General features: G+C 46.1%; 1 long non-coding RNA gene across 1 annotated transcript; it reads right to left on the reverse strand.

The window, feature by feature from the left end:
* Positions 1–573: 573 nt before the first annotated feature.
* LOC144770199 (uncharacterized) lies at positions 574–30,273 on the reverse strand. Its single transcript, XR_013598826.1, has 5 exons — positions 30,092–30,273; positions 24,416–24,470; positions 24,153–24,220; positions 2,567–2,764; positions 574–683 (listed from the first exon to the last, which is right to left on the reverse strand). It is a non-coding gene; the product is annotated as an uncharacterized LOC144770199 (long non-coding RNA).
* Between the last annotated feature and the right edge of the window lie 41,816 nt (positions 30,274–72,089).

The following is a 72,089-nucleotide window of genomic DNA, read 5'->3' on the forward strand; positions in this document are numbered from 1 at the left end:
ACATACTGCACTTTGCTTGGTGTCCCTGAGGGTTGTAACTTGTGCCATGTTTATAGATTTCAACTTGAATAATTCATTAATGAGGGGTGATACCCAAAAACCGGTCCCAAGATGTTTGTCTCCAGCCCAGGGAGGACCAAGTCTGCTGTATGGGCTGGACTGTTCCCATAAGAAGGAGGGTCAAGGCTGATTTGAATATGGCTGGGTCCAAACAGGGGTGGCACAGTGAGCAAAAGAATGATGGAATAAATCCAGATCTTTTGACTATGGGTGAGTGGGTAAAAATGTCAGCACTCCATCCATCATCTTGTTGTGTCTGCTATGTTCACCCTAAGTGGCCAAGAGTATGCCCAAACGTGGGTCCCTTGCTCACTGTGAACCTCCCTATCTCGAGACCAAAGGTCCCAACCCCCACGCACTATAGCTTTGGGTTATACCTTTTTAGATAACACAAATTTTACAACTGTAATCTATGTACTTTTCACATTCTTAATGTTTTATTTCGACACCAGAATGTAACTCTTTTGGCAAAATAATCACAAAAACGAAAACATGTAATTACATTACATTTATCACACTTTATACATAAAGAAATTAATTTCCACAAATTCTTCTGTGATTCCTTTTTAAGCACTCAATGCATTTCGGGCCATGCTTGACCCTTCATCAGGAGCCTGTTTCATCTAAAAAACAATGCAACACAACCATCAGCGACCTCTCCATGCTGTAGAATTCAAGACAATCATTACGAATATTGTGAATCTGAATGCATTAACAATGCTTATATTACCATGCAGAGAATGTGGGTGCCTTGTAAAGCATTAAAAACACTTTTTATCCCACACCAATGTGCTCAGAACCAAAAGAAAAAAAGAAAAAGCAACCATGCATATGCTTACTTGGTCCTCCCTTCAAAGTAACCTATATGATCTGTGTGGAGAAAACCACAGCTTGTCAACGCCTGCTTTCCTTTCTTAAACAATGGCTCACAATTTTACCGAATGACCAACTCTGCCCTTACCAGTACAACAGACTTTGCTATTCCACACGATAATACCCAAACGCCGGTCTCTCCCGGGATTCTCATGAAACTTTCTCACTGTGCCACTGGATTCAGGCTAGCCTGGCTGATGAGGGGTGATACCCCGAAACTGGTCACAGGAAGTTTGTTGCCGCTTACAGGGAAAATCTGGCCTGGCAGTTCAGGCTGGACTGGTCCCATGAGGAGCAGGGTCAAGACTAATTTACATTTGGCTGGGTCCAAACTGGGGTGGTATAGCGAGCAAAAGAACAATGGATTCAACCCAGATATTTTGACTGGGGGTGAGTGGTTGAAATGATTCAGCACTCTATCCATCATCTTGTCGTGGGTGCTATGTTCACCCCAAGTGGCCAAGGGTATGCCCAGACGTGGGTCCCTTGCTAACTATGCCAATGGATTCAAGCTAGCCTGGCTGTTGATAAGTGATACCCCAAAACCAGCACCGGGATGCTTGTATCCATTCCAGGGAGGGCCTGGCCTAGCAGTTCGGCTGATCTGTTCCTATGAGGAGTAGGTCAAGGCTGATTTGAATGTGGCTGGGTCCAAACTGGGGTGGTATAGTGAGCAAAAGAATGATGTGGATTAAACCCAGATCTTTTGACTGGGGTAAGTGGTTGAAAAGTTTCAGCACTCCGTCCATCATCTTGTGTTTGCTATGGTCGCCCTGAGTGGCCATGGGTATGCCCAGACATGGGTGTCTTGCTCACTGTGCCTCTGGATTCCAGCTCGCCTGGCTGATAAATGTCGATACCCCGAAACCAGTACCAGGATGTTTGTTTCCAGTCCAGGGAGGACCTGGCCCGGCAGGTAGGGCCCAACTGTTCGCATGAGGAGCAGGGTCAAGACTGATTTGCATATGGCTGGGTCGAAACTGGGGTGGCATGGTGCACAAAAGAACGATGGATTAAACCCAGATCTTTTGACTGGAGGTGAGTGGTTGAAATGTTTCAGCACTCCGTCCATCATCTTGTTGTGTTTGCTATGTTCATCCTCAGTGGCCAAGGGTATCCCCAGACCTGGGTCCCTTACTCACTGTGCGACATGATTCAATCTAGCCTCACTGATAAGGGGTGATACTCCAAAACCAGTACCAGGATGCTTGCTTCCGGTCCAGGGAGGACCTGGCCTAGCAGGTCGGACTGGACTGTTTCCATGAGGAGCAGGGTCAAGACTCATTTGCATGTGGCTGGGTGCAAACTGGGGTGGCATAGTGAGTAAAAGAACAATGGATTAAACTCATATCTTTTGGCTGGGGGGAATGGTTGAAAGGTTTCAACACACATCCATCATCTTGTTGTATTTGCTATAGTCTATATCTCACAGCACTAATCTTTTCGAAGAGGCTGGGCAGATGCAGAGACCGCCAGTTCATGGCTCAGATCTTATTGTTTCTTTAGTCAATATGTCCTCACCAACTAAAATGCACGCCGTCCATCCATTTGCCCCCCACCTCCATGTGTTTGGAGTTTCCCATGCGCACCTCATGTCCCCTTCAAGCCCTTTTCATGTTTTAACACAGCTTACTCTCTTATGCTTCTTTATTCTGACAGTTGTTTCTATTGATTATGTTGTTTGGCACCAAAGGTGCTGTCGGGCCCTTGCACTTCTTTTGTTAGCCTGCTTCTTCTTTTTTTTTACATACTGTACTTTACTTGGTGACCCCGCAGGTCGTAACCTGTACCATGTTTATGGATTTGAACATGAATAATTCAGCTGTATAATCTGAAAAATAAACAAAGATATAAAAAAAAATTGCATAGCTTGGTATAGCAAGTCACATGTACAGGCAATGGTGTTGAGTCGAGATTGTGATGTAATACATATACATTCATTTGTTAAATTAAAATAAGCGTTCCTATTGTATTATCTGAACATAAAAACACAAAAAGTTTAATGGGGGAGCATGTCAAATGGCTAACGTTATGTAATCAAAGACCAGACACTCCAATGAAATTTATGGAGACAAAAGTGTAATTGTTTACAATCCTTTTGATCTCAAATGAATGCAGGGACGAGCAGTTCAACTGTATCATGTGAGGTAACCACAACATGCAACCACAAAATATTCAAGACATTTTATCTAAATATAATCGTTTTATGTAATGGGAACTTTACAGCCCAAGACTGATAAAAAAAAAGTGGAACGAAATAGTTGAAAGTGATGGTTCGTTCAAGTATTTACCCTATGCATCTGTGTTTCTGTGCCCCTGGGGAAACATTTGATAAGGGGGGTTGCTTGGTCAGTAAGATTGGGGGGGGGGGGGGGGGGTGAGCTTCAGATTTTCCAACAGTCATGCTGTCATACAATGTTAAAATAAATTATACGATAAGTAGGGCACATAAAAGTGGCTAATAGGGCAGTGGACAGGGAGAGTAATGCAGAGCGAGAGAAAACACAATATTTAGAAAAAATAACCAGCATTTTTTAAGAACCTGAAAGCAGAAAGGGAGAGGGTGTGTGTGGATTTTTGTCTGTGTTTATGTCAAAATCCCTGGTGAAATCCGACAGACACCTTACCATACCTGACCGAAACCACCTGCACCCAATTATTTACCAGAAAGTAATTTATTAGGGTGTGGTAACACCCAAAACTGCACCCCTGAAAATATGCCCCTGCATTTGAGTGTTAGAATCTCCTGCCATTTCCCCAAGTATTAAGTGACTTGGATTGGCAATGTATTTCTATAATTCACAACTTATTTCGAAGGTATTTAAATACCTTTTCAGATCTGTCATAGGATAAGGAGTCTTAAACCTTGATGAGAGAATTTCTCCCTAAATATGGGCCCTAACATATTTCTAAACATCTACAAGTAATGGTATTACAATTTAAGCGACAACCAGATTTATGAAAAACTAAAAGATTGGTCACAAAAAGGGTCACAAATTGTGCATTGATTTTTGAGACCAATCTTAACTTTTTTTCTAATATATCTGAACCAGTTGCAGTCCTTGTACGTAAGTGCAGTGGGACGGGGAGAGTGACAAACGATGGAATAGCGAAAATTAAATACATAAATAAATAAAACCACTTACCTTGCACATGTCGCATCGATATATTATTTATTTAATTTTCCCTTTTCGGTCGTTTGTCTCTTCCACTTCCTGAACCCCACCCTGCCCCACTGCCCTTACCTGCATGGGCTGCCACTCGTCTGAACTGCATGTAAGAGGGGGTGACCATTTCATACTCCTAATTGCTATTCAGACTAAGGGGCCGATTAGGATTGCGGTGAAACCGCATCCTCCGGGCCAGCGGAAGCCACCGCCGGCCTGGAGGATGCGGATTCACCGCCTTGGTGAGGGAAATCACCAACCGCCACATTACGATGGCGTTGGGATCAGCGGCGGACGGCAAGTCCGTCTGCCGCTGATCCGCGGTGGGTGTAAGCAAATATGGTGGCGGTGTCTGCAAGATACCGCCAGCCATATTACGATGCAGGCGGAAACATGCTTTTCCGCCATGGAAAAGCATGTGGTCTTTTGTTTTTGAGGGCCCTATGCGAGGGTGCACATGGGGGGGTACCTATAGTACCCCCTGCATTTGCATGCACAATGTGGCAGGCACCGTGCGGTGCCTGCCTCTTTGTGCATGCAAATGCACAGCATGCATATTTGACTTTGCGGTGGGTCCTGCTTAAAGCAACACCCACCGCAATGTCAAATATACGGGATCTAACCACCAGGGTGGCGGTCACATCCTAATTCCAACGGAGGGACCGCCGCTGCCCCTGCGGACGGTCCCTCCAACTCGGGGGTGGCGGACGGACGCAGGTCTGTCCGCAATCCTAAGAGGCCTCTAAGTTAGTAAACACATTGCGCAGGTATGAAATGTTGTTCAGACTCCCAAAAGAGTTTAGTAAATAGAAAAAAACAGTTGCAGGGTTTGTGACTGTAACATGGTTTTGTATCTAAGATCTAAAGAAAGCAAAACATATTTCTTGCTAAGTCCTTGCTGCATATGAACACCAGCTACCCAACGCCCTAGGGAAAACAAAGCTCAAAAGTATAGCGTGTGAGCAATTAGAGAATATTTCATTGTTCATTTCAATAGGATTTGGGTAATGGTTGCATAAGCACTTTCATAGCAATTATACACTGAACCTCTTGAGAAATCAGATGGGATTTGTGATCTGGCAAGCAACGCTTTTATGCCTTTAAATGCCCTGCTAAGTTTATGTTTTTATCTGAAGAGAAGAATCATCTTTCTGGAGGCAAAATCACTTAAAATAAGATACTGGACAAATCTGTGTGAAGTTAACGGTTCTTAGAGACATTGGCAGTGACAGCCTGCTAATGCAGAGACTTCCCACCGGAGAAATCTACTTCATGCAAAAAGTCTTATTTAGTTCAAAAAGCTACCCGAAGTAGGCTGCTCATTTTGAAAGGCTAGTGTTTTGTTAAAGGGAAGTTTCAACACTGCATGGAATCAGCTGAAAAGCAAATTACTCAATCAGATAAAACGTTCTACCTCACAGTATAAAAACCCTACAGTATAAAAGCACGAGTCCCTCAAGGCTCTATCAGCTTCCCTCTCCTTTTTAACATTCACATGAAATCCTTACCATAACCTGTCAATGTTTTTGAGTTCATATGCTATAACTATGTGGTTACACAGATGCTTCTTAACCCCTTCGCTGCTAGGCCTTTCCCCCCTGTGCTAAGCCTTTTTTTGGCTATTTGGGGTAGTTTGTGCTTAGGCCCCTGTATCTTTTTGACCACATAAGGTATCCACGCCAAATTTACGTCCTTTTCTTCCAACATCATGGGGATTCTAAAGGTACCCAGAGTTTGCGGATTCCCTGGAGGCGACTCTTAAATTTGCCAAAATACAGTTAAATGTTGTTTATTGGGGGTAAAATGGGAAAAAAGTGCTGCAAATGAAAGCGTTTGTTTTTTCCCTGCAAATGGTATCAACGAAGGGTCTATGGGGCTGAAATCTCAATTTTCCCTGCTTTTAGGGAATGACAGACTTTTGTCTGAAAAACTAAATATTTTACACAGTTTTGGTGTTTTACTGGGATATAGCCTATTTTTGCTATTTTTGTGCTATCAACCTTCTTCCAGTTAATGGTAGGAATGGGTATGAAAGCAATAATGGATCCTGTAAAGCTAAACATTTTAGAACCGTAGACAACATTTTTAATTGAGCAAGGGGTCATTTGTTTAGATCCTTCAAGGTTCCTTTATAGAAACGTACAGTTAAATATAAGAAAATTTGAAAATTAGTTGAAAAAACAGGCATTTGTGCCAACGTTTTCACCTGTAACTTCTTCTAATTGTGACAGCTGTGTGAAAGCAATATACCGTTACATCTGCTGAACCTTATTGGTTGTGGGGATATATAGGACTTGTAGGTTCACCAAGAACCCGATGAACCCAGAGCCAATAACTGAGCAGCGTCTTGCAACAGTTTTTCATTATATACCGGGCATATAGCAATTAATTTGGGAAAATGTATACATGGAAAAATCGGTATGAAAGACACCTATATATTTCTGAAATTGGAACAAAATATAGAGTTTAGAAACAGTAGGTATTTGCATATTTACAAATTTGTGAGTACCCATACTAGCATGAGAATTATAGGTCATTTTTACAAATGACTTCTTTTTTACACATTGTCTTTCATTTGGAAGGCAGAAATGCATCGAAAGTCAATAGGTAATAACAGTTGCTGCACAATTCTGAGTTACCCTAAGTCTCCCGATAAAAATGGTACCTCACTTGTGTGGGTAGGCCTAGTGCCCGCAATAGGAAATGGCCCAAAGCGTAGCATGGACACGCTTTATTTTTACAGTGAAAACAGACCCTTGTTTGGCTAAGTGCCTAGCTGTAGATTTTGAACCCTAGCTCTGCCGGCACCTAGAGAAACCTAGCAAACTTATACATTTTAGAAAACTAGACACCCAGGGAAATCCAGGATGGGGTGACTTGACTGGCTCTCATCAGGTTCTGTTACCCAGAATCCCTTGCAAATCTAAAAAATTATCCCCAAAAACATTTTTTCCTCACATTTCTGTGGTGGAAAGTTCTGGAATCTGTGTGAATCCACACAATTCCACCCACCCCACCTTCCCCAAAGTCTTCCGAGAAAAATGGAACCTCACTTGGGTGGGTAGGCTTAGTGCCCGCAACAGGAAACGGCCCAAAACACAACTTGAACACACCACATTTTCACAGTGAAAACAGACCCTTTTTTTGCTAAGTGCCAAGCTGTAGATTTTGAACTTTAGCTTTGAGTGCACTAAGGGAAACCTAGCATACCTATACATTTTGGAAAATGTAGGAGAATCAGGAGACGTGGGCATACGCTGGGTGGGAGGAAATGTGTGGATCCACGCAGATTCCAGAACTTTCCCACACAGAAATGTTTGAAAAAGTGAATTTTTCAGCAAATTTGAGGTTTGCAGGGAATTCTGGGTAGGAAAATGTTGGCGGACCCACACAAGCCATACCTCACTAGACTCCCCCGGGTGTCTAGGGGCCAAAAACTCATGGGACCCCCCTGGCAAAACTAGGTTGTTTTGCAATAGGTAATTTTGATGTTGCCTCAATAGGTTTTGGTCCCTTGTTTGTTGCGGGTACTTGACCCACCCATGCGAGTGAGGTACCCTAGAGACAGACTACACCTTAGCACAGAAAGACAAATGAGACAAACATGACTGCCTATCCACTTGTTCCTCAGGTACACATACAGTCTAGTTGGATTTGGCACGAGGGTGAGTGAAAGGTTCAAAATGTATATTTTATTAACAAGAGATTTCACATAAAGAAAATGCACTGTTAATAATTAAAAGGTTAAAAACCACAACCAATGACTCACAGCTCGTGAGCTGTAAAGCCACGGCAATAATAGTAATAGTAATAATTTTATTTCGCATAGTTACTTAAAACCATTGCAGTACAAGAATAGGTTAAGAACAGAGAAAATAAAAGTACAGTTCTAATAAAAGAGAATAAAACATTCACATTTCCTTAGTTCGAATGTGCACGCAGCAACTTCGTAAGCAATAAAGTTATTTTTTAAAGTTCAACTTTATAATTGTAAAATATTTCTACTTTCCCGATGTCCTCATAGGCTCTTTGAGTCAGTAATGTCATTCGACAAAGCGATATTAGATCAATAGTACAGGGACCGTTATAGATTAATTTCAGGCATCTTTTTTTCCACTGCCTTCATAAATTTTACGAAGCTACAGCTCAAGTGAGGGTCATGGGGAGAAAAGCAAGCCAGAACTGCCTTCCTTCGTGTGCGGATTCCTTGCCGATTGAAGAGGTGTTTCAACAAGTGTTTCAGTTCATCGCGTAATTTCTCGCAAGAGCATATCAAGTGCAGCATATCCTCTTGCCCCAAGCCACATAGCAGACAAAGGGGACCAGCTTTTATTTTAATCCAGTGTGGGAGATTTTGAGTACAGGGTAGCAGGCCCAACCTGTGCTTTAAGAAGCACATTTTGACGGATTTGGAGTATTCCACAACTGGGGTGCCTTGCAACTGAAGGAGCGGCCCCCAGTACGGGCCTTCCTCACACGCGGAACCACGGCAGTGAAAAGAGATTCGGACCGCAGTGAGCGGACTGGGCGATAGAAGGCCAACCTGCGCCGTAGGTACCCAGCCCCTGAGCCAAAAAGTGCTTTGTGCATCAGCGTCAGGGATTTAAACATAATCCGCTTCCCGATAGGCAACCAGTGTAGCGTTTGCAGCAGCCCAGAAGCTCGTGCTCGCCTATGCAGGCCAAAGATGGCACGGGCAGCAGAGTTTTGGGCCACCTGCAGGCGCTGGACTAGGTAGTCAGGGAGGCCAATAAATCGTATACTCGTTCTCTGGGCGGAGAACTGCCCACCGTTGTCGATCTTCACTCTTAAGTATTTATATATTGGGGTATCTCCAATTCTTGTCTTGTTCCAGTACCATGATGTTAGTTTCCTTTTTTTCCTGCTGATGGTATTTGTCTGGGTTTTCTTAAGATTTATTGTAAGCTCATTTTTATCTGAGTAGCATTGTGTTGCAGTCAGGAGGTGTTGAAGTCCTACCTTGGTATAACTTATAAGGACGATATCATCAGCATATAGTAGACAAGGTAGTTGCAGTCCTCCTAGCTTCGGAGCGTGGGAGTTACAACCATTTAAAATGGGGACACGGTCGCTTAGGAACAAGTTAAATAGGGTGGGGGCCAGGACGCAGCCTTGTTTCAGGCCCTTGTTGGTCTGTATGCGCCTGGACAAAACGGATCCATCCCCCACTTTTATCTGTACCCAGGTCTCTGTGTGGAGGTTAATTAGCAGGTCCAAATGGGGTCTCGATATCCCCCAGTTGTTCAGTTTAGACCATAAGAGGTTCCGGTTTATGTGGTCAAAAGTGGCCTTAAAGTCAATGAAGCAGAAATGAATGGGCATTTTGTTAAATTCTGCCTTGTCTATGAGCAGGCCCATGCTCAAGATATTAGTCATTGTGCCTACTGATTTGGCAAAGCCTGTCTGGTTAGCCGGGATTAAGGATCTCTCTGTTACCCAGGCCATCAGCTCTTCTAGAAGGATGCCTGCATAATATTTTGCCTCATTGTCGATTAAAGCCACCAATCGATAGTTTTGAGGGGAAGCCTTATCTCCTGCCTTATAAATTGGGGAGATAATTGAGCCCTTCCAGGAGCAGCTTGGCAGGATGCTGAAATGTCTTATCTCTAAAAAAAGGGGTTCCAGGGCTGCTGCCCAGCCTGCCACATCTTGTTTGTAGAGAATTGGCGGGATTCCATTCGGCCCTTGTGCTCCCTCTCTTGTTCCTTTCTTGATTTGGCGCTGAATGATGTTTTGTAAGTTCGGCAAATTCCCTAGTTCACTCCGAATGTGCCATTCTGTGGAGCTTATGTCATTGCTCTTTGGAAGTTTTTTGTAAATAGCAAGCTCCTGGTCCTGGTTGTTTCTCTCAGCCTGGTTAAAATGGGTACCAAGATAGTTTGCCCATGTGTCCTCTGAGATGTTAGATGAGACCCCATGGTGCGTTGGTCTTATAAATGAGTTTATTGATTTCCAGAACCTTGCCCCATCGTTCCGTTTAATGTCAGAGTGAAGTCTCGCCCATAAATTATCCTCAGCGGATTTGTTTGCTTCCCATGTTGATTTTTTCAGTGTTGATTTTAATTTCCGTAATTGGTCGTGCTTTGCTGTGTCCGGGGGTTTCTGTTGGAGCTCTCTCAATGTGCGATAGATTGAGGTTTTTATGCCTCTAATTTTTCCTTTATGTTCTTGAGAGAATTTGCCCGATCTTTCATTGCCTGTTTGTGACTGTGGCTTAGATCTTGTAGCATATGTAGACATAATATTTGCCACGGCAAGGCACCAACCTCTTTACAGGCCATTCACACACCTTTTATACTTGACACACTTTCACACCACAACTGCGGCCCCAGCACATTACAACACTCACATTCACAGACAATGTGGAGACAATGTACACCCTGGCAGAGAGAGACAGGAAAGACAAATATTCCGTCAAAATGAAAATTTCCTGAAATACTCACACATACTGGTTGGATTTGGCACGAGGGTGAGTAAAGATCAAGAGCGTAAAATTCTATTAACAAGAGGTTTCACAAAAAGGAAATGCACTGTTAATATTTAAAAAGTTAAAAACCTGAACCAAAGACTCACAGCTCGTGAACTGTAAAGCCATGGCAAGGCACCAACCTCTTTACAGGCCATTCACACACCGTTCATACATGACACACAAGACCATTTACACCGCCAGCCGCGGGCCCAGCACACGACAACATTCACATTAACAGACAGCACCATTCAAGGGCCCATCACTTTCATATGCGCACATGACTGACACAGCAATCACACCGGCTGGTGGTTGACATACTGTCTGCAGTGGTGTTTGACTAGCAGTGTGTAATGACAAGCATTAAGTCACTACTCACATACTGACAGCCAAATGCCAGCCCACGCACACCGCCAGTTAAACACCATCTCACCCACACTGCCAGCCAAGCGCCAGTCCATTCACAACAACAGCCAAGCGCCAGATTATACACCAGCCAAGCCCTAGTCCAAGCACACCACCAGCCAAGCACCAGTCCGCGCACACCACCAGCCAAGCGCCAGTAGACGCACACCGCCAGCCATGTGCCAGTCCACACACACCGCCAGCCAAGTGCCAGTCCATGCCAGCCAAGTGCCAGACCACGCACACTGCCAACCAAGCGCAAATCCACGCACACCACCAGCCAAGCGCCCATCCACGCACACCGCCAGTCAAGCACCAGTTCACGCACATCGCCCTTGACCCTGTCACCAGGCAGGTCGCTCCCCTCACCGCCGCACAGCCCCCCTGTGTGCCCTGTGCCCCACCTTTGCTGCCGCTCATAACTAGAGTGTGCCTCTTCTTTGGTTGTGCCTACTTCTCTCCTCTGTTTATTACTGTGTATACTCTGCTGTTTTACTGTTTTTGTATTTTGCTGCCTTGCCCCCTTTTGGTGTTCCCCCTTGTGCCTTTGTGACCCCCGCTCGCCCGCTCACTCCCCGTGATTCCTGCCACTGCATCCCCTGCGTCCCCGCCCCCCTGTATCCCCATTGGCCACCCCGCTCCCACCTCCCAGCTGCTGCTCCCTCCCACATCCCCTCATATGGAGGCCACGCAGCTGATGCGCCACTGGCGCACCAAAGGTGCGCCTAAGGCAAGCCCGTCCGCACCCGTCGCACCCGTCTGCGCATGGACTGCGCCCAGCGCCAGGACCCCTGGACCCCAGAGATGCTATGACACCCAACTGTACTACGATGCCAGCACCCTCCAAGCACTCAACTCCGGCCGAGAACACACCTGCCACCGGGCAACCCCAAAGCGCACCCAAGGACCCTTCAACTGCAACTTCACCAGCATCCGGCCAGCCAAACCGCCTACCAAGGAACCCAACTAAGTCAGATGCATCCTCCTCAACACCCGCACTGCCCGCAAACACGCCGACGAGCTCTGGGACCTGCTCGACTCTACCTCCCCTGACGTCGCCTTCCTGACAGAGACCTGGCTGAACCCTGCCTCCACACGCGACATCGCCGTTGCCATCCAGGAAGGATACAAGATCACGCGCAGGGACCGCCCCAACGGAACAGGAGGAGGAATCGCCATCGTCCACAGGAACACCCTGAGAGTATCGACCAACACCGACGGCACCCTCAGCACTGCCGAACACATGCACTTCCAGATCCACACCGATCCCAAACAACACCCTCAGAGGAACCCTTATCTACAGACCCCCCGGACCCTGACCACAGTTCAGCGACTCCATTGCCGACTTTCGTCAGCACGCACACCCTCGCCTCCACGGACTACATCCTCCTAGGAGACCTGAACTTTCATCTCGAGAACAACGACACCAACTCACCTGCCCTGCTCGACAACCTCGCCAACCTCGGACTCAGACAGCTTGTGATAACACCCACCCACACCGTCGGCCACACGCTCGACCCGCGCGCAGGTCTCCTTCAACCGCACCACCCAACCCCACTGGACTGACCACCACTGCATCCACTTAACCTTCAGGAAGCTCACCACGCACCACCGCACCCAACCGCTGCCCTGACGATGCTGGAGCAAAGTCACCGAGGACCAGCTCACCACCACCCTAACCCAGAACCCACCCGCCGACTCCACGGACCCCGACACCGCCGCCCGCAACCTCAGACAATGGATCTAAGACTGGGCCTGCACCCTCGCCCCGCTCAAGACACCCTCCAACAGCCACACCAGCAAGAAAGCCACCTGGTTCACCGAAGACCTCCAGCACTCCAAAAGAATATGCCGAAAACTGGAGAAGAACTGGCTCCGCGAACGATCACCGGACAGCTACACAGCCCACAAGAACGCCACCCGCAGCCATCACCAACTCATCAGAGTCGCCAAGAGAGCCTCATGCAAGGACCGCCTTGACAACAACGTACACAATAGTAAGGAGCACTTCAACATCGTGAAGGAACTCTCTAACACCAGCTCCAATGCCAACGACATCCCGCCTTCGCAAGACGCATGCGACTCACTGGCTACCTTCTTCCACCGCAAGATCACCCACATCCACGACAGCTTCAATGCCACGACCGCACCGACGACTACTGCCACCACCACACGCACCAACCATCTACTCTCCTGGACAAGAGTCAACGACAAGGACACCAGCGAGATCATGAAGACCATCCACTCCTGCTCACCACTAGACCCATGCCCCCACCACATCTTCAACAAAGTGAGCGCATCCATCGCACCCCATCTCAGCAAGGCCATCAACATCTCCTTTGAGACAGCAACCTTTCCGGAAAGCTGGAAACACATCAAGATCAACGCCTTACTCAAGAAACCAAAGGCGAACACCAGGGACCTCAAGAACTTCTAGTCCATCTCCCTGCTCCCATTTCCGGCCAAGGTCAACAAACAGCTGACCCGCTACCTCGAAGACAACATCCTGGACCCATACCAGTCCGGTTTCCGCAGCAACCACAGCACTGAAACTGCCTTTATCGCCGCAACAGATGACATCAGGACCCTGCTAGACAACAGAGAAACAGCAGCCCTCATCCTTCTGGACCTGTCAGTCGCCTTCGACATGGTCTGCCACCGCACCCTATGCACACGCCTACACGACGCCGGAATCCGAGGGAAGGCCCTGGACTGGACCACATCCTTCCTCTCCGGCAGAACTCAGAGCATCCGCCTTCCCACTTCCACTCCAATGCCACCGAGATCATCTGCGGCGTACTCCAGGGCTCGTCCCTCAGCCCGACGCTGTTCAATATCTACATGGCACCCCTCGCCGACATCGCCCGTCAACACGACCTCAGCATCATCTCCTACGCCGACAACACCCAGCTGATCATCTCCCTCACCAAAGACCCCCACACAGCCAAAACCAACCTCCAAGAAGGAATGAAGGCCGTCGCCGACTGGATGAGGAACAGCCGACAGAAGCTGAACTCAGACAAGACGGAGGTCCTCATCCTTGGAACCACCCCTTCGGCCTGGGACGACTCCTGGTGGCCGACCACACTGGGAACTGCACAACACCCACAGACCACACACGCAACCTAGGGGTCATCCTCGACTCCACCCTCACCATGACTAAGCAGGTCAACGCCGTCTCCTCCTCCTGCTTCAACATCCTCCGAATGCTACATAGGATCTTCAAGTGGATCCCCACTTATACAAGAACAGTCACCCAGGCCCTCGTCACCAGCAGGCTGGACTACGGTAACGCCCTCTACGCAGGAGCATCGGCCAAGCTCCTGAGACGGCTGCAATGCTTCCAGAACACCTCAGCACGAATGATCCTGGACACCCCCGCCGCAGTCACATCACTCCCCACCTGAGAGACCTACACTGGCTCCCTGTCAACAAAAGGATAACCTTCAAGCTCCTCATCCATGCACACAAAGCCTTCCACGGCACCGGTCCAGCATACCTCAACAGACGACTCAGCTTCTACATCCCCACCCGCTAGCTCAGCTCTGCCGACCTCACCCTCGCCGCTGTCCCCCGCATCCGAAGAACGACAGCCGGAGGAAGATTCTTCTCCCACCTCGCCGCCAAGACCTGGAACACCTTTCCCACCAACTTCGGCAGACCCAAGACCTACTTGCCTTCAGAAGACTACTCAAGACATGGCTCTTCGATCAGTAGCGGCACCCCCCCCCCTCCGTGCCCTGAGACCCTCATGGGTATGTAGTGCACTCTACAAATGCCCTTATCGATTGATTGATTGATTGATTGATTGATCGCAAGTCAAACGCCAGTCCACGCCCACCGTTATTAAATTTTTTTAACAAAAAAGAAAACACGGGGCGTGGCTAGCGGCCGAGCATGGCGGCTGCCTAAAAGGCGAGCTCTGTAGATAGAGCGGCCTCTCCGACCATCCGAACACACATCCGGCTGCACCAAGGTCTCTACCGGAGGGACCCGACGCCCGGGACCGGGCAGTGACTAAGGCAGTGACTCCGGGCAGGAACGGACAAAGTGGCAAAAAGTTAGACCCGACGGCGAAGACGGCCGGCAGAGTGGCTGAAGACCAGGGGTTGTCCTACTGGTGACGCCGACCGGAAGCGGAGCAGACCTGGGCACAGTACGCCGGAAGCGCCCGGCCTCAAAACACACTGGCAGCGGGGACCCAGAAATCAGCCGGGACTGAGAAGCGGAGTGAACTGACGCACCGGAGACACCAGCGGTGTGAATGCGGTAGTGCCACGGACCATGAAGTGAGCCGGACTGCGGGCTGCGGTGTGAGGAGGTGGAGATTGAGACACGGAGTGGGCTGCCATCTTGCGCCGCTGCGGCTCGCCCCGGGACCCAGCAGCACTGATTGTCCATAGCGGACAGTGAAGACATCTCCCAGTAAGAAAGGTAGCGTTTCCAATAAGAAACCCACGTTGTGGAAATCGGACGCCGGGGGAGGCTCAAATAAGGCGGCCGGGCCCCGCATGCAAATCAAGCATAGCATTGCGGGTCTCGGAGGAATGCACCGACGGGCCGATGCTCAGAGGGAACCCAAATGAGGAAGCCTGCACATAGGCGCCTGGATGCGCAATCAACCAGGGACTACTGGGGAATGGCCCTGAGAGGCAGCGAGTGACTTGTGTAACACGCCGTGGAACAAGGGAGGCCAGATGCCTAAATGAACAGTTCAGCGCCCCGCGGTGGCCGACCAGTGACGAGCTGCGAAGGCACACGGAGCCAAGACGCCCTTGGGGACACGGGTGGTCCCGTGGCGAGCGGCGGACGGTGCAGCCTAACCACCGGCGTAACTGACACCACCAAAGGCTGCAGTCGGCCTGCCCACAAGGGCGTAAACAGGCACTCGTGTACAAGGGCAGGACTACCCTGACGCTGGCTGGTCAAACACACTGAAGCCCACATTAAGGGACATAATGCTCTGGAACGGTGCCTGAGTGACGGATGCTCTACTCAACAGTGAGTGACAACAGCCCAACGCGCCAGAAACACTAGCAGCCCAGAGAGACCCCCTCACTGTTGGAGCGGGAAGTGCAGCTAGCACGGGACGCTGCTGCTGGGGCGATTATAAGTGGCGTACTCTGCCAGCATAAACCTGCCAGTGCTCAGGTGCCCAAAGCACAGGTAACCAATACCGAGTTGATGGTGAGGTGGATTGCTGTCCTGAGGTAAAAAGCACCACGCTGCAGTATACCCCCCGCTGACCGAATGAATAGCCAGTGCTAAGTGACAGTGGATGCTGTGAAGCAGCCCCGGACAGCACCCCGAATCAGTAGCGAGGTAACCAAGTGCTTCTCCCGAATTCTGCTCCGCGCCATCGTGTAAAGGGCCAGACGCAGAACGAACAAAGCAAGACGCAGAGACGGCAACCATGGCGGGCAGGGGCGGGAAAGGTGGCACCACGCAGACCAGGATTGATAAGTTCGCCTGCGATACGGGAGCATCATCCCTGACGGACAGGAGGACTCCGGCTGGCAAATCGGCAGACGGCGCAGGCGGGAAGAAAGCGACACTAGACGATGTCATGAAGGCCCTGACGCAGGTTCAAGCAACGGTAGGCACGATATCCACCGAAATTACACTCATCAGGGCGGACTTCCACAAAATGTCAGAGAAGGTGAGCTCCATGGAGGTGGTTACGAAATCACTGGTGGAGGACGTCTCAGAGCTACAAGTAGCGATGGAGAAGATGTCGGCGGAGAATAAGGTGTTGCGTGAAAGGCTGGATGACCAGGAAGGGCGCTCCAGGAGAAACAACATACGGATCCTAGGGGTTCCAGAATCTGAAGGAACCAGAGCAATGGACCTTTATGTGGAAGAGCTGATAAAGAAAGAACTCCAACCCAAGGGCCTGTCTGCTTTCTTCTCCGTTGAAAGAGCCCATCGAGTCCCGGGGGGACAACCCAAGCCTGGAGCAGCCCCGTGACCAATTCTGGCCAGACTATTCAACTTTCGGGATATGGATGCCATCCTACAGGCGGCGCGAGTGTCTCCGCCGGTCAAAATCCAAAACTCCACGCTGGCCTTTTTCCCGGACTATACGGTGGAGGTGGCCCGTCGGAGGAGAACGTTCTTGGATGTAAAGAAGGAACTCAGGAAGCGTGAAATTCCGTACTCGATGCTGTTCCGGGCCAGGTTGCGTATAATAGCGGACAACAAAACTTGGTTCTTTGACACTCCTGAAATAGCCAGAGACTGGCTGGACGGATGGAGACCGGCCTCTCAGCCACGCCGGTCTAACAGAACACACAAGAATCAGGGTGCAGAGAGTCACCAAAGTTCGCAAGCTTCAGGACACGAATTAAGAGAACGATCGCCGGTGAGGGAAAGTGCAGACGAGGATGCCGCCGAGGAACAGTAACTGCCTGGTGAATAAGACTGTTACAAGAATTCAGCAGAATGCCTGACGAACTGCCATAGGATACCGGGCTGAGGGCATCCGGAGAGAGTAAGAGAGGCCGCCATCTCCGGAGAGTCCTTCGCCCTAGCGAGCAAGTATAATTTGTGTGGGGAATGGGTTGAGCACTCCGCTTAGTTGGGGGGACGGGCAGTTCCGAGTCCGTATAGCTGGAGGGCAGGGAGAGAGGGAGTTGGGGGGGATTGTTATTAAAGTTACTTGCATGTTTGACTCAGGGAAGGGGAGCAGGGTGTGATCAGTGTTTGACTCGAAAAGATTTGATAGGGCATGCACGCAGCGGCAACGGGACCGATGTACGAATGGCGCGACAGGGTACACACATGGCGCTCATGGATCGCGCACCACAGGATGGTAATGGAACACAACACTCGGGATGGACCGGTAGGTGGGGGATCTGACCGGGGGATAATAGCACCTCTACACCTGATGTCCTGGAATGTGCGGGGATTGGGTGACAAGATTAAGCGGGGGTTGGTACTGCAGGGTATTAGGAGACTGGGTCCCGCATTGGTTCTGTTACAGGAAACACACTTGGTGGGTACAGCTAGCCAGGCGCTGGATAGGCGAGGGTACCATATGATTGTGCACTCAGACGTCTTCTCGGGATCGCGGGGGACGGGCATACTACTAAAAAAGTCATCTCGGTTCATACTACAATCCACTAAAACGGATGATCAGGGCCGCTTTGCAGCAGCGCATGGACAATGGGAAGGGAAACCACTGACTCTAGTATCAGTATATATTCCGCCAGCGCTCCACGCAGCCGCCCTTCCCGACTTGGGGAAATTCCTACTGGAACTCCCGGAAGGGGACCTTATAATAGGAGGAGACTTTAATGCAGTGGTACATAACGCACAGGACAGGTTTCCGCTCCGCACGCAAAACCCAGGTCCCTCCCGATTCAGCGATTTCCTAGTAGCGCAGGGTCTAGTGGACTTGTGGAGACAGTTTCATCCCGAGGACATGCAGTACACGTACTACTCGGCCGTCCATGATAGGCTGTCCCGTATCGATTATTTTCTAGCTCTGGGAGGCGGTCTCCTCACCGTAAGTGACGTGCAGATTAAACCCAGAGGCATCTCAGATCACTCACCGATAACGCTAACGTTGTCCTGCTCGGAAATAGCTCAAAAGCGAATCTACCCGATCTTCCCCGGTTACCTCAAGGTATCGCACATACGAAGGGATCTGAAAAAGGCTACTCGATATTTTTTCACGGAAAATACGACCTCGGTAACGTCACCGTCGGTCTTGTGGGAAGCCTACAAGACGGTCTTGCGAGGGCAGGCAATAACGTCCATAGCGGGGTATAAACGCACTCAGAGGGAGGAACTGATAAGGCTCGAACTTGAGCTTGATAAAGCAAACTTAGCCCATATGGCGGACCCAACCGAAAATACACTGCATACACTACAGCTCTGTCAGCGACTTCACGGTGACCATCTTCGTCGTAAGTAGATTGAGAGCATCACAGCGACAACGCATTGAGTCTATGATATTGGTGATAAGGCTAGTAAACTCCTGGCCTGGTTGGATAGGAAAAAGGGGGGTGCCACACATATACTACAGTTGAGAGGCTCTGACTGGGAAATATATGCGCGCCCATCGGTAATAATTGCAGCCTTAGCTGACCACTTTCAGAACGTCTATACTCCTGAGGTGACCGTGACGTCTGGGGAGGCGGTAGTGGCGCTCCATGGGGTGCCAACACAGACCCTGCCGCAAGAGGCTACGGAAGAGCTTGACGCTGATCTGTCCATGGAAGAGATTCAGTTAGCTATTGCAGCATTAAATTCCGGTAAAGCCATGGTACCTAATGGAATCCCAGTAGAGTGGTATAAGGCTATGCCTGAGGCGTTGAGCATGCCCTTATTAAACATGTATAATGAGAGCCTGAAATGGGGGGTTCTACCCCTTGACCAACGAGTAGCAACAATTGTGGCAATCCCAAAACCAGGTAAGCCGCCGACTGAGTGCACATCTTATCGTCCTATCTCCCTCCTTAATGCGGAAGCCAAGATTTTGGCGAAGCTGTTGGCCAATAGGCTGATGCCTCATCTCCCCCGACTGATCCACCCGGACCAGTCGGGTTTCATGCCTCACAGAAGTACGGCACTCAATCTCCGTAGATTACATGGAGTGTTGGCATGAGCCCCATCTCTGACAGAACCGGCGGCTATCCTGCCGTTAGATGCCAGGATGGCGTTTGACATGGTGGAATGGCAGTATCTTTTTGCAGTCTTGGTCCATATGGGCTTCGGCCCCAAGTTTATCTCATGGATTCGGCTGCTATACGCTGATCCGGTGGCACACGTGACAGCGAATGGCCATATCTCCCGAGACTTCTCCTTAGCTAGGGGAACACGACAAGGGTGCCCACTTTCACCGTTGCTGTTTGCTTTGGTCCTGGAGCCACTGGCTGTGGTACTTAGAACATCCCAGCTGCTGAGAGGGATAGAGTGGGGGGACAACTGGGAAGACAGAGTCTCCCTATATGCGGATGATATGTTGATTTACATGTCAGACCCTGAAGGGGGCGTCCCGGTGTTGTTAGCGCTGTGTAATCGACACGGTCGCGCTTCAGGATACAAGATTAACTGGACGAAGTCGGTAATATACGTGCTTAAAGGCCCCTCCCCGAGCCTACCTGCCGACTGCCCATTGACAGTGGCGGACGACACATTCAAGTATTTGGGGATACACGTCACTCGCGATGACAAGGTCTTTTATGACCTAAATTTACTCCCGCCGCTCGCCCGGCTTCAGGCAGACGCGAGACACTGGAAGGCGCTCCCGCTGACGCTGCTGGGAAGGGCGGCCCTGTTCAAGATGATGGCGTTGCCTCAATTCCTCTATGTGTTAGAAAATACACCGATGTTAGTACCGCCCTCATATTTCCGCAAAGTGACATCGGTCGTAACTGAACTTTTATGGGGGGACCGCCCGGCTCGAGTGGCACACATAAAACTGATCAGAGACTGGTACAGTGGAGGGATAGCCCTGCCAAACATACAGCTGTATTACTGGGCGGCTCACCTCAAGGTTATCAACCAATGGTTGCATGCCCCGCAGGACGACCCGGCCTATCTCGCGGATAGAGCACAGTTGGGCACACACAGTCTATTGGCCCCACTATATAACAAGGGCATAGTACCGAAGCTTAGGGGACCCACTGGACACACGGTGGCGATATGGCATAAAGCCCAAACGAAACTGAAATGGGGGGTGTCATAACTAAGCTTACGCCTCTATGGGACACTAAGGCCTTGGGACAATTAAGACATAGCAAAGGGTTCACACGGTGGGACAACATCGGCATCTCAACAGTGGGAGACATGTGGACGAAAGAGGGAGTAATCCCCTTTGAGCAACTACAACAATAGTATGGCCTGGGCGTCAACGAGACTTACCGATATATCCAAATAAGACACGCACTGATGACAGAGATTGAGGCGGGCACGGAGGTCCCTGAATCCTCCCCGCTGGAAGATCGCCTGCTTACGGAATACATGCAGGCTAGCGCCACCTCCCTAACGTATCGGAAACTACTGAATAATCTGCCGGACCCCTTACGAAAACTGAAGGATACATAGGAGAGTGAGATAGCGGAGATGGACGAGACAGACTGGAACGCTGCGATGGCCTCCCCAAGGGAAGCCGGCATCTCAGCGCGATTTCGGCTGGTGCAGTTTAAGATATTGCACAGGGTGTATTACACGAGGACCGCACTGCACAAATTCCGCTGGGCTGATCATCCATATTGTCTCAGGGGCTGTGGAGGGGAAGGTACACTGCGGCATACACTTTGGGAATGCCCGATAATTTCTGAGTATTGGCGGCAAATAATGCGTACGATTTCACAAACTCTAGAAGTCTCAGTTACACCAGATTCACGAGTCTGCCTATTAAATGTATGGGGGCCTAATGATCTGACGCGCCAGGGACAGCAATGGGCCATTATAGGCTTTATGGTGGCCAAGCGAGATATAGCACAGAAATGGGGGGCGGCAGAGGTCCCGACCCTGGCACAGTGGTGTAGGAATATGGATATGTTACTGGTGATGGAGCGGGCAGTATATAAGCAAAGGGCTAATCCCCGAAAATGGAATAAGGTATGGCTGCCGTGGAATAGCTATCGGGGGGATCTGTGTGAACCACTACCAGAAGGAGACTCGGACACCTTGGAAGACGAGCAAGATGTGGATTAGGAGCTGCGCTGAGGGGTACCAACTAGGGTAGAATAGTGCCGCGAAGAGTGACCTGAAGTTAAACTGACCTTTGGGGACCCTGGGCAGAGGGAAGTCTGGGAGCGCTAGGCAAGGAGTATTGTGGCCAAGATTAGATAATGGCGTAATATGAGACAAGTTGCATATGTAATCTATCGAGTCATAAGTTGTGTTAGGTTTAAAAAAATATAAAAGTAAGACAAACGCTAATTCCTTCAATCAATATTGTCATATTATGGTACAGGTTTAATAATTTACTGCTGCACTGTAATTCATCAGGCAAAAAGATACGTTATTTCTTCACAAGTCGTGATTGAGTAGCAGCCGGCCTCCGGGTTGTAGGCAAATGCTGTGTACATTGTATAGAAGTAAATAAAGTCTTATAAAAAATAAAATTAAAAAAAAACACACCCAATTGCAACTAGATACATAACTATACCTACAAAAACAACAGCAGTAACTAAAGACATAATTGCCAAACGTGAAACTGAACAACAACTATATAAAACCATACAGACCAGGCAGTACACTATTAGACTCACGGTTGCTCCCATAAACTCTTTTGAGTGTGATACAATCTGAAACATGTGGGCACACACTGCATAGGATTAAAAGGAAAATCGGCACAGTGCATACAACTCTCCTTCGCATACCTTTTCACAAGCAGACTCTACATCTCTTACAGGGATTGTTTTTTTGGGGTGTGGGAGGAATTAAATGAGGGAAGTGGTGATCTTTCAATCTAGCCACATCCTCCACCACTCCAACTCTAGGAACACTTGCCTGTTCCACAACAACAAGGCTGCCTATCACAGACTCCTGAAATTGAACAAAAGTCATCTTTGATGCAGGAGAACACTCCTTGAACACAACAAAAGCATTGAAAGTTCCTAAATTGAAGAGATGGATGGTCAACTTCTTATACAAAATGTAAGCCTTACGAACAGCAGTGTAAGGCTACAACCTCTGATCTACTCTCTCGACACCACTCATGTGATTATTGTAGTCTACAATGCACACAGGTTTGCGCACTTCAGCAACCTGACCCCAAACAGTCACAGGTGAAGTACTCTCATCATGAATGGTAGTCAGCATGTACATATCCCTCCTGTCCACAAATCTCACAGCTAGCAGTTCTTCACTACGCAAGGCACTGCACTGTCCCTTCTGAAGCTTTTTGCAAACAAGCTCTTTTGTGTGACCTTTACAGTTAGAGCGGTTTGTGCCACAAGTAAAAGTGTCCACTTTGAAAAATTCCTTAAACAATTGCACAGCAGTGTAGAAGTTATCAAGGTACAAATGGCGGCCTCTGTTAAACAGTCCTCTAGCAAGATCCCATACAATTTTCTCTGAAACTTCAAAAGTGGACGAACAGCCAGGGGGGTAAATAGTGGAATCCCTACCAGTGTACACCCGGAAATTATAGACATATCCTATCCTACTCTCAGACAACATATACATCTTAATTCCATAAGGTGCCCTCTTGCTAGGACTGTACTGCCTAAAAACCAAAAGGCCCTTGAACAGGACCAAAGACTCATCAACAGCTATTTCTTTCCCTGGAGTATAGATCTTTGAAAAATGATCTACAAAATGTTCAAGAACAGGCCAAATCTTAAAAATACTGTCACAGTCAGAGTGATCTTGTGGCAATGCCAAAGCATTATCAACAAAATGCAGCATCCGAAGCAAAAGTAAATGCAGATCATGACTCATATTTGCAGGAAATATGGCTGTTGCCATCGAGGGACTGGTAGACCAATATGGAGCCATGGTCGGCTTCCTTAGCAAGCCCATCAAAAAAGTCAAACCCAAAAACGTCATCTCATCCAGATTTGTGGGAGTCCAACGGGTAGCTCTAGAGCGAGGTCTGTCTGGCACTGTTGTCCCTCAAAAACTGTTAAACATACAAATTAGTCTGCTCAATAATCTCAGCCAAAAATAAATCATCCAATAACAACTGAAAAAACTGTATAGGCAAAAATAATTCACTCTACACCCTGTCTCCCCACTAAAGGCAGGCTACACCATGTTTGGATCAACCCAGAGTCCAGCACTTCCATTAGGGAGCCCTGCAGCCTCAGGATGCAAGACCAATGTCTCTTGCTGCACCATTGGAACATCAGAGTCCTCCTCTAAAACAGGCACTTCATCTGTACTGAAAGTAGCTTCATCTGCACTGAGAGTAGCTTCATCATAAGATGATTCCTCTTGGACAGAAAACTCACTGCCACAATCGTGCACTCCCTCCTCTCCCTCAGACGCACTGTCAGTCTCATAATCCTGCTGAGAGGAAGATTCAAAAAGCATACCATCCACCTGCTGAGCAGTAATTCTATGGCTAGCTATGATGCTTACTAATAAAGGTAACTTGTCTAAAAAAATCAACAACAATAAATGCTTTGTAAAATAAGTAATAAACTAATTATGGGTTTATCACAAAGCCCTATATACTTCAACACTATACCACTCACTTGTCAGAAGCAGCTAGACTCACCGCCACCTACTCTGCACGGACACAGTAAGGACCAACAGTATCCCACTAAAAATTCAAATTAAAAAAATGACACATAAGACAATGGAAAACACATCGCAAAGAATTTCATGCTCAAAACACTAACTAAATATGATGTTATTATGACACCCCTTACAAAAAAATCATTCATGCATGAGATTAATACTCATTTGGAGTAAACACAACAAAAAATGTTTTTCTTACCAAAAAAATGCAACTTACCAAAACTGCAGATCAACCACTGCCGAAAACGCAAACAAGAATCAAAAGCTTTGCACTAGAATAAAAAGGAGAAATAAAACATTACAATCACATATGCAAATAATGCACTAGTCCACACACTATCCACCATCCAAGTAAAGATGGGCCTGAGAAGCATAAGGCTAATCTACCTTCACAGGGAGCAGTAATAACCAAAAAGTTCACCCTCATAAAGGGGGACCAACCTTTGCTCAAGGGTACACTCCCCAACACCAACATTTAAAAAGCCCTTGTGTCTAGTAGCTTATGCCCCCTAGGGGACAGAAGGGCCTGAAAATATATGGCTGATCTGCCACCAAAGGGGGAAGAAACTGCCACATAAATCACCCTATAAGGGGTGCGACCCTTGCCCAAGGGGCCTCTACCAAAAACTCTAAAATAATCTGGTGGCCTAATGGTCATACAATACAAATAATTGTTTATTTGGGTCGATCTGGGAAGAAACGGCCCAAATAAAGGCTCCCCAAAGGGACGCAACCCTTGCCTAAGGGGCCACTCCCCAATAACATATTGTTCCCCCAAGGGGAGGGACCCTTGCCCAAGGGCCGCTCCCCAACAACATTAAAACCCACGCCTGGTATCTAATGGCTTCTGCTCCCTTGGGGGTAGATGGGCCTAGAATAACAAGGCCAATCTGCCCCCAAGAGGGGCAGAAATGGCCCAAATAAATATTTCCCTAAGGGGAGTGGCCCTTGCCTAAGGGGCCGCTTCCCAAAAACATATTGCTCCTGCAAGGGGAGCGATCCTTGCCACAGGGGCCGCTCCCCAACAACACAAACAATCCCTGGTGTCTAATTGCTTGTGCCTCCCTTGGGGGCAGATGAGCCTAGAATAACCAGGGGGTAGAAACGGCCAAAATAACTGATTCTCAAAGGAGAGCGGCCCTTGCCTAACGGGCCGCTAACCAAAAATGTTTTTTAAAAAACAAAATAATCCCTGGTGGCCTAGTGGCTTTTTCATTTAAAAACGATGTGCCCCCCCACCAAGGGGGGGCAGACCCTTCTAAAAAAATTACTCCCCCCAAGGCATAACCCTTGCCCAAGGGGCCGCTCCCGAAAACAAAGGCCCTTTAAAAAAAATCCCTTGTAGCCTAATAGGCTCAGATTCTAATTTTCATTTTTTTAAAGATGGATCTGCCCTCCCCACAAAGGGGGCAGATATCTTAAAAATTGCACCCCCAAGGGGCCACTCCTATACTCAGGGTGTGTTTTTTCAGCAACAATTCATGGTTGTTCTTTTTCTTTCTCTTAATCTGTCTCTTGGCGCCGGGAAACCCATTGCGGGTAGCTGCGCCTTACAAGTTTAAATTAAAAAAAGAAAAAACACAAAGGTCCTCTAAAAAACAAATAACAATAATCCCTGGTGGCCTAGTGGCCTTAAATGTATTTATTTATTTTGTTTAACGATCTGTCCCGCCCGAGGGGGGGTAGACCCATCTCCAAAAATTACATCCCAAGGGGAGTGACCCTTGCCCAAGGAGCCACTCCCCAAAACTCAGGCCATTTAATTAAAAAAATGGCAAATGGCATTCCTGGTGCACAATCGTGCCCCATCTGTGATCGAGCACCAGGAATGTTTAAAAAGACATCGGAGGAAAGGAAAACCCTTTCCTTTCCGCTGATGCCTTTTTAACACCCCCTCCTCCTCCACCCTCCTCGAGGAGAAACTTACCTCCTTTTCTCCGGATGCACTGGAAGCAAATGGCTTCCAGTGGAGAAGTGTGGCTCAGGGGTTAGAGGCAGCAGACCCGGAAGCTGAGATCGGTCCTGGACCAGGGTTCAATTCCCCGCCTCGGCGGGTCTTGGGCTAAAAATTCCACGGACTCGATAATTCTCGCCCCGGTGCCTCCTCGACTCACGGGTTCACACTCTGCGACTCTGGGCAATAGCTTGCTTAATCTCCACAACGGCCCCTCGCGGCGGGATGCCTGACTTTCACCTTGTGGATACCCTGCTATCTCACAGGGGAATACCAGGAAGGGTTCCCTAAGCAAGCGCCGGGACACCCATTGCGGGTAGCTGTGCGCTATATAAGCTCAACTACATATACATACATACAGTGCATCCGGTATCCTCTAATGATGAGGCACGCTGACGTCATTAGATGATGTGGAGGAGGGGTGGGGGCAGAGGAAGGGCTTCCCCTGCCTTCCCCGGTGGGGGCAGCTGAAAGGGCGGCCCACAGGGGAGTGCCAGCGCTTCTCCCGTGGGTGGGTGCTAGGACGGCCGGGAGCCGTCCCATGCACACGCCCACTGTGACCTTGGACGGCTCCCGGCCATCCCACGCATGGAACTGATGAAACTAGAAAGCCCCAAGGACATTGGAAACCTAAAAATTTTCAGTTGCCTTCAGGCAGTTGACCTGTGAATGACATGGAGCCAACTCAAAGTCGATGCTATCGACCCACACATGTAGACTAATTAACTCCATATTGCATATGACAATGGAGATAGTGATGTCTTCAATGATGTAAATCAAGAAGTCCTCAGTGATGTCATCAATGATATCATTTAACGTGTCATGAGTGACATAATATGGGAGGCTATAAGCAGTGCATGGTGGGGGCGCATGCTACAGTTACCTCAATTTGTCATAGTTTTAATATTCTTCTTACGCAGCATAACTGTACCATCACTTTGATCTTTGTTTTTTCAGTGAATTTCTTGGGTTTTTTGGAAGTGAAGCAAGATATTACTAATATATCAAATAACAATGTCACTTTCACCTTTCATTATTTTCATAGAATTTCTATTTTGTTTTATGTAAGGAAGATCTTATTTCAATACCTAACTATAACGTCACTTTAAACTTTGGTTTCTGGTGAATTTCTGTTTTTTTTTTTAACATATTCACCCAACTCCGTCACTGAGCCTGTTTGATAGTGTGCAGGAGGGCATTGGACACAGGGCCTGGTCAGTGACCAGGCTCTGTGCCCAGCCCCCTGCTGGCAGCCAACTCCCTCATGGCATTCAAGCAAACACAGGGTTGGGTGCAAAGGCTTGGCCCCCTTACCCTCCACTCCCTAAGCTTCCAGACCACAATAGACTCCCAAACATGCTTTGCAGACTCTTCTCTTTCTACCACATCCAACTAACAGACGCAAATGCCACCACCCCCATTAACATCTCACATCGTCCCTTTAATAATCCACTTCAATAAATCTATCCTTATTTAAAACAATAGAGAAAATGCATCCCATCTCAAGTGCACAAACTTAATACAACGACCAACAAGCACATACTACTAAACAACTACCAATTTACCTCTAAGCTTCTAGCGTGCTATTCACCTCCATGTGCTTTAATGCTTTGTTAGAGGTAGGAATCGCTATATAAGAACAATTTACAATTACCAAAGAATCTCTTCAGTACATGGTCTTAGCAACATATATCCGGTAGGGATGTAACCGATTAGGGCGCTGCATCCTGACAACTTAAAATAGATTGTTACAAGTCAAGCATCTCTTGCTGTCCATTGCGATACACCATTGGAGTTAGAGGTAGAATAGTGGGCTACTTGCTGTAGTCGTTAGCTGCATTTTACCAAAGGAGGTCATTTGGCAACTCTTTTCCGAAATCTTATTGTTGTATTTTAATGTCATTGTCTTGGAACGCTAAAAACTAATACAAATAAATCTACTTCATGAGCAGGGGAGAGAGTAGGACAGTTGAAACATGTATGCTATGAGGCGCATTCTAAGAAATACAAACTGGCTGTGTTTGAATACAGCACACTTGTATCTATGTTTAACTGTCATTTAGAGTATACATTAAAAACTCTCAGCACTTATGAATGTGTAACATAGTAATTTTCTACACATAAGTCTTCTGGATTGTTAATGTTAATATCCGTCCACTAAAGAATGAATAATGATGCTAATATGGTCCCGCAGAAGAAATATAACTCTAAAGTTAATTTTGGTTTTGGGGAGCGCTACCTAAGACCGCAGATTTTTGATCTAGTAGATGGTAAAACTGATATTTAGACCGAGGTGATGGGACAATGTGACGTCCCCAGTTGTTTAATCATTGATTAAATTAGGTGGTACATGGTTTCTTAGCAAAATCGATGCTGAAAGCTGGGTACCCCCCACACACAACCTTATTCCAAAATGGGGCTCAAGTTGCCACCCCCAATTTCAAACACAGCCAGATTGATAGCTTCGTTACAACGTTGGCCTTACAGACTGGTTGCTTTGGTGATATCACAATCCACACAACGGATTTCATGTTAAATAGCAGCACACTGCGTAGTACAAAGTTACACAGCAAAATACTAAAAATGTAGTACAAGGTGTGTGTGCATGCTCAGTACGTTCCAGTTGCTTCTGTTGGGTGGAGTCACAATTGTGTCTCTACTAATTACCATGCCCTATTGGATAGATTCTCAAAGTAACTTGGCCTCTAATTCTGGAGGAGCCTGTCTCCCACTGTTCAGTCTTACTTAAAGAGATGCTTTTTGTGTGCCCACATCTGGCGTGCTCTATCCGGCAGTAAGAGCTAGCAAGTTTCCAGCACAGACACTGCATATAGTCTTACACCTCTGTGATACCATATATTGCATTACAGCATACTATGGAATGGTCAGAAGGATGTTAAAGTATGGTCACAAGTGAGAGTTTAAAACGGCAAAAAGTTATCTCCTGTAGACTGTTTGAGTGGCCGTACGAGAGAAGAATTATAACCTTTTGACAAGAAATATTGGCAGGTTGCGTCCCAAGCAGAAGGAAGATGGCACGTTCATGCTGGATAAGGTCCCGCTAGGAATTATGCCATCTAAATTGCTGCTCAGTCCCCAAAGCGCATCTCATAGATTGTAAGGCAGGAAGCTCGGATAGAACATTTTTTGATGGAAAGGGGACCAGTGTGTCAAAAAGTAGAGAATATAGACAAGACAGCCACTTTTAGAAAGGAGGTAGGGGGAAGGTGGCATACAGCCTTATGTGTAAGTGAAAACAGAACAGTGTTTTAACATGCAGTACTTTCAATAAAATGATTGCCATTATTATGACATACAGACACTGTTTGGAGTTTAAAATGACCATTACGACACTTTTCCTGTGGTTAGGATACTTAACCATTAGCTCAAAAACACAACTTGCATGTGTGCTCACAGCCAGAAAAAACATATTCAGTCATGTCTAATTGCTAAACTATTACATAATTAAACTGATCATGTGTCCTACAATGTATGCATTCTTACAAATAGTGGCAAATATAGGACTATTTCCACTGGGATCCCAAGGTCAAGATAATCAGCTACTTCCTCACCATGCACGCACTTACGCTCTCTCGATTGACAGGAGAGTTTTCCACCTAACAGTGACAGGCTAAACCCTTACCAATTCAATAACGTAAACCTGCAGGCCGCTGATGTCTTAATTGATCTGCAAGCTCAGTTTTTTCATGAGGAAATTAAAATAGGCTGACTGTGTTTCAGGCACCACCATGTGCAACGTGCAAAGCTCTAGAGAAAGGCACAATGAACAGAAAATGTGCATTATGGTTTCGATCCCCTGTGCAACTTGCGAGGCGCCGCAAGGCAAGATAACACGGCACAGCTTTTATCCACGAGGACTCCCCGCGGCAGTCTCGGTAGAAGGGCTAATGACAGATGTTTCCATTAAATCTGACCTACCGCTTAATTTAGCTGTATCCCGAGAATGTCTTTGTTTTGTACTTTATGTGCAGGAGAAAATGGAGTCAACGTGCAACAAACGAGGCAATCCTCTCAAACACAAGGTCAATTCTTTTTAAACTGATGCGCTCAATATTATTTGTATGGTTCGTTCTTCCAACTCCCTTGTACTCCCTCCTTCGTAGCCGATGTTTACCGAGACGAAGTAAGCTCGGCGTGCTGGTGAATCCCTGAGCGCCAGGCACGTCTGAGGGAAAGCGAGCCCAACCTACCACAGGAAATCAATAGCCTTCTGCGACCAACGTCAACCGGAAGCTTCCTCGGCAGCACTAAAGATCCTCGAAAAGTGAAAATTATGAAATACTCGGAATTCTGTGACCAACACAAAAAGAAAGCTAACACGTTCGTCACTGAGATGCTGTTAACCACGGTATAGAAATAAACGTCCAATTAGTTCTACATGGCTTCCGTTTATTGTGTAATATCACAAGGCTTAAAATATAGAAATAGCACATACGTGCCAGAGAGCAGTGAAATTGTGGATGAAGGCGCAAGGAGGGCGATTTTCAAGAGTGTCGCAGCCTACCTCAACCAATACGATAAATTGCACACCTCACTGCACGGCACACAGGCACATTGTTTAATTCCATGTATGTATTATGCTATATGGTGTTTGTATGGGCAAAGTCAGCCAAAGTCATAGTCTCTTGCTATTGTTGATCAATAATACAATATTAAAACATATTTGAGGTCATTTTTGACCCCCAAGAAAAGGTTGTAGTTGCAATTAATGATGAACGCTTCCAAATGGTCAAAATAAACAAGGGACTATGTGACCACCAACTGTCCTCTAGTGTATGGGTTCATAGGGGTGTGACCCGATGATGAGATAAGCTGGTAGTGACCTACTCCGAATCATTTTTTGGCAAACCAATCACAATAAACGTCCTGAGTGCAAAAGTAATCAGAAATTGCAGCCTGAATTTGTGACTGTGGTGTCGCAGTCTAGTGCTTGCGAGACACGTGACAAGCGTGGTGCCTCATGGGATATCGGAGGCGCACGCAGTATGTGAAAGCGGAACAGTACGGAGACACTGCAGAGAGCACAACCATTGCCCTCCCTCTGTAAATGGAATAAACCTACGAGTAATACTACCTGCGGCTCCTTTGATTCTTACTGTGGCACTTTATGCACACCACAGACTGGGGACGAGTCTGTACGGACCCCGCCTGCACTGCTTTCGGAAGACCGCCTTGCCTGCAGCACCCGGTCCCCGCAACACCAAGGGAGAGCGTCGTGCACGCCTGCGACCACACCGAGGGAGTGGCTACATTCAGGCGCCCTGTACACCATGACTGGAGGTAGGAGAGCAGCACTCAAGCACCAAGCACGCCTACGCACGCTCCACGCCCTTCAACCTGCCACTGACGCTCCATACAGCCTTCCTGCGCGCACGAGAGTGGTGCAAGCACATGGTGCACCCTCCATGCGCTCAAGCCAAAGAGTGCTACATGCTCCTGCTACCGCTACGCCTCCACCAGTCGGCCATCCTCTGCCTTCAAGCCACCCAGCAGACACCGTGTCTTGCACCTACCCTTGCACAGAGCATGAGTCCTGGTGTCTACCTGGGCAATGCCCTTGTGCCCAACTCCTGCACTGGACAAGTCGGAGGTTGCGGCGCTTCCACGCCACCGCTGCGGCCCAGACCCATAAACTGACCTTCAGAATTATCAGAGGGAGTGGTCAACGAGTGTGTCCCCTAGCTACCCCATCATAATCCAATGCTACTAGCCGGGCACCCCATTGACGTTTCTCATCAGCAGACACCTGCAAGTCCCTCACAATGTGTGCCCAGACTTTCTCATTGACCAATCTGGTACCGTTCCTTCCCAAGCCAGGCGAGCCGGCCACGAAATGGGCAGATTGGAGAGGGTACTTCCTCAACTATTTATCAGCATTGGAGGATGAAGGGGAAGAAGAGTTCTCCAGCAAACACAGGAAGAAAATACTGCTCCATAATCTCGGCCCAGAGGGGTTACGAGTCTACGAAAACATGGTCAAGAAACCGTGAGCGGCAACGGATGAAGACATGTTTCAACATTCATTGAATGACCTAGACGGTCATTACCAGTCGGTCATTTGCACGGCCATAGCTAGATACAACTTCTTCCAATGGAAACAAAGTTACACAGAGACAGTAGAGGACTACGTCGCAGCACAAAAAAAACTAGCTGTAAATTGCAAGTTCGGCCATCTGCACAATGAGTTGATAAGAAATCAGATAATAATGCACACAGTCAACACCACCATGCAGGAAAAGTTGTGGGTGAGTGGAGAAGCGCCACTCCATGAGATCATAGCGATCATCAAAAAGGCTGAACTGTCCAAATGATGCGCTGCAGCTGCCAAAAAAGCCAACAACGTCAAGGCGACAGTGTGGAAAGTGAGCGACAAGAACACTCCCAGGGACAAACCAAGTCCCGCCACAGGACACAAATATGGCTGACGACCCATGAAACCCTCCACTGGGCCTCACAGGCCATCCACTGACTCAAAAAGCTTCTGTTACAGATGCAGCAGCCAGACGCACATGGCCAATGACAAACGATGTCCTACCTTCCATGTAAAATGTTTCTTGTGTGGGGTGATGGGACACTTTGACAAAGTCTGCAGGCAGAGACCCAACAGCAAGGCTGTTAAATGTGTAATGTATAACTCAGAGCCCAAAGCGAGGTGATGGAGCGGGATTACCAGATTGGGTTTATTTTTAAAACGCCATACTCTCCTGTGCCCATAAACCATTCACACAATAAGCTGGCAATCCTGCACTAGTGATCAGGGTTTAAATTTACCTTATAACGACTTATACCTGTACACCAATTCTTACCAATAACTTTATCCTTTTAGCTCTTTATTTCCTTTGGTCGATAGATCAGGTTGTTAGCATAATAGGTATTAAACAACATTTACCTTACATTTTTTTGAATGACCACAGACTCAGGAGACTTTTAAAAAACCTTTATCTATGCAATAATTTTGTGAGTCAAATACCAATACATGTCCAACACCAAACTTTTCAAAGAGAAATAATGATTTAAGTAAATACTTAAAGACTTAGTAAAATCTCATGACGTTGGTACCTGGGATGGGTGGAAAAGGAAACGGTACAAGGATATACCACACATATTTATATTTACCTAGAATGGTGCGAGGACCAACCCCTGGCCAAGGCTGGAAAAGGGAGCTCCCGACTATACAGGAACCAGCAGTACAGGACAGGTACAGGATAGGACAGGTAACATCTTCTAAGTGCAACGCCAGCGTTACACCCCTCTCTGGTGCTGCTCTCATAGATTCCCCTTCTAGATGGATCGATTCTTCTTCAGCAATCTCCCGATTCTTCTTTCAGAGTACTCGACCAGCCCTCTGATCTCAGTGGCATCTACTGTCTTCTTCCGCAGTGTTGGGTCAGTGACAGGTCTGTGAGAAGTCGGACAATCTAACTAACTGAGCCTACCTTAGTTATACTATTATACTATTCTGAGTGTATGTACCTCCCTCCAATTTTTCAATATTCGTGTATTCCCTTCATTCGATTGGTCAATGGGATGGGGAGAGGTCATCACACCATACTAATGTGAAGTCATCTTCTTTGGTTTAATTGTTCTTTGTTCCCACCCTTAATTTTACTTTCCCTTGCTTTATTCCTCCCAGCAATATTCACATTACTTCATGTACAATGTATATACATTTTATCCAATTTTTTCTTTCCCTCTCTGGGTCAAGAGGTGAGGTTCTCATGCACTTTGCTGGTTAGAAAGTCCTTGGCTGTGGTTCAATGTTGCGGCACAGAGTTCAGAATGAGTCTAGTGCGCATGTGCAAAATTAGACAAGATGGAGAATTCAGTCACCCTCCAGGCACAAATACGAACTAATAATAAAGGCAGAGAAGAAAATGTTAGAATACGAAAATAAATGAATGCACTGTATACCACTTATTCCTACTCTAATCCCATTATTTTATTTTTAACTGTTGCCTTAGCAGATTAGCTAGACATGTGAAGTTTAATTTTAAGCATAGCCATGTGCATTAGCATGTAATGTTCAAGCAGCCATTAAAAAACTACTGCGAAGCTGCAAAGAATTCCCACCAAAAGCAAATGACGTCATACTACATGGATGCAGTAGACGCATCTGGAAAAGAGTACCCACTTTTTCGGCAGCCATATTAAGACACTCGAGTTACTTGTTAGTAAAGCACATATATAAGCTTCCCCTAGATGAAGAAAATGTTGTGTGGTGCAATTATTAGTAATCACAAACATGTTGATTACGTTATTACATGTTATGGCGAGAGGGCTGAATCCAAGCAAGTTTCTTACGTATGAAACCCTGCTCCATCAGAGGGGAGATGATGGTGATGACGATTGCATTTTGTGCATAGACGAACAAGTGTTAGGCATTGAGGGCAGCTCCAGGAGATAACCGTCCTGTCTCTTAACCATATGGGGTTCCAGATTTCCATGATAGCAGATTCAGGGTCCCCATTCACAATCATACAGAAAGACATATGGCACAGGGATTTTGCCAACGCCATAGGACACCACCTACACCCTACTGACGTACATCCTGTCACCTTCACAGGGGAAAATATCCCCATAGTAGGGTTCCGGCCGCTACAATTCGAGTTCAAGTGGCAAGAGACAGCAGGAAAATTGTATGTGGCCAAAACAGGTCCCCCGATCCTTGGATGGGTTGACCAAGAAGCACTGGGCATCCAACTCAACCCCAGCGGAGAAACGCAAGTATTAATGACGGACGACCCTCCCAAACAGGAGGTAGCCAACCTGTGCAAAGAATTCCCAGACGTCTTTGGCGGGACCATCGGGCAATTGTCGAAGTTTACACACAAAATCAAGCTAAAGGACGGTGCAGTACCGGTCAGCCACAAAGTGAGGAACATCCCGTTCAACTGCAGGGAAGCCGTACAACTGGAATTGCAACTCCTGGAAGACAACGGCGTAATAGATCTCATCGAAAGCGCAGAGTGGCTCGCACCCTTGGTTGTGGCGTGCAAGCCTAATGGTAAAGTATGCCTTTGCATCGATCTTTGAGAGGTTAACCAAAACATATTGGTCTCACTACCATGGATTAACGACATGCTAGCCGAAACCACCAGAATCAAGTGGTTTTCGACCATCGACTTAACAGCCTTATACCATCAAATTTAGCTTCACCCTTCATCAAGGAAGTTGACCTCCTTCATTACCCTGTTTGGTTGCTACTGATTTTGGCGGCTGCCCTTTGGACTGGCATCTGTAGCGTTGCTGTACCAGAAGCTCATGCACAAGTTGTTCAAAGACTGCTGTGACGTCTTATACTTCCAGGATGACATCCGAGTGATGGGTAACACCAAGACAGAACATGATGAGACACTCCACACAGTCCTGCAAACCCTCTCAACCAATGGTCTCACCGCCAAACTGGAAAAGTGCTGGTTCGGTCTACACTGCGTCACATATTTGGGGCATGAGATTGGCGAAAACTGAATATCTCTAAAGAAAACCAACATCAAAGCCATCAGGTCGGCGCCCAGACCCCGAACCAAAGACAAAGTACACTTGTTTCTTGGACTAGGAGAGTTCTATAGCAAATTTGCCAGGAACTTCGCGACAAAGACTCACAACTTGCGCCAGCTGCTGAAGGAGAAAATCACATTTCACTGGTCAACAGAATCAGCTGTGGAATTTGAGACCATCAAAAGTGACATCTGTGACGCCATCCCCCTGCAAGTGTTCGACAGCTCAGCCCCCAGCATACTGATGACTAATGCCAGTGAGAAGGGCTTAGGGGCAGTACTATCACTGCGCTCCATGGACGGCACGGAAGTTACTATTGGGTTTGCATCCCGCCCCCTTGCACCCAATGAGGAGAAGTTCAGCGTCATAGAGAAGGGAATGCTGGCTCCCATCTGGGCTATGGAGAAATTCAATATCTTTGGGGATCCAAGTTCACGCTCCGCACAGACCACAAACCGCTGATCAACGTCCTCACGTCCAGTGGGCACGCTAAAGCCACCCCACGCATCGCCAAAATGATGCTCCGACTCCTCGATTTCGTCTACGAAGTGGAATACCTGCCTGGCCATAAGAACAAAGTAGCTGACATTCTCATCCATTCTGCCGAGATAGAAGTTGCCCCACACGCCGACAGCTGGGAAGAATATCAAGAGTCAATCACCAGCACGCAAGAGTGGCAAACGGCCTACGAACATGACACGGATCTCTCCAAAGTAAAGACTTTCATTACCCAGGGCTGGCCAGAGAAGAAGCACTTGAAGGACAATCTCAAGAAGTATTAGGATGTGCACTACGAGTTATCTATCAGCGACGATGCCACGTTCCTTCTCAGAGGGGACAAGGTTGTTCCCCCCAAGGATTTGCTGGACCGCCTCCTCAGCATACTGCATGAAGGCCATCTGGGCATTGTCAAATCCAAAGTCAGGGTGATGCAGTTATACTGGTGGCCTGCGGTATACAACGCGGTGGAAAGATTTTTCCAGGCATGCCAACATTGCACCAATGCAGACAAAGCGCACAAGCTGTTGAGACCCCCAATTGGAGAATTCACTATGCCCACAAACCCATGGGAAGAACTGTCGGTGGACATCCTAGGCCCCATCCTGGACACATGGGGAGTACCCAAATACGTAATAGTCCTTGTCGACAGGTACACGAAATGGCCAAAAGAAGACAATTGCGACTCAGCAGATGCTGATGCCATCATCACATTCTTGACAAACATATTATTAAGGGAAGGAATTCCGAGAATCATCACAAACGACAACGGTCCCCAATTAACTTCGGAAAAGTGGATCGCTTTACTCAGGAGAAATGGCATCAGGAACAAACACATGCCAGTGTACCACCCCGCAGGCAATGGTCAAGCAGAGCGGTTCAACCGAGTGATCATGGGGTCAGTCCAGGCCGCCATCGGCGCGGGCAAGAACTGGGAGAGGGAAGTAAAAAACACTGTGTGGGCCAATCGCATCACTCCCACCTTCACAGGGTGCAGCCCGTTCCGGATATTGCAAGGAAGGGAACCATTTATGAGAGACAACCTTGTATGGATGGACCTAAAACCCCAAAGCAAATGGTCGCCGGCAGTGGTCCCAAGCAACATTCTGAAAGCTCAAAAGATCCACAAAGACCATTACAACAAGACGCATGGAGTGCGGGAAGTCTCTTTAGCACAAGGAGACTGGGTGCGAGTGAGATTGTGTCACCACTGAAAGAAAGGCGACAGTAAATTCAGCCAGCCTCTCCAAATCAGAGACCTGTATTCTCGATCTGCATTACTGAGCAACGGAAAAGTATGGTCCAACAGCGGGATGGCGAATTGCAACAAGGTCCTGCAGTGGCAGACAAATGGCTCACCCTCCACAGCTGGATCCCAAGGGGAGAATATGGATCCACCAAAGGCCCCAGGGCTGGTGGCCCAGATGGGGGTACAGGGGGCAGTGCTGAGACTACAGGAGTACAGGACAACCACGCCTTCGCACAACACACACCACCCCAGATGCCCGACCACATAGACACCCTAGGGATAAGACAAAGAGCACCCACTTCACATGGTAACAGCCTTGAGGGAGAAACACACGAGAAACAGACCTCCGGCACACGTGCCCACACAGGTAGATTAGTGGTGGGACCAAGTAGGTACCACAAATTTACCACATAGACACGCAAGGGGCCTTCCCACCCCTCACTCTGCGGAAGTCCTAGCTGGAGCACACACGCCTCCCAAACGTCCTGTCCTGTCCCCACCCTGCATCCCACCAGCAACCACGCAGTTCCATGCAGGTAGCAGCAACGTTACTCCAGGGCTCCTCCTTTGAGGAGTCACCATGCAAAGATTTTGTGTTGATTGACCCATGCACAATCATTGTTCTTGTAAGCGTAGGTAGTTGTTCAGACACGCATTTGCATTGTTGTTAAAAGGGAGAGATGTGTGGTGTTGCAGTCTAGTGCTTGCGAGACACGTGACTAGCGTGGTGCCTCATGGGATATCGGAGGTGCAAGCAGTGCGTGAGAGCGCAACAGTACGGGGACACTGCAGACAGCACAACCAGTGCTCTCCCTCTCTAAATGGAATAAACCTACGAGTAATACTACCGGCGGCTCCTGTGATTCTCACTGGACCACTTTATGCACACCACAGTGACCAAAACGTGAGTACATTTTTGGCCCTTAGTTCGCAACATAGTGGAATGTCATCCCTCTGTAATAAGCAAGCAAAAGCTTACATCGTTTTTAAATTTGTGACCATCAGAAGTGTTACAAAATTGCAAAGCCAACTGGGAAATGTGCCATTGGACTCGTTCATACACTGACAGGCTGTATAAAAAGTGCATTTTCAAAATCGATTTTGCATTGTGGGTCTGATACTCATTCAGACAAGTATATGAAGGGATTTTATCAGGTGGAATATCACAATCATATCAAATTCTCCACGCTATCTTCAACTAAATTATATGCCTATGCATCAGTGAAAAAATAACCTAGAGGTGCTTTCATTTCCAGACATTCCTGCAAGAGCTTGCTTTGTAGCAGTAAAAAGGGGATTAAGGCTGTCAGGGGATTCGTCTGTGGACATGGTCGTGTAGTTCAGTAGTTCAGATGTTCCATGTATATATTTGTAAACCAAACATATTGTATATCAGCCCTTCGATGCAAACATATTGTTATCATTATCTTCTTTTTAGTGACAGGCTTTTTAAAGTATGTGGCATATTCCTTCTGAAGTAACAGAGTCACAGATAAAGACAGGGCACTGAGTTAATTCCTTGTCTGACTGTGTGATGGTCACTTCATTGTTAGTCAATGAAGAATTCTTAACTCAAAAATGGCGGCACCAGTCTTCACTGATCTCGCTAGGTCAGAGAGGGCACACAAGTGGATGTTCACTTTCTCACTGAGGCAGCATTCATGTTTTCTTACTCGTCTGGCCTGTGAATCTGACAAAGCAGATGCTGTGCGCACCGTCACCAGACATAGCGCCTAGGCAACAAAGGTGGATGGCGGTTCAAATCCAGGTACAACTAACCCTGGGCGTAGTGTGTGTAGTGGGGTTACACGAAGCTACGCAAAGTGGGCGAGAAACTACGCCCACCTGCGCACTTCGCGTAGCCCCACTACGTGCCGCATGCCCCCCTCCCCTACATGCCTAATTTAATTAAATGGGCCCCAAGAAATAAATAAAATGCACTTACCTTGTCCGCGGCGTCCCGGGACTCCCTCTGCTCGTTCATGGAGTCACCTACTAATCAATGCGCATGCGCGGGCGGCCACGGCGCTTTGCAGGAACAGTCTGACACTACAGACAGTGTTGGCAGGGAACGTGCACATGCAGCGAGTGGACGCAGGAAGTAGGAACCACTGCCAATTGCCAAACATTAGATGGGTGATATAACCCATGTCCAAATGGACACTGCTTACAATACTGGTGGTGTGCTTATTAAACACCATTACAAAAAACTGTTACTGGCTCTGTCTCGTTACTCACTTAGAAATAGTTTGACGTTATCTCTGCCCGTCTCTGTCTCCCATCATGTTCAACTGCAACATCAGCTGCGCAGGGTTCTGGCTCAGGGTTGTCCTCGTCCTCGTCCTCAGAGTCAGTTAGTTCCACTGCTGGTCCTTTTTTTGTGGCCAGATTGTGTAGCATTGCACATGTAGCAATAATTTGGCAACATTTGATGGGGCTGTACTGACGTGCACCTCCACTTTTATGTAGGCAACGGAATCTGCTTTTGAACAGTCCAAAGGTGCGCTCCACCACATTGCGTGTGCTCCTATGTGCCACATTGTATCTCCTCTCCCATGGGGTGGTTGGGTTGAGATATGGTGTGAGTAATAATAATAATAATAATAATCTTTATTCGGTTTTTACAGTTTGAAAAAGCCATAAAAGATAACATGATATTAGAAACATTCATTTAAAAAGCAATTACAGTTAGGTTTTAAAATATTACGAAGAGTCAGAAGATAGTACATTACGGTTTTACAAATTATTTCTATGTCTCATAATACATTTTAAAAAGTTTAGTACATGGTAAACCGTGCATTCAGAGTCCAAAAGTTGAAGTGATAACATCGCTGGGCGACACTGCCTATGGCCCCATTTTTTTAATAAAGGGATAAGCCATGTCTTTCGATGTGGGTGATAGAACTTACAGAAAAGTACTGTGTGGATGGTAGACTGGTGGGAATGATCATCACAAGGGCAAAGGACCATTTGGGTGCTCCAGTTATTTTTATCAGGGAAGGTCACCAGTCTGAAAAATAGGTTCAATCTGAACCTTGTTAGGAGCATCTTTTCGTAGGTGGAAATCTCCAATGTGAGATAAGGCTGAATTTTCAAGGTCTGCTGAATCAGAATTGCATGCATGGCAGTTTTTTTTGTGGCCGTCGTTACCAGTCTCAGGGAGTCTAAATGACTCAATGCTATTTGCTTTAAATCTTTTTTAGAAATTTCACTCATTAGTTCTGGGTTGTTATAGTATTTCTCAATCCCTAGATCATAGAGGAATTTTCTAATGTATGTGAGCCAAGGTATTTTTTTTGCATTGTCCAACTCCATGATATCTCGAAGAATATTTTTTGTCAGATTATTTTCTTCGGATAGCCAGACTCTTCTCCAAAGCATTAGAGGTTGGATTTTAATCAGGTCTTCAATGAAGGGGATTCCCAATTCAATGTGCGAGGCGTAGATGGATGTGCCTCGTGATATTGATAGGAGGAATCGCGTAAAGGTGTTTTCCTCTTTTTGGATAGGGCTGGTGTTAATATGCCCCCAGATCCCAGCACCGTATAATGCAATGGATTGGCACTTTGCAGCGTATATTTGAAGCAGTTCGACTTGGGGTTTTTTCCCTAGTCTGTTTGAAAATTTCACTAGTGCCATGATCGCTCTTTTGAAGAGATGTCTCCTGGCCTCTACCGCCGGTTTCCAGCTTAGGGCATCATCTACCATGATGCCCAAATAGGGGTATTGTGAGGTTCTTTCGATTCTTTGTTTTTCCAGAAAAATGGTTTTTGCATGTTTTTTTGCACCACCTGTCACCATAACAAAGGTTTTTTTTACATTTATGTGCAGGTCCAGGGCAGCCATGAAATCTGCATATTTGGTCAGTAGTTTCTGTAGTTCAATTGGGGTTCGGGCTAAAATGACGGCATCATCCGCGTAGAGCAGAGCGGGGATCAGGCGATCTTTAGCTTTTGGGAGGTCTCTACCCCCCTTCAGCATACACTCTTCGAGACCGTTGGTGTATAATGAAAATAGAAAGGGGGCGAGAACGCAGCCTTGCCTCACTCCCCGCTCTACCCCAAACGGTGCCGTCAGTTCTCCTCTTGTACCAAACCTCACTCTCGCTGTGGCCCCGCTGTAGAGTTCTCTTAGATAGTCCAGAAGAGGGGGGTCTACCCCCATCTTACTCAGCAGCGACCAAAGCTTGGGATGTGAGACACAGTCAAATGCGGATGACAAATCCACGTATGGTGTGAGTAGATAAGGCCGGAGGGCATATGCGCTGTCACCTAAATACAAAAGAAAGTGCCATTAATTTGTGTGACCAATAGTTTGAGCCAAGGTGTACATCAGGGTGTGACACATTGATTTACCTAGTAGGTATCCTTCTCCAAAATCACCAGCAGCCAGATGTGTATGCATACCACTGTTCCGGAATATGTACGAGTCGTGGGTACTCCCTGGGAATTTGGCCACCATGTCAGTTATGATGAACTTGGCATCACATATCACCTGCACATTTATGGAGTGGGTGGATTTGCGGTTACGGTAAATGTATTCTATTGCTGCAGGTGGGCAGATTAGGATATGGGTCCCATCGACGCAGCCAATGACGTGTGGGAACTGCGCCAGTTGGTAGAAATCCAGCTTGTTATGTTATGTTATGTTATGTTATAAAATCTTGTATAGTGCGCGGCTGCCCCAGCTAAGGGGCGTCCCGGCGCTTTAATAGACAGGAGAGTTGGCTGCCGTAAAGATGGACTTACGGCTATAACATAACAATGCAGTTAACAAAAAAGGTAGGTTTTGATAGCCCTTCTAAACCTCAGAAGGTCCTTTAGGCCACGGATCTGGGGTGGTAAAGCGTTCCACATTTTCGCTGCCAAATAGCGGAAAGAGCGTCCTCCCATCCGCGCGCGCTTAATTCGCGGGACCACTACCAGGTGCTGACCCTCTGAGTGTAAAGTTCGCCGAGGGACGCAAGGGGTCAGGAGGGAACATAGCATAGGAGGGGAGGCAAATTTCAAAATTTTAAAAGACAGACATAAGGTTTTGAATTTGATCCTCTTGTCCACGGGCAGCCAGTGAAGTTTGGTCAAAGTACTGGAAATTGAGTGGAAGCGGGGGAGTCCTGTCAAGACTCTAGCTGCCGCATTTTGCACTCGTTGTAATCTTCCCACCTCCGCCTGGTTGGCCCCTAAAAGTAGAGAGCTCGCATAGTCTAGTCGAGATAGAATGGAGGACTGCACTATGATCTGGCGGGTGGGAGAGTCAAAGAATTTTAAAATCGGCTTGAGATTCCGAAGAATCCCAAAGCACGTAGCGGCAGCCTTTTTCGTATGGTGGATGAAGTTGAGTGAGGAATCTAGCCAGACTCCAAGATTTTTTACCTCATTTTTAGGCTCGGGAGGATTCCCGAGAATTTCCGGACACCATTTATCCCCCCAGGCGGAGACATCCTTCCCTAACAGTAACACCTCAGTCTTGTTAGCGTTAAGCTGTAGGTAATTGGATGTCATCCAGTTGGTAACTGCTGTTAGGCCCAATTAAAAATTGGACGCACTCAGCCCTGAGTCATCACTCAAAAGTACCACTAGCTGAGTGTCGTCAGCATATGAGACTATAGAAAGCTCCCACTGTTTGGCGACCTCAGCTAGTGGCTGGACGTACAGATTAAAAAGCGTTGGGCTGAGAGCAGATCCCTGGGGTACTCCCTGCTCAATTGAGCGTTCGTTAGAAAGAAACCGGGTGGTCCTCTGCAGCTCCGCCTGTGTACTGGGGAAGGTAATGTAATGTTCCATTCTGTCCATCATGGCATCCAGGAAGGTGTTGAAAACACGGGATAGACAGCTCTGTGACACACCACCTACTGTGGCTATCACACCCTGGTAACTTCCTGATGCCAGGAGGTGCAGGCAACAGAGTACCTGGACATGGGTGGGTATTGCGTGCGCCCTTGGTGTCTGATGCTCAACATAGGGTTTGAGGTCCCGTATTAGGTCAAGGATGGTGTGTGGGTGCAGCCTGTACCTTTCATGGATTTCTGGTTCAGTCAATTGAAACAATGTGATGCGCAGTCTGTACACCCGCTCTTCCCGTCTCCAGATCCTCACTCCTGCTGCTCTCAAGCATAGCCGCCTTGCTATGAGGTAGAGGCCCGCCATTGTGTTCACATTGTTGCATTTTGGGGCTGTTTTTATGCACTGCACCTGATTACCACCTGCTCAAGATCAGTGGTAAATACCGAATCGTTATTGCCAATTTTGGTCAAATTCGGTAATACCGATTTTTGCTACATCGCATTTTGGGATTTTACCGATTCGTTATTTACTGATTCGGTATTCAGGGTTTCGGTGTTCTCCGATCGGTAAATAAGGAATCAGTAATTATTTACCGATTCGTTATTACCGATGCCATTCGGTAATACGTACATCTCACAGGGCTAAATACCGGTCGGTAAAGCCGAAATTTACCGATTTTCGGCTTTACCGACCGGTATTTGGCCACCTACATATGGCCCCTAGTGCGTTCCTTGATAGAACAATAAAAATAGCAGAAACAATGGATCCATGAACAGACATACAATAGCTACATCTGTCATTCAGCCTTTCTAGGAAAATAATTTCAACATTTGATATGTACAAAAATCTCCAAATAAATATTATGTTGTATCCCTTAAAAACAGACAATAAAGGCCTCTCAAAGCCTCTTGTATGGGCAAAAATCAGAATCCCATTTGACATTCACCACTGGTATTATTATGGGTACATGTGTCTTCCATAGACCCCCATCCCACAAATGCAAAGAAACAGAACACGTCTGACTTTATGTATGCTCCTCCTACTACCTTTTTGTTGATATAGAAGGATTGGCACTTACCACCATTGCTTTTTCCTTCACACAATCTTTAATGAATGGGCAATGGTTTACCTTGCCTTTTACACTTTGAAACCCTCCAATGACTCTTCAGCACAGCTTTCTAATGTTGATATTGAACCAAAGTGTTTGCTCAACAATTTTCTTTATTTTGGTAAACTTGAACACCAATCAATATTCTTATTATAGCCTCAAAGTCACACCCTTAGTATTACTCTTGTTACTGAATATATCTTTAGATAGTTATATCTCCTTGCTTCGTGGACTCATCAGTTTAGTTCTCAGTGCCTCTACTCTTATAGGCACTCCTTCTGTTACTTTAGCATTTCACGGCACTCGTGGGTTGGTGGCAGCACTTACGAGGTACCGCTTGAGCATTGGGGGAAGATTGCGAGCCTTGCTGGAGGTCTGATAGCTCTACTGTCGCCCATCATACTGCCATTCTCTTTTTTATCCTTCTTAAGCAATTTTTAAAAATCTTTTAACATCGCCTGATTTTAGCTGGGAATAGCGGAGTTGTGTTTTCATTTTCTTACCTCTGCTGAGGTGTGCTCACCTGCCCCGGTCCACCGCGGCTGCTGTGCCGTTTGAGTGGAGGGCGGGGTGCCATCTTTGGTAAGGACCCGGATCCCGGTAGGGCAGTTCGCTGCGGTCTAGCTGGGGGTGGGGCTAAGCTATTTATTGCACATGGCTGTCTGGTCGCGCAGCGGACACGCGCAGCGGACGCGCGCAGCGGACGCGCGCAGCGGACCGCAGCTGGTGCGCCATAGGCAAGCCCGTCTGCGCCCATCTGCGCCCCAGCAGCGACCAGTGCCAGGCATGTTGGCCAATTGTTGCCCGATACTACCAACAGAAAGCTCACTTACTCGCGGGACACTCTGCTCGCTGTCATAGGCCCCAGCGGCGAGGCGAGCGGGCATGGGGTTGTCCTGGATTATCTCCCCAGGAAATGCCCGGCGTGTAACTTCTATTTGCTGACTTCAGCGCCCCTTCCCGCTACCCGTACCTCGGGCAACTTGAGAATTCAGGCAGCGCTCATCAACGCGCGCTCTATGGTCAAGCATGCAGCTGATATTTTTGAGCTGCTAGCAGATGACATGCTAAACACTCTGTTTATCACTGAGACTTGGCTCAATGAGTCATGTGCCCCGGTAAGGGAACTTTCCATCCCTAGAGGCTACAAAATTGTCAGGGTTGATAGGGGGGGGGCAGAGGGGGGATAGGGGTGGTGCTTAGGGACTCATGGCTCTTCACTAGCGAAGTCATTAGAGACTGGGCGGAGGCCCTCAACTTCACCCTCATCATTTCTCCCCATTTTACGCTAGGGGGACCTTGGTGTATCGCCCACCAGGCCCCTCGGGAGCTTTTCTTAAGACACTAGAGGACGTCATAGTCCCGCGCGCCCTACGCTACCCTAAATTTCTCCTTTTAGGAGATTTCAATATCCATCTGGAAACCCCATCCATTCCGGAGGCCAGGGCTCTCTTGGATGCCCTGAACCTCGCCCAGCTTACTCAACACATGCTACTCCCTTTCCATGTTGGGGGCCACCTTATTGATCTGGTCTGCTCCAACTTCCCCATATCAGTTATAGATCCTGAGCCTACAACATGGACTGACCACTTCTTGATCAGGTTCTCGTGGGAGGACATCAGGTCTGGCAGATGTCCTACACTCTCCTCCCGACCACATGCCAAGAAAGTGAATCTCCCTGCACTTTCGGAGTGCCTGCGTCACTCCCACCCTACTTCTGCAACAGATCTAAAGGGGCTGTGGCCAATTTCGACCATTGGGTCAGCCAGGGAGTTAGAGCTTGCTCAAATGCTAAACTGAGTAACACCCTGCATTCTCTTCCCTCGCAACCATGGTATTCCCCCAATCTTAGGGATCTGAAACAGGGCTGTAAGAGGGTGGAGTTCTGCTGAAGTCAGAACTATTGTATGAGAGCAAAGGCGATCCTACGACTAGCCCAGAGAGAATATTACACGGCTATTAGAAAGGCGAAGAGTGACTACTTCGCTGGGAGGATTATGTTGCCTTGGAATAATGGCAAGGAGATCTTTGCGATTGTCCGGAGCTTCATCTCCCCCTGTGCGGAACAAAGCACGCTACCTGTATCGAACGAGTGGTGCGAGGAGCTCTCCTCTTTTTTCATTAATAAAATTGCTAAGATACAAGAGAGTGTTGGCCCTGCTTCTAGGCCCACTGAGACTCCTTCTCCTGAACTCTCTTCAAACTTCCCAGTAGGACCCGCCCTGTTCCCTGTATTTCTGCCCACTACTGAGGCAAACATGCTGGCCCTCTTGAGGTCTCTGAAGTCTGGCTCTCCAGCTGACCCCTGCCAAGCGCGGGTCTTAGCTGGTGTAGCAGAGGTAATTTGTCCAGCAGTAGTGGATATGGTTAATCTGTCCCTTCGGTCTGGCTACGTTCCCGTTCAATGGAAGCGTGCTAAACTGCTCCCCCTCCTGAAGAAACCGGCACTGGACCCGCTGCTGCCGGCTAACTATTGGCCCATCTCTCTTCTTCCTGCACTCGCTAAAGTATGTGAAAAAGTTGTCTTCCAGCAGTTTGAGGCGTTCGTGGAAACATCAGGTGCACTCCACCCAGCCCAGTCAGGATTTAGATCTTCCTATAGCACAGAGACTGCCTTGGTTGAGATGTCGGAGGCCATCGGAGAGTGTCTAGATGGGGGCGGCAGGGCAGCCCTGATCTTACTCGACCTCTCTGCCGCCTTCGACACGGTGCCCCACCAGCGGCTCCTGGACAGGCTTTCTGCTGTAGGGATTTCTGGCCTGGCCTGGAAATGGATTAAATCCTTTTTGGAATCCCGCTCACAACAGGTCTGCATGGCCTCTTGCACCTCCTCTGTCAGGAATTTGGCTACCGGGGTGCCACAGGGTTCAACCCTCAGCCCCCTCCTTTTTAATATATACTTGACGCCGCTAGTCTACCTGGCAGAGGAGTATTGCGTACACAGATGATACGCAGCTGCTCTTTACCTGGGGTGGCTCTGACTTGAATACTGATACTGCTCAGACGTGTCTAGCATCAGTATTTCAATGGCTGGCCCGGGCTTCCCTCAAATGTAACGAGGATAAATCGGAGGTCCTTCTCTACGGCCAGTTTCCTGACAACTTCAGAACCTGTGTGTGTTCTCCGGTCTTCCCCTGCCCGGTGTCCGAAGCAGGGCCAGCAAAAAATCTGGGTATCGGGTTCAGCGAGGACCTTCGATTTAGCGACCACATAAAAAAACTGATGGGGGTCTGCTTTGGCACTTTCAAAACACGTTGGAGAATTTTTCCTTTTCTCCCGAGAGCAGCCAAAGAGACGGTCACCCGCGCTTTGATCCTGTCAAAACTGAATTACGCTAATGCCCTGTTCCTGGGGTTGACGGGTTATTTGCTGCGCAGGCTCCAAATCATTCAGAACGCCGCAGCCAGGCTTCTCTTCAATGCACCATCGAGATCCAGCGCGCGACAGTATTTACGTGAATTACACTGGCTTCCGGTAGCCCAGAGGGTGCAGTTTAAAGCAATTACTCTGGCGCATAGAGCTCTTCACGGTCTGGGCCCCACCTATCTTAGGAAGCGGTTCGCTTTCTACGTGCCAAAGCGCCCCCTGCGCTCAGCTGTACAATGCCGGATGGTCGTTCCCCGCTTCCGCAGAGTGCGACTTGGGGGCAAGTCTATCTCTGTCAAGGCTGCAGAGGCTTGGAATATGCTCCCTGCTGATCTCCAACACATTTCGGAGTTTCAGCTCGTTAGTGAGCAGCTAAAAACACACCTTTTCAGCATGATTTGCTAATTTGATTCCTGCTCCTACCTTTGCTCGCCCTCGCGCCAGGACACTCTAGAGTAACAGTGCGCGCTACAAATGCAATTTAACATAACATAACGTTTGGTACTATTCCTACATGCAGCTATCATTCCCAGTAGTGGGCAAACACTGATAGTTCTGCTCATGTCTTTTCTGCAACCTAACCAGAGAATTAGTGTGTGCTCTCTCTTGATTGAAGTGCTTATTTGCAAATATGAAATCTAGTATGCCCTCTGCATTGCAGATGGTGTGCTCACTAACCTCGATATTCTGCACAAATAATGTAGGAAGTGAATGCCACTGAATATCCCAATGGGCATTTATCTGGCTACCAGTTACTAGTGTACACCATGTGCTGCTCCTCTGTCACTCCTTGGGACACCCCAATGAACATTTATCTGGCTCTCTGTAACCAATCCACAACGTGCTGCTCGCTTGTTGCTCCTGGAGACTGTATTTGGCATTCAACCTGGCTGCTTGAAATTGAAGGTGACTTCTTGGTCACTCCTGGGTGGATTCCATCTAGCAAATCTTAAATCGGCCTGGCACGGCGAACTGTTAATGACAAAGTGAATCTCATTTAAAAGTCGAGCATTAAGCTTTCGCTTCAATTACCCTTTTGCCCTTATTGTTACCTGTCCATTCACCTCGTACTCACTCACTTTATCTTTACTATGCACATTACTTCCCCAGGCACTACTAGATGTCTCCACACCTCACTCCTGCATCTACCTAAACATTCAATACTTCGCTGGTTCCTCCAGAGATCTTCTTCCACAGTGACTTATCTCAGCTCATCTCACTGAACCTCATCTCATCTCCTGGTCTCTTAACATTGTCCCAGTAGCTAGGATTCTATTGCTCATGTGTTGACTCCATCTGATCTTTCCTGATTGCTTGCCTGTCAAAAGCAAGGATTATGTCACTCCTGGGTTATTACCAGACGAGAAGCCATATAAACCCTTGCTTCCACAGGGATTTAGCTTTACACTCTGTGGGACATTGAAGGAATGCATAAAAACATTTGAGGTGGGTGTCTGCTCACATTATTATGCTAATGTTACAATATATTTCTACGATTCCTGCTAATAAATTAATTCCAGAAACAGAGGAGGACTTCTTGGTTGCCACTGAAACCCTTGGACCCTCAGTCAGAGCTAGTCATTCAGCTGAAATACAAAATCCCTCAACTCCATCCGGGGTGAGGGATTGCTGTATTTTGCAAAGATAATTTTCTTTGTCGACAGCTGAAATTATTATATTCTACCTCTCCGTTACATATTTTTTTGCTATCATCTGTTGTTTGCTTTATCAACCGCAGGGATGTTCATCATATTTGCTACCGCTCTTAACAAATCTCTTGGCAAGTTTCTGCTTGTTGGAGACTTTAATTCCAGTGGCTCTCTTCATTTCTGGATAGCGGCACTCAGCCAGTCTCCACCCCTTGCTGCCGTTTATCCCCCTGCCATGATGCATTCCACAGTGCTCCCTACTCAGCCCTACCTTAGTCAACATATACATCACTTACCTTACTTGTTTAGCCTTTCTTTCACATTTATTTTCAACTCTAACCCGGAGACACCCAACTAATCATTCTTTTGAAGAGTGGTGGGGTGTCACTTGTACTCTCTTTCAAGACTGCCACACTTCAATTGCTACATGGATGAATAAGAATTAATTAAAAGTCAACAATTACAAAACAGAAGTCCCAGTATTAGGGGAAAACAGTATACTTGTTGACCTAGCTCTAGGCCCCTTCCACATTCATTGACATTCTAGCCTTGAATTGTCCCATGGACCACTGACTGCTCCTAAAAATATTTGTATTAACATTCACGTTTGCAAATGGATTACTACATCCTTGAGGTGGTGGTAAAACATTAATGATTTGCAACCGGATTTTAGTCACAAAACATTGACACATACCGTAGATAATCTGTATTTGAAAGGGTCACCTTTAACAGGCATCCTCCAAATAATAATTTGTAGTGGTTCCTGATTCAAAAAACCCTTTCTGAATTGTTAAGAGGGCTTAGTACATTTAAAAAATGGTTTAATCATTCACAGACTTCCTGATTTACTGAATCATGCTAAAACCCTTATTTTACTAATTATATCCCAAAGGAATAATCCTGGACTGGGGAGAAACAGCGGCCCACATCCTCTCTACGGCCTTCAACACTGTCTCCCATAACACCCATATCAACAACCTCCACGAGTATGGCAAACAAGGATCCGCTCTCAAATGGATCTGCTCCATCCTCACAGCAAGAAACCAAAGGGTCAGACTGTCACCTTTCACATCAAAGACCAAGAAATTGATATGCGGATTCCCAGAGAGATTGTCCCTCAACCCAACCCTTTTCAACATATACATGAAACCGCTTACAAAAAAAGGTTTGATCAGCACACACTAGTAGTAATGAACAACTTTACAGACTGAATTTTTTATGAATGTTCCTTTATTCTTTATTCTTATTTTCTTCAAAGGGGAAGCCAATGCGTTTCATCCTTTTATAGGACTTCTTCAGGGCTCGTACAAAATTCTTTCAAGAACAGAAGTGTATGTGCTCCACAGGTACAATGAAAAACAAGACGCTTTTTCTGAGAGCATTTGAGGCTTCACAGAACCATTTGTGTAGATATAAGTAATAACTCAGGTACTATTGTCGTTTTAGAGCAATGTTCTGGAGAAGAGAGTTTTATTCTGAGCACATATAAGGCTCCAGAAATCCGCTATTTGCATGTGCAGTATACTGTCATCACATTCAGGTTTTGTCGGTCAATGTTGACCTCCTCATCTATTTGATGAAATTCAGGGCATATGTCTACATTACTACAGCTTATTGCGTCCAAAAATGTTTTGAACGCGATAAGCTGTAGTAGGGTATACCCTTTTCATCGTCAAGTTGTAGAGTGTTTGGAGATCATCTGTATTGAGGTTGTCTGTGGTAGGCGGGAGTAGGGATTATATTTTTGTTCCATGTAGGTTAATAGGATCAGATTGAGGTTTCTACCCAATTGGCGGGTTTTCCGGGATCAGTAGGGAAGTGCTGCCACTTGGTTGATGTAAACCAGAATGATGTGATGGTTGGAGAGAAGATGGCTGCCATGGGAGAAGAGAGCAAGTGGCATGGCAGGGGTAATAAACCGAAGATGGCAGTGTACTCAAGCCACACTAGACCTGCTCACAAGAAACCAAATAAAAGCCAAATAGCATGTTAGGTATCAAAAATTGTGGACATCTGACCTTGCTGAATGCAGGGACTGAAGCTTCAATAATGAATTGTGGGTAGGATGAGTGCGCTGCATATAAAGGTCCCAGTATTAGAGATGTGAGTATCGCAGAAAGGTCTAGGGATCGAAAGACCACCTCTCACGCTCTCTGGTTGGCACTCCTGGATCACAGCAAAAACTGAGCCATGTTTCTTGGAGGGATTGTCAGTGACATGAGATGTAGGCTGCTGCATGCGAGGGGAACACCGGGGGATTGTTTGTCAGTAGAAAGATAAATCGGGTCTCCAGACCTGAAGCTGGAAGGGAAGTGGAAGGCAAGAAAGAAGATGAGTACGAAGATGCCGGGGAACAAGCAAGCGAAGAAAGATACAGCGTAAAATGTGATTAAAAGGAGAAAACCAGTCCACCGAAAGATACAGAAGGAATTCCCAGGGTCAAGTCATTGTAGGCTGCTGCATGCGAGGGGGACAGCAGGAGATTGTTTGTCAGGAGAAAAATAAATCGGATCTCCTGACCTGAACCCAGAAGGGAAGTGGAAGGCAAGAAAGAAAACGAGTAACCGGAGATGCCCGGGCACAAGTGAGCGAAGAAAAATACAGCGTAAAACGAGATTAGAAGGAGAAATACAGTCCACAAAAGATACAGAAGGAATTCCCAGGGTCCCGTCATTGTCAGCTATGAGTGGAGCCTGCCGCAACACATAAGAAGGTAGGAAGCCTCCACCATCGCCCTCCCCCAAATCCCAGAGGAGCATGGCTTACCCAGGACAGTGAATATTTCCAGGGTTTTGGGAGGTGGGGAAATCAAAACAAAGGGACAATGAGAGCTAAAACCTCTACAGCCTCCTTAATTATGGATAGAGCCTCCTTAATTATGGATGGAGCCTCCTCTTACTACAGTGTGCAGGTAAAGGACATCCAGAGAGTCGATATTATTATTTAAGTTTGTGTGATTGTTCAGTCATTCAATAAAAGGAGACAGTTATTTTTGCTACCTGACAAAAAGGACGTATCTTAAGTTACTTTTTCATAATAGAGAAGTGAGAGTCTTTTTGAGGCTTATTAGTAAGAGATATTTCAGGACAAGGGTTCCCTTGAGTATCAAAAGTAAAGGCAAAGACTCACTTCCATTCCCAACGGTATTAGCTCTAGCTTGCATGCCTAGTGCTCTCAAACCACAACTCACCCTCTAAATCTTATGTGCTTGACAAACAAAGACTTACCTGTGGAATTTCCTTTGCCAGGTGGCAATCTGGTATCGCGGTGGTCTTGGACTCCAGCCCAGAGAGAACAAGCATTTGCAATGCAATAGGTTTCTCATTTGCGAGAGTGTAAGCTATTACAATTGTAAATGCCAATGCCTTTTATTTATCTGTTTTGATAATTAACACATAAATAAAAGGCATTGTCAATTATAATGCCAATAGCTCACAGTCTTGTAACTGAGAGACCTATTTCATTTAAAAAAAGCAGCCGTCATTTTCCTGGGCTGCTTGGAAAGGAACGCATACACACAAACACAGACACACATGTGCACACAGACCTGCACTTAACGAAGCATGCACATACATATACAGCATTACCACGGGGAAATACATCTACACATACACGCAGGCACATATACAAGCACACACACACTCCCACATACCTACATACATGAGGGAATGAGGGAAATGTCTGTAACAGCGTCAAGAGGCCCTTAAAGCGTGAATGGTGCGCAATAACAATCATCGATCATAATAAGAATGTGTGATCTTGGTCAGATGTCTCATCCTAGACATAGGCGCTCTTAGAACCCTTTGTGTTAGTATGTGTACTTTACATAAATTATGCATTGACGCACTACTCCATCCATGCACTAGCGCTCATCAAACATTCCTTTTGCTTCACTGCACACCATACCTGCAGCGCAAAGTCACATAAATAGTACAACTCAGGCCCTCGCACACACATCCACACACTTCCAAGCGCACCCACGGCGTAGCATGCAAGCCAACAGCAAATGCGCTTACAGCGCCTCGTCAGCGTGTGCAGCGCTGGTTTAATGCAATATAAAAAAAATTGCAACAGTAACGAAACAGGCTAGTAATGCGTAACAATTAAACTTCTAAATCTTAAATTTCAGAAAATAATAGGCCTATTGCATGGGTTGGGGGCAGGGAGAGGACAATTAACATGATCTTTAGAAATCAGGTACACGCCCCTCAGTGGGCAGCAGAATTTGCATTCGGTCATTAGAAGCTCAAAGGGGGTCTCCGCTTCAGACACTTGCCTATTTTGGGGTCTTTGCTTAAGTTACAATAATGGCTGATTTCAGGGCCTCAGAGGTTGCATTAGCCAGAGAGTCTCCAGGCCTGTTCAGGGGGTGTGGGGGGGTGACCACATAAATCCCCTCAAGCAGACATGCCCTTGAGCCCTGTAAACAAGGCCCCCACTTTAAATAACCCAGCACTTCTGGTCTGGCGCGATAACACCCTTAGCCTGCCAGCTCACACGAAAACAGAGCACCGCTTTAAACTCTCAGAGGTGTCTGCCACTTTGAGGGTACTTACTGCCATGCCCAGTTGCTCACCATCCCTCCTGCTCAGGGCACAAGTCCTAAAACAAGTCGGCCTGGAGCGCTCCTTGGAAGAGACGCGAGAGGGCAGGAGGTGATGCTGTGAGCGTGCACGTTGGCGTCCCCTGCTGCTTGCGCGTTCACAGACCGGTGTCTGCTCGTGCACCGGTCTGTACCACTTGGGGAGGCCTTCACAACGACAATAAGGCTCGCTAGCGGCAGCGCTTCGCACTGCAACGCCAGGCGAGTCCTAAAAAGTGCTTACAGACTAAATAAGACATATAGTGTAACAACAGAAGTAAAAGGGCCAGTACTCATGCGAGGTTACAAATGAAGACAAGGAGATACTAAGGCGGGCCTAACAAGTCCATTAGCTAATCAGAAGCTATCCTTTACAAATGACAATGACACAAGCCAATGAAAAATATGGGCGGATTGTAGGCGGAGCTTCAGGAGAGGACATTTCTTCAGTGATGTATATATATATATATATATATTTTCACTGAAAAAACCATAGGTTATAGACCATATATAGTTAGGAATTAGCATTTACAAAACCTTGAAAATTCACTGAAAAAACCATAGGTTATAGACCATATATAGTTAGGAATTAGCATTTACAAAACCTTATTTTACTCACACAAAACCATTGAAATTCCATATATAGTTAGTTGCACTAACTATATATCGCGCACCCGCAATCCACTGCTGATCATGTCACATATTACATCATTCATGACATGGTCAGTGACATCACTGATGACATCACTGATGACATCTCAAATGACATCACTGATGACATCACTGATGACAACATCCAGTGACTATGTTTCTGTAAAGTTAAAATATGTCTTACATATTGAAGAATGAGTGGATGTATAAGTGTCTGGATGAAGGATTTAGTAGGTGCATGACTGACTGTATAAGTGAGTGAATAAATGTGTCGTACTAAATGCATGGGTTAGTGACTAAACTGTCTGAATATGTGCATCAGTATGTCTGTTGTGATGTAAACTGCTGCATGTGTTGATCATTAGCTATACGAGAGGTTATATGTGTTATTGATTGGTTGCCCAAGTATTTGTATGGGAGATTGAGTTTGTGTGGGGGTGGCTGGGAGGTGTGTGACTCTGTGCATAGATGTGTGAGCAGTTGATTCACTAGGTGTATGAGTTCAAGAGTGCATGTGGAAACAGCTACATGGGCGGTTGACTGTGTGCATGAGTGTATTGGTGAGTGAATGGATATCTCAGTGCTACATGTCATAGTAAGTACATATGTAAAACACAGTACATGTGATAGTTGACATATATAAATAACTGTGCATAAGAGCCAGTGAATGTGTGAGTGCCTGTATGGATTATTGTGAACTTGTATCAGGGATTGTATAACAGAGTAAATATGTGTTATTATATGTTTCAATAAGTAAGGTGTGTTTAACTATATAGTTGAGGAAATGGAGGTGTGATTGATTCTTTGCAAGACTGACTAGGTGTGTGAGTAACTCCATGGATGAGTGACAGTCTGTGAGTGTCTGTTTACACTGAGTGTATCTAAGGTTATATTAGAGTCTGAAGAGGTTCATCGTATCATCACATGAATGATGTCATCAGTGATGTGATCAGTAATGTCAAATGAGATGTCATCAGTGATGTCATCAGTGATGTCATTTGAGATGTCATCAGTGATGTCACTGACCATGTCATGAATGATGTAATATGTGACATGATCAGCAGTGGATTGCGGGTGCGCGATATATAGTTAGTGCAACTAACTATATATGGAATTTCAATGGTTTTGTGTGAGTAAAATAAGGTTTTGTAAATGCTAATTCCTAACTATATATGGTCTATAACCTATGGTTTTTTCAGTGAATTTTCAAGGTTTTGTAAATGCTAATTCCTAACTATATATGGTCTATAACCTATGGTTTTTTCAGTGAATTTCATAGGTTTTTTAATAGCAAATCTTTATAAAAACAATACATTTCAAATCGAATTTTATATTTTATAATTCTGTCATTTTTTGTTAATATTCTTTTTGGTGCGCTCCCGGGGCGCGGACAGGTGAACGCACGGGTAAGCGCAATCTTGCGGCGCGCCCCGGGGCGCGTACTGATGCGCGTCCCGATAGCGCTATTGCCGCGAACGAAAACAACATCGTGACGTATCGCGTAGCCGCCACGCCTTGCGTCATAAGACACGTATCGCGTAGCCGCGAGATGCGTCTTATGACGCACCGCGTAAGCGCACCCGGAAGCGCATACGATCGCGCAACGTAAGCGCCCCGATGCGCTTACGATACACGCTCGGGACGCGCCCCGGGGCGCGTAGCGTAAGCGCGTCAAACCATGTGACTTTAAAATAACACTTTTCATTGGTTCAGAACTTTTTTTTTTCCAAATTGTGTGAAACCCACCCATTTCTCTCACTATTGCTTTGTACTTGGAGAGAGCAAGAGCTGTTCTGTATACTCTGTTTATCTCCTACTTTTCTGATCTCCAGCAATGGCTGCAAGAGAGTCATCCAGCAGTGATTCAGACGGATTTTTAGATGAGGACCCTCCTCAGCAGAAGAAAAAACCCCATTTCATCTGGAAATTTTATGACATCCCTGAAGGAAAAAAAAAGTCAACGCTCCCAAAGTAACCTGCAAAATATGTGGGAGTAGTTTATCCAGAGGCAATCCTCTGAAAAAATATAGTTTTGGAAATGCTAATTTAATCAGGCATGTGAAAAGAAGACACCCTAACAACTTTGCCAGGGAGAGTGTCAGAGAGCTGGCACGGAATGTACCCACAGATGGCGGCAGCACCTCCACTGGTGGAGCAACACCTTCGGGACCACCCCGTGGAAGAATGGTCCCTAACATTCAGCCGGTGTTTGCAGGCATCAAATTTCTGTGCACGGAGTGTGACGAACTGCTCTGCTATGGGGAGCAGAGTGTTGAACTCATTGCCCTAAAGAAACAGCAACACCGCTGCTCTGCCAGTCCCTAAATTTTCAAATTTTTTTGCTCCTGTTGAGCAGTTTTGGAATCCTTGTTTTTGTTTTTCCCTTGACAAAAATCCCCAAAAAATATAAAACAACAAAAACAAAAAAATATATATAAAACAACAAAATCAAAAAAAAAAGTTCTTTTCAGAACTACCTCCAATTTATAAAAAGAAGCTTTTTTTTTTTAAAAAAAATTTCTGTCATTTTTTATCTCCTGGTACGCTCCCCCGTAAGCTCCCCGGTGCGCGTACCGGGCGCTCCCCCCCGCGAAAATCGAAATTTTTTTTTATTTTTTTTTCACCCGCGGGAGCCTTTTATGTCCCCCACATCAAAAGTAGGGGGTCAGGGGGGTGTACCCTGCCCCCTTTTGCTCATTTCCCCCCTTTGATTCTTGCCACCTCTTGTGTCTCAATCCTACCGAGACACAAGATGGCGGCCGCTGCGGACTGTTTCGAATGTTTACAGACACCCGAGAACCAATCAGCTTGCCGTGCGCAAGTCGCGTGGCGCGCCCGAAGCGCTCCCCGGTACGCGTACCGGGCGCGGCTCTAGATATATATCTTTTTTTGAACGTTAATTTCTCAAAATCCACTGGAGCACATATATTGAGACCTAGCAAAGGCACATCGGGTTACCAGTCCCTACAATTTTGCCAAGTTTCGTGCAAATCCATTCAGCGTTCGGGATAAAAGTGAGGCCAACCGCCCTATGGAAAATTGCATGGCAAAAACACGTTTTGGGACCCCCCTTTTTTCTCGGCCCCCCCCTTGATGACCCCCCCCCCCCAAATTTTCAGGGGCTGCTCAGAAACAAAATGTTCCATTTTCCTGAAAATTTCAGCCAATTCCGTCCACAAACGCCAAAGTTGTTAGACATAGAATTTTCAAAAATCCCATAGAGATAAAATCCTAACTATATATACCTACTGGCGACCGCCAGTAGGTAATATATATATATATATATATATATATATATATATATATATATATATATAATTATATATATATATATAATTATATATCTTTATATATATCTGGGGATGGGAGTGAGACTGAGAACCACACTGACCTGAGGGCGTCACAGCAAGTTGCTGTTACAGGAGTGGTACAAGAAGGAGAAACCACCCCTTTAAACCTGCCTCTACCTTCAATCCCCAACTGGCATATGATGCCATAGATGTGTTCTCGGATGCCGTTATAAAAGATCTGAAGACATTTCGCAAAAAGAAAAAACATTTTGTTGAATATGATCGAAACAGTAACTTCTCTAATGCACAGAATTTGGCACTTAAATCTTTATGTAAAGATAGAAGCGTAGTGTACAAACCTGCAGATAAAGGCGGGAACATCGTGCTACAAACCAAAGAGAATTACAACAAAGAGGCCGCGAGACAATTGGGGTGTAAATCCACGTACCTGATTATCACTGAGAAGGAATACCAAAGAAGCATCAATGACTATCATGCGCTAATTACAAAATGGCACAACGAAGGTCTCCTTGAAATGGAAGAATTCATGTTCCTGAGACGTCTCAACCCTGTTATCCCCACTTTTTACCACCTCCCTAAGGTGCATAAGAATCCCACTGCACCACCGGGGAGACCTATTGTGGCGTCACAGGGGAGTCTCACTGAACATTTATCGATGTTTGTGGATTATTTTTTGTTACCTTTTGTCCTGACTTTGAAGTCATATATCCGTGACACCACAGATTTTCTTGATAAACTGAATAACATCGAATGGAAGGAGGGCTATACCTTAATGGTGTTGGACATCACCAGCCTCTACACCGCTATCGATCATGGTGATGGTTTGCTGGCCATAAAGTATTTTTTGGATCAGAGACCTTTGAGATTTATGAGACACAGCCAAATGTTGTTGGAATTTGTTCAATTTTGTTTAACTAATTACATTTTCCTTTTCCAAACAGAACTGTTCCGCCAGTTGTCAGGGACTGCGATGGGCACCTGCTTCGCCCCCAGCTACCCGAACCTGTTCGTGGGCTGGTGGGAGGAGCAGGTGGCCTGGGGGGCAGAGAATTCATCATGGACCCACAAGGTGATCAGTTGGTATCGTTTCATAGACGATTTGTTTATTGTCTGGAACGGTACAACTGAGAGCGCTAAACAGTATGTGGAGATACTGAATGACAATAGTGTGAACTTGAAATTCTCAGGTGAGGTGAGTCAAATCTCTGTGAATTACCTCGATGTGACCATCTATGTAGAGGGGGACACAAAGCAAACTTTTCCATAAACCCACAGCGGGCAACAGTGTCCTGAGAGCAACGAGCAGTCATCCTGTTAGCCTTGTGAAGAGTATTCACTACGGGGAGCTATTAAGGATAAGGCGTAACTGCACGGACAATAAGGAATTTCAATTGGCAGCCAAACAATGTATAGACCGTTTCAAGTCGAGAGGGTACGGGGGAGAAATCCTCAATGATGCCTACAGAAGAGCAAACTCGACACATAGAGAAGATCTGTTGAAAGGCAAAAGCAAGAATATATCTGAGAAGAGTGGGGGAAAATTCAGGTTGATAACTACCTTCTCCCAAGATGCCGCTTTTCTGAACAAAACCATCAAGAAAAGCTGGCATATTTTGCAGACTGATCACCTTCTGAAGGATGACTTACCAGCCAATCCCCAGATCACTTATCGGAAGGCTCGCTCAATCAAGAATGATCTGGTTCAGAGCTATCTGATAGAACCTCCCAAGACCAACGCTTTTGGTGAAATCTGTGGCTTTTCCCCTTGTGGGAAATGTAAGGCATGCAAGTTTAGCAAGAGAGTACGATCTGCCTGACATGCCCTTGCGGGCTGAGGTATATTGGAAGCACGGTCAATCCCCTGAAGTTGAGAGTCTTAGAGCACATGCGTGCGATAGCCAACTTCGATGAGGCATACCCAGTGGCACGCCACTTCGATCAAGCCCACAAACGGAACAGAGACCAGTTAAGCTTCTTTGGTCTGGATCATGTACCATTGAACCCGAGAGGAGGGGACAGGCTTATCCGACTCCGTAGACTCGAATCGAGGTACATAATTGATTTACAAACGAAAATACCAATGGGTATGAATATACATGAAGAATTGTCATCACATTTAGGGGAGTAGTGTTTATCTTCCCATCTATAGATGTGTATTTGAGGGTACCTTGGTCGAATATGAATTGGAAACTGCATGAGCTTTCGACCAGGCTACATTGTCAACACCCATAGAGTTAGAACAAACTATGCTCTTTGAACAAATAATGCTCGTTGGATCGTTTGTCTGTTTGTTTGTATGTTTGTTTGTATGCCTATTCTATTGAATTGATGACCGTGAATCATGTCGTAGTTGGATGCTCTGTTTCCACTCTATCTTGCATTTATCTTTATTCTGCTTTTGCAATATACTAGCTATGTTAATCTCGTAAATTTTGTAAATTTTGGAAATTTTGCAAATTTGGGATTCTCATACAATTTTTGTATATGGGTTTGGATACATGAATTTGATTTCTTCAATTACCCAATATTGAGGTTTAAGGACAATACGTTCCTGATAATTCGTTCCTAGTGTTTTCTTCCTAAAGGTTAGACTTTTTATCTTGATAAGTGGCTTCAGGTTTGTTGTGCTTATCATACTTGGATTGTGTTCTTGCATATGCCATTTGCTTTTGATTTTTGCGTTAATGTAAGGAGTGAGGGTCCTTCTTGGTTTATAATCCGAATTATTAGTTTATTAGCCCATCCAGGGCTTGATTGCATTTTGAGTTTGGTTTTTACACTAATGAAATATTGTGGGGATATGGACTACTCAACGGGGATCGATCCTGATTATTGCCCATTTGTGCTTAATTAATTCAAGTGTCGAGAAGGGGTGTGTGACATCAATGTTGATTTATTATTTACTTGATTGCAATATATATAATATCTGCTATTGTGAAAGTGTCAGTATAACTTTTACTTACGTGGTATCTAGACTCCAATATGGCGCTCACGCTCCCTTTCTCTTCCTCTTCCCTGTGTCCTTTCCATTTCCCTTATGGTATGTCCTTTGTTTATTTTTATGACCCGGATGCAATAAAAAGGAAACGCCTCTGTCGGTTCGGTAAACTTAGACAAAGGTTCCGACCGAAACGCGTCAGTTGCTGTAGTTCAAATAAAATATAAGTAATTATACCTCCGTGAGTGCTTCGTTTCTTCCTGCGGGAGACACGCTACTGGAAGGTGGAGCAGTATTTGATTTGCGAGTGCACCCTCGCAACGGAAGCACCCGCCTGGGAGTGCGGCGCTTTGGTGTTTGTTTGGAGCTGTAATCTATATAAATATATATATATATATATATATACATATGAATATATATATTACCTACTGGCGGTCGCCAGTAGGTAGTTATAGTTAGGACCTAGTTACCATAGGAAAATCGCAACATTCTATTCCCAATGACTTTGGCGCCGATTGACGAACCTTCGCGAAATTTTCAAAACTCGTGTCTCGCTCCATTTTGCTCCTATCTTGAAAGTTTCGGGGTGATTCGGCAAGCGGGGGCCGAGAAAAAAGGGGAGTCCCAAAACGTGTTTTCCCTTTGCAATTTTCCATAGGAAACTTTAGCCGCGGCTACATGTCGAACTGCTGTACGGAATTACACCAAATTTGGCAAAAAGGTAGCCCTTAGTTCAGAAAGAACTCTTTGTTAAATGGTGTAAATCCGTTCAGTAGTTGCTGAGAAAATCAAATGTAAAAAAATAGTGATATCTATGGCCGCGGTGGATCCACGGACCCTCCCGGCCACGAGCTGTATTCTAATTAGCTGTCAACACTCCAAACCAGGAAGTGTTGGCAGCCATCAAGAAAACAGAAAAACAAAAGCGAAAAACAAGAAAAGGGGGCAGGGTAGAAACACCCTGACCCCCTAGGCCTACTTAGAGGGTCCCACAAGGACCCCCAGGGCCCAGAATTATTATTTTTATTTTTTAAATCGTGGGATGCGTGGAGGATCCATGGATCCGGACGCAAAAAAAAAAAAACGAAGCGCAGGCTCATGCGGTTTGTTAAAATTTAGCCCTTGGGTGGGCCAAATCCCGGGGGGAATCTTTGTATTGTAATGGGAGGCCCAAAGGGGCCCTCCAGCCCTGGGGACCGCCACCCCCATGGCTTTTAAAACATATTTGCGGGAGGCTCACAGCCCCGGGGACTGCCACCACTGGGGCTTTTGAATTAAATGTGTGGGGGGCTCAAAGGCTCCCCCAAGCCCCGGGGACCGCCACCTCCGAGGCTTATCTAAAATATTTGGGGGGAGCTCACGGCCCCCCCCCGAAGCCCTGGGGATTGCCACCCGCGGGGCTTGTTTTAAAAATGTTATGGGGGACCTCAAAAGCCACCCCAAGCCCCGGGGACCACCACCCCTGGGGCTTTGTGAAATTATTCTGCAGGGGGCATACGGCCCCCTGCTGCCCCGGGGACCGCCACCTCCCAGGGCTTCTTTAAAAAAAAATAATACCTGTGTGGGGGCTAGTGCCCCCCCCCCCAAAACCCTGGGAACTGCCACCTCCCCGGGGCTTTGCAGATGTAGATCTTGGAATTACTAAATAGGTGTGTTGAAAGTGGTATTGGTATGTCCATTGTTTTGAAAAATTTTGTTTGTATTTTTGAATGTGTGTATCAAAGGTTATATTAGGGTGAGATGAGGTTTGCCACTCTAACACAAGGATGATGTCATCAGTGATGTCATTTGAGATGTCATCAGTAATGTCATGGATGATGTCACTGACCATGTCATGAGTGATGTAATATGTGACGTCATCAGCAGTGCATTGCGGGCGCGCGAGTTATAGTTAGCTGAACTAACTATAACGGGGGAATTTCTATGGTTTTGTACGAGTGAAATGTCCAACTAACTATAACGCCCCTGAAACCTATGGTTTTTTCAGTGAATTTCTTATATATATTTGGTAACAACAAAAAGCTACAATTATCCCTCTACGCAACCTGAGAATCTGTGTTAATTACGCCCGCCGAGGGACATACATGATGAACAGAGGGCCTCTTCTGACCATTAGGTTTTCACGTTCACTGCCAAGTTCTCCCTTCGGGCCTCACTATTATCAGTCTAATAAAAACAACCCCTTTCTCTAACTAACGAGAAGCATGATAAAGAACCTTGAAAGGAGAGAAAGAACATTCTGGCAAAGCTAAATGCATTTCAGTCGAGACCTATAGTCAGACTAAGTTAATTCTGCAGTCAGAATAAACTTTGGATACATGATTATATATATATACATGTATAACTTCAAATGCAAAATGTGAATAAAAGAAGATATAACTGCATATTTAAACTGAATAGTAGTGCACTTACATATAAATCTCTAGTCTCTGCAATGATTACATTTCATTAGTTCATTTAAATACTTCATAAACGCTCAGGAAACTAAAATAAACAGTGAATATAATGTCAGTATATAATTACAACAAATAAATGGTGAAGCCTAAATTGCGTGGCTCCAATCCCCCATCGGATGGCAATGTTAGCCATCACAATAGCACATGAATATTTTGCCATGAGATCAACTCAAAACCTTGATGTTCTGAACATTTAGGGCCCGATGTAGGTAAATTAGATTTACCGATTCATAAATACCGAATTTTACCGATTCGGTATTCATGAATCAGTAAATCTAATGTAGGTAATTTTTCGGTAAAAAATACCGAATCGGTAGGATTCGGTATTTACCAATTCTGTAATTACAGATTCGGTATTTGTCATTGATTCCTATGGGCCTTGAAGCCCATAGGATTCAATGGCAAATACCGATTCGGTAATTACACAATCAGTAAAATTACCGAATTGCCAAGGGGGACAAGGTGTCACTTTGACACCCTGTTGCACCCCTGTTTGTGGCTTGTGTGCCATGTGACACACATACATGCCCTTAGGGCATGTATGTGTGCCACATGGCACAGGTGTACATGCACAGATGTGCATGTACACAGGTATTCGTTATTTACCATGCAATAGTATTACATGGTAAATAACGAATCGGTAAGGGCCTGTGGCACTGTTTTCAGTGCCACCTACATATTGATTTACCGATTCGGTAAATTTACAGAATCGGTATTTTACCAAAAAGGTAACTTTACTGATTCGGTAAATATACCGATTCTGTAAATTTTAAGGCCCCTACATCTCCATTTGCACATACCGGTTGGTAACGGCCGAAATCGGCTGTTACCGACCGGTATTTGCCGACCTACATGTCTAGAATTTTCCAGGTGTTTCATCTCATCATAAAATCTACACTGACTCTCTTCCAGTTCCACACCAATCATCTTTCTTTTCACTCCCCTTTCATGCAGGTCTTTATGTATTTATTAATGTTTACTCCCTTAAAGATTACAAACAGACAGATGGTACACATGGTAATGATTACAGGGGTCTCAAAATGGAGCCTAATATCCCACTTCGTACATTTCCAAACCACTTGCCTACTGCAGCAAATCCATTTCCAATTGCTTCCCAAGCTCGTGCAGCTTCAAACTCCTCTAAGTCTCACTTTAAGTCTGTAATGTTCCTAATGTATATCTTCACCTCCTCACTCTCAGCAGAAATATGAGTGCAGCCTTGCTTATCTTTAAGCATTATACAAACTCCACCCTCTTTCGAGAGGAGGTTATCTAACACAAGGCCATTCTGCATCTCCATAGACTTTATAGCCATAATTTTAGTGTCCATGATTACCAATGAATTTGCCGTACTGGTAGACAGCTTATCAACTATAGTCGATAGCTTTTTATTTCTGAGATCATTCAAAAGCACTTCTACGGTGGGAATCACTGCACCAAATATATCACCAACTATTGCTGAACTAACTCGTGAACCCAGCACTAGATCATCCAAATGTTCTACTTGATATATATCTTCTGGAAGACTACAGCCAAATAACAGGTGCCATACTACCCTCGGGGCAATGTAAAATACGTTTGCTCCCCACAAAAATAATAGGCTCCAGGAATAACAGGATCTTGACCTCCTATAAATCAAGGTCAATTTCCTCCATTTTCAAAAAAGTGGTCACAGTCATTCCTTCCCAACTATTTAGTGTGAACTACAGATTTACTTGTACTCTCAAAAGTATTCCCTTTTGCTTCCAATCAAAAGTTTGTACAGGCATAACTCCTGACTCTTTGGTGTTCTAATTCTTCTATAGCCCACTTGTTCTTAAACTTTTGATCCTTCCCTGTTCTCCACCTTGCATCCATCACCCTTCTATTGTCCTCAAAAGAATCAAGACATTTCTTTTCAATATGAGTTAAGGAACAAGTCAAATTATGCCTATGTGCATGAGCAGTATCTAACATTGCAATGGGTTTAAAAAACAAATCAGCTGTATCCATCACTTTAACATTGGGGTGGCGAATCAAATGCTTAAGCATAGCAACTTCAGTGAAGACTAAATCATCATTCGAGCAATAATACTGAAAATAACCTCATCTATAATAGGCTAAATAAATTGCTGCAAGTAATACAATATGTAAGAGGAATATGGTGATAGGTAATCCCTTCTGCGGCTAACGCAGGTAACTGTGTACAATCCTTAGTGTCCAAGGTATAAATATATTTAAAAAGCAACTTAAAATAAGCATTTGCGAAGAAATCTCCTCTTGATGCACCTACACGTAGTGTCTTAAATGTGTGCAAACTACTTTCAGTAGGAATCAGAGCTCTAGAAGTAATCTTAAGTTTAAGTTCAGTAGTTTTGGGAGGTATAGTAGAGTATAATAATAAAAGCAAAACAATTAGTCATATAACTACTACTAATGCACCAACTAATATAAACCTCCATCTATTATGATTACTAGTTTCCATGACCTCACTAGAATAAGACCATTGAGTAGAAGAGAACAGCAAACGGATTTCCTATGTACGTTTCTACTTGTGCAAATGGCAAAACCGGGTTTGTTGATTGTATGATAAATTATGCACAAAGTCTTCATGAGTTTTCTCTAACCCTACTCCGTCTTCTTCTAAATGACACCCTTATGCTCTTTCTGCAGCCTCAAGCTTAGGGAATCTTCTTTAATTTTTTTTCAAACAAGGTTCATTTAATTCTCTTTAACAAAAATAAAGATCAAATGTCAGTTCAAAGACCATGCCCCTTGCAGCTTGAGTCAGTTCATTCAGTCTTAAAAGCAATTCAAAGCAGCATTCAGTGACAAACTTTAGATTCACGAAGGTTCTCCTAAGATCTCACTTCATTCAAAAAGATCCCCTACCACTGTCATTTGCTACATATGTACCTTCGACATCGATCGCTGGCTCTTTTGGATCTTCTAAGTGTAAATTGACTGTCCTCACTGAAACTCAGATCAGAAGCCTCAGTATCCTCTTGGACAGTAAGTGGTATTTGTTCTCCAGACAGACTTGGTCTCTATCCCTTGCCTTCTCGGCCAGCTACCTCCAACGTCCACTCGACTTGATACACCAATAGGCCCTTCGCCAGAGTTTGTATCTGGGTCAATCAGCCCCACAAACTAAGACTCTCTATCCTCAGACACTGACACATCCAAACCCCCTCAGACCAATCGTTGCCTACAGCAAAATTATCTTAGTTGCATTGTCAATGAAGAAAGGCAGGGAGCAGATGCAGCAATGCGTTGTCGTATGCAAGGTGCTGATGAATTGATACCTCATCGTCAAATCACAGAAGTAGGTGATGCATTACTTCTGAGCCGTGCAGCGGCTATGGAGTCGATGTACAGTGGGCTATGAGTCTGAGTTGATTGTTGCAACAGAAGAGATGTGCTGGTTCTGAGTCCTTTGCCTCAACTGCAATGTGTGGTTTCTGCTGGAGCAGCACTTTAACCCACTTTCAAGGGCTTAGGACTGGGATGTCACCACTTAGCAGGGCAGGCTCACAGATGGCAGAGTCTCTGTGTTGAGGCAAGTGAGGTGGATGTCTTTAAGTCCCTGAGACTTAAATCAGGAGGCAAGCCAGAAAACCCTTGGAATCACACTCTGGGTTCTGGGCTCAAGGGTTTCTCACCCAGACAAGGAGGGCAGCAAGCAGCTTAGCACAGCGGAGCAGGAGTCCACCAGAGTAGCAGTCCAGCAGAGTGGCAGTCCTTTCAGCAGAGCAATCCTTCTTTCTGGCAGAGAATTCACAGGTCTAATAGTGTCTGAGGTCTAGGTACTTATATCCAGTTGTTCGTTTGAAGTGAGGGAGACTTCAAAGAGAGGCCTTTGAAGTGCACATAGTCATTGCCCTTCCTGCCCTCACTCCAGACTCATTACAGGGGGATGTGCAGCCCTTTATGTGGGGACAGGACATGGCCTTTTCAGGTGTAAGTGTGAGGCTGTGTTCAGCTCCTACCTCCAATCCTGCCCAGAATGGCCCATCAGGATATGGATGGCCTATCAGGTCAGCTCCCTTTGAGTGGCTGTTTAGAGTGAATGCATAAAGCCCAGCTGTCACTCACACCAGACATGTATTCAGAAACAGGCAGCAAGCACCAAATGGTTAAAGCAAGAAAATGCCAACTTTCTAAAAGTATTATATAACAAGAATGGGCCTGACTCTAACCAGTAAGGCTGAGTCCACTAAACCACAAACCAAACAAAATGCCAATACTGATGACATTTTTTAACCACTGAATAGTTAGTGCAAGGATAACCAAGCCGAGCACCAATGCGCTTATTAATTGCTTTTATTTTCAGTATTCAAAAAAACGTTTTCCTTTTTAGAGAAACATGTAGGGGATATATACATACATGTGATACGATTTCGGCCATTACCGACCGGTAAATGGGTATTTGGAAGGTAGGGGGCCATTAATACAGATTCGGTAAATTTACCGAATCGGTAAATTTACCGATTCTGTAAAATACCGAATCGGTATTTTTACAGATTTGGTAACGGCCAGATGTAGGTGGGACTCTTCAGAGTCCCTAAGGCCTTACAGATTCGGTATTTTACCACCCAATTCAATTGGGTGGTAAAATACCGAATCCAGGTGTGCATGCACATGTGTGCATGCACACCTAGCCATGTGACAGACAGACATGCCCTTAGGGCATGTCTGTGTGCCACATGGCACACATGCCCGTCTTTGGGGTGCTAGAGGGTGACAAAGTGACACCCCCTGCACCCTTGCAAAAATCGGTATTTACCGAATCGGTAAATACTGGTTCGGTATTGCCCATTGATTCCTATGGGCTTCAGGGCCCATAGGAATCAATGGGCATTACCGAATCGGTATTTACAGAATCGGTAAATACCGAATCTTAACGATTCGGTATTTACCGATTCTGAAATACCTACAACCCCCCCCCCCTCTATTTTACCACTTCTTAAATACCGAATCGGTAAAATTCGGTATTTAAGAAGTGGTAAATAAGAATTACCAACATCTAGCCCCAAGTGTTCTACGTCCTACCCAAAATTCATAAAAATGGAAAATCACCTCCGGGAAGGCCAATTGTTTCCGGCTGCGGTTCCTTGATAGAACCAATATCCAAATATGTTGATTTCTTTTTGAAGGAATTTATGGGACATGTTAAATCTTATCTTAATGATACCACGGATTTTATTAACAAGTTGGAGGCAATATCATTCAACAGTAAAACCGATCTATTGGCAACCTTAGACGTGACTTCTTTCTACACGCAGATACCTCAGGATGAAGCAGTAGAGGTTCTGTTCCACTTTTTGGAGTCCCCTCCGAATTAATCGTTAAATTGGCTGCTTTTGCACTAAAGAAAAATTGGAGATGACTTCTTTTTTCAAACTAAGGGAGCCGCGATGGGGTGTCCATTTGCCGCGGAGCTGGCGGTTCTGTTTATGTCAATGTTTGAGGATTGTTATGTGTACAACAATAATCCATTTTCCCCTCAGATAACCGCCTAGCTACGCTTCATTGACGACGTGTTTCTAGTGTGGTCTGGGAATGAGCTACAACTAATGGTATTTTTTGATTGGCTCAATCACAGGACAATGGACATTGAATTCAGCATTGCGCATTCTGCGCATAAAATTCAGTTTCTTGATGTTGAAGTACACCCAGCAGGGGGTGGCCTAATAACGACACTGTACAAGAAGAAAACAAATAGAAATAATGCTCTTCTATTCTTTAGCAACCACCCAAGGAGCCTGCGTGAAAATTTGGGCAATTTTTAAGAATTCGCAGAAACTGCTTCCATAGAGATGACTACACTACAGACGCAAATACTCTAGCAGGTAACCTACGGGAAAGGGCGTACCCGAAAAAGTTAGTAAAGGGGGCCATGAAACGTGCCTGGTGCACCCCGCGTGAAACACTACTGGAAAGACGGGTAAAATATTCTCTGGAGCGCCAAGTGTGTGTATCAACCTTTTGTCCCAATTCTAATAACTTGAAGAAGGTAATCTTTCAGAATTGGCACTTAATTAAAAAGTTGGACAAAGATTTTGAATCAGTCCCTCTGTTTGCCTTTAAAAAGGAAAAGAGTATTTCAAACTTCATCGTGAGAGCAGCAGTGAACAAACAACCCAAACCAACATTGAGAAATTTAATGGGTCTTCAACCAGTAACAGGGCACCACAGATGCGGAACCTGTTTATGTTGTAATCAAACAGTAGAAGGCTCTTTATTTTCATACAAAAATTTTCATTGGAAGTATAACGCGTTTACCAACAGCAAAACACGCTTCGTGGTATATGGCATTGTATGCCCGTGCAGATTACTATACGTTGGCAAAACAAATCAGGAAATACGCCAACGTTTCACGCAGCACAAATCACGTATAAGAAATTCTGTGATTTCAGCACCTTTGGTTAACCACTGGATAAAAATTCCCATGTGGAAGGAGATATCCGCTGGACAGTAATTTGCAAGGTGGATTATGATCCCAGAGGAGGGGATATTGAATTGAAGTTAACGCAAAGAGAAGCCATGCTTATACTCAAATTCAACACGGATGTGTCAGGGTTGAATGAACTATCTGAACTATTCAATTTGTAAGCATTTTCAAACAGGCATTTCCCTATTAGGTCCTGACAAATCTGGATATTACCATGGGCTCTCTACACACGTTTTTGTTTCAACTGAACTTTGAGCCATCTGCTGGCAATACTTAATCTGCTAAAATCTGAGCGCACATGATGTACATATTTTTAAGAGTTTTTGAATAGCACATCGTTGCATAAAGACACTGGAGGCCTCGCACTCCAGACATTAGATTTTGCCATCCTCACTAGATAATTAGGCCACCAACATGGTTTTCCCAAGCTCTGTGAGATTGATGGTCCCATTAAGCACTTTATTCAGTTCCGCGGTTTTAAAGGAACGGTGGAGGCAGGCTCGAACATTAAGCTGCCATGAAACTGAATAACATCCCACTTCTGTGGGAAGCATCCGGGGCCTCGAGCTTTGGCCGGGAGAATTTGCTAATCCTTTATGTAAGGGCTCCATTGAACTCCCTACTACGGCACAGGATTTACGGGGACCGGTCATCAATCATGTCTGATTTTGTAAACCACAAATCCCGGCAAGCACCATTTCCGGTTGACATGCGAGATGCGTCCGTTATGGGAGACCCTTTATGATTTATCTTCCGGGGCACGGACGTTCACGTCCTTGTCAGCAAACCCAAGTGAGGCTTTCAATGGTGGAGTGAGGAACTTCGGAATAGAAATTGAAGGTAAGAAGGGCAAATGGTGTGATACGGGATGGCAGCCCTAATTTGTACAAGAGTGGCCCTCCTATTAAGTTCATCTTTATTGCTTGCAGTGGGTGACAGCTTTCAAGTGGCTCACGGCAAGGGGAGGCGGAAGCAGTGGTTTTTCCACATGTGCACACCTAAATTAACAGGTATGCTTGACACCAGGCTAGATCTGGTCATTAACAAACTTTTGTGCAAAGAAGTTAGTTGCAATCAGAGAGACATATTATTTTCATCCTTATATCATCTTTTGTTCAGGTGCCTGTCGATTGGAAGGAAGCAATGCAATCTCGCTGAACACCTTCCATCGCTGCATGGCAGCTACAGCGGATTGGCTTCAAGCAAATTCTTTGCAATTTAATAGCTCGAAGACGGAGGTGCTCCACTGCTCCACTGACTGGATCCCGCGGGCTCTACCTACCGACTTCTGGCCCAGCACTTTTTCCGAACCGGTGTCGGCATCGGAGTCAGCCCGTAATTTAGGGGTCATGTTCGGCCCTAACTTACAACTCGACCTACATGTTAATAAAACCACGGGAACATGTATGATGCTGCTCCGTATGCTCCGCAGAGTTTTGCCTCTGCTTCCTGCTCGATCCAGGCCGGAGGTAGTCCGTGGGACTATTTTAAGTCGGCTGGATTACTGCAATGGCCTCCTTTTGGGGGCCCCAAAAAATCTGATTGGGAAACTGCAGAGGGTGCAGAATATGGCTGCTAAACTGGCCCTTTCACGACCCGATCCAGCTCTTCAACTCTTGCGCTTCGTGACCTGCACTGGCTCCCGGTAGAACTACGGGTCCAATTCAAAGCGGCCTGTTTGGTATTTAGAGCGGTTCACCTCTTAGGCCCCATTCCACTACAAAACATGTTTGCATGGTATTCTGCCCCACGGCTTCTGCGGTCGTCATCGGCTCACCTTCTGGTGGTGCCTAGGTTTCAAAGAGCGAGGATGGGCGGCCGCTCATTTAGAGTGGCGGCAGCTAAATTGTGGAATTCTCTCCCACTCACTCTCAGGAGCTGCAAGGACTATCTTCCATTCAGGAAAGCCTTAAAAACTCATCTCTTTCCCAAGTAATGGCTGCGCGTCTGCTCTGGTCTTGTGCGGTGGGTTCTCTGATCAAAGCGCCAGGATGCCCTCTGGGTGACAGGTCTGCGCTCTAAAAGTATGCGGAATAAATAAATAAATAAATTGGCGCAAAGAGCGAGTGTTTGGGAATGCATAAACATTTAAACCCTCATCAGCAATATTTTCTGAGGAAGTAAGTGACCTATACCAGCAAAAGGACACACTTGATATGTGATTTTGAATGTCCTCGACTACAGGACGATTTTTGTTTGTCACTTACTGTTTTTAGATTCACATTGTAAATCAAGAATCTAGGAAGTCCACGGCGGTGGCACATTATTGTAAATTGGTAAGCAGTGGTCAATGGTGAGCGCAAAGGAGAGCAAGTGAAAACCATCTAGAGTAAGGTCTTGATTGTTCATTCTTTTTCTTTTTGTCTCCACAGTGGTTTCTGGTCCTGATGAGAA

This window comes from Lissotriton helveticus, chromosome 1_1 (genome assembly GCF_964261635.1).
Source record: "Lissotriton helveticus chromosome 1_1, aLisHel1.1, whole genome shotgun sequence".
Lineage (NCBI taxonomy): Eukaryota > Metazoa > Chordata > Amphibia > Caudata > Salamandridae > Lissotriton > Lissotriton helveticus.